The sequence below is a fragment of the Amblyomma americanum genome, chromosome 3, assembly GCF_052857255.1.
Source record: "Amblyomma americanum isolate KBUSLIRL-KWMA chromosome 3, ASM5285725v1, whole genome shotgun sequence".
Taxonomy (NCBI): domain Eukaryota; kingdom Metazoa; phylum Arthropoda; class Arachnida; order Ixodida; family Ixodidae; genus Amblyomma; species Amblyomma americanum.
Genome location: NC_135499.1, coordinates 70,519,530 through 70,573,374, shown reverse-complemented (window position 1 = coordinate 70,573,374; position 53,845 = coordinate 70,519,530). Strand labels below are relative to the sequence as shown.

The 53,845-nt window shown below is 45.5% G+C and overlaps 1 protein-coding gene across 1 annotated transcript; it reads right to left on the bottom strand.

The window, feature by feature from the left end:
• Positions 1-10,692: 10,692 nt before the first annotated feature.
• On the bottom strand, positions 10,693-42,741 carry LOC144123816 (uncharacterized). The gene is made up of 3 exons (XM_077656557.1): positions 41,887-42,741; positions 19,910-20,139; positions 10,693-11,002 (listed from the first exon to the last, which is right to left on the bottom strand). Exons 1-3 carry the CDS (start codon positions 42,739-42,741, stop codon positions 10,693-10,695), a joined length of 1,395 nt encoding a protein of 464 aa, XP_077512683.1.
• Between the last annotated feature and the right edge of the window lie 11,104 nt (positions 42,742-53,845).

Genomic DNA, 53,845 nt, shown 5'->3' with positions numbered 1-53,845 from the left:
CGCCCGCCTAGGGCAAGGGATACTCCGCGGCCTGGACTGGACGAGATACGAGACCAGTCCTCCCGCCGCTTCCTCGCCCCGCCGGGGAAGAGCGGAAAACGAGCGACACCTCCGCTTGCGCAGGCCGATCCCAGCCGAACAGCCTCATGTCCTCTCCCGCGCGCGGGCTTCAAGCAGTCTCTCGCGCTGCGACGCTGGCGCCCTCTTTTGCTAGTTAATGTAACTGACAAGGGAATGTGTTCCTCCTCGAGGTGAGGCTGCTGCTGCACGGTGCCTCGCGGGAAAGCAAACACAGGGGACAGTAGGGCAGGTCCCCACGACCGCCATTTGTCACTCTGCCTATTTGTGTGACGATCGTATTGAAAACACCATGTTTCTTCTTCAGCAATGATGCTGTCGGCGATGGCGGCATCCTTCTCTGTCTCGGATAACAAATCAGCGCTCACTGATGCCCGCGTGTCCTTCTGGTTCTGTGTGAGGGAGTGCGGCACAGTCTGGCATTCAGCTTTCGTTTCCTCAGATTCTCACGCAAAATTAATTTGGTGGAATGCTGTCTTACTAAAGTCGAGAGCATCTGATAGTATGCGCACTGTAATGGTGCGGTCTGCTCTACGATTTCGCTGATCCGAGCCACGTTGTTTTCATTGCGCGAGGTTGCAAAGGGCGCCCTGCTTTGTGTCGTCTTCCACCGATGTTCACCCCGAAACGAACCTCTTGTGCCACTCGAAATCTCGCGCCCGCGATAATGTCTCGTTGCCGTAAGAATCACGAAGGAGTTCATACATCAATGTGGCTATCTTGCGAAGCTTCGCACAAAATTTTCTGCTTACACGCTTTTCGAGGTGGACGTCCATCTCTCCACATTCACTCACGGTAGAATGCGCAGATGACTAGTGATAACGTATTTATCTATATGTAGTGTCATATAGCGGCTGTCACAGCAATTTACATAAATAGCTAAGCTTAACCCTAAAAAATTGCGTTACACATACGCACCAACATTTGTTTTCGTGAATCATTTCTAGAGAAGAAAATAAATCATTCTCGAAACTTTACTGAAAAGGTTGTAGATCGTATGAGAGAACTATTTCATTCCTAAGCGTCATAGGATGCACTCAAAGAATACAGTGGGGTGTCATTTTAGGTGCAAATTTTTTTTCGCCTATTAAAATAACTTGATATTGCGTGTGTGCAAAGTAACTGTTTGGCTATATACACAGTGTAAAAGAAACATGTCATGAAAAATCGGCTTTCGCCGTTGCAGGCCTGTTCAGCTACAAAGACCTAACGGTGTTGCGCAAAAACAATATATGGTATTAGAGCAGAATGCAAACTAGCCGACGAATGTCGGTTATGTTCCAGCCTTAGGCATAGTGACCTCAGATTGTATGTGATAAAGATCCATCAAAATCATGAATGACGCATATAGAGGGACACTTTGCAAGCCTCAAGGAAGCTGGTAACTTGCGCACATGGACGCGTGTGCAGCCGACATACAGACAATAAAGAAGGGTAATGAGGAACAGCCTGTGTTTCAGTGCTCCAGTATTTTCATTTCAAGCGGTCAGTAATACCCGCGTTCTTATAAGACTATAAATGCCGTTACTAAATGTCTACTCCTTGGTGCCTCTGCTGCGTTTAGGAGCGTATATGCTGTTAAACACGTATCTGGGTAAGTATACGTTCTGTAGAAAATCTCGTCGGGAATATTTCATTTCCTTCCTTCCCATTTGTGCGCCCCGCCTTCAGTACCGAAGCCGGTGACCCTCGGTTGCATTGAATGTCAGTAAGAAAGCGCCCCTATTCTCCAAGACCTTCGATACTGGTACCTGATGCCTTCAAAAATTGCATTTCCGATAACGATACAAAATACCGAAACAGAATTGATTTCTGAGAAAGATACTCGACATTGTTGTGTCGACACTTGGATACACCGTGTAATCGCCAATATTAATAAATCCGGTAATAGATTACATAAGCGAAAAATTTTTGTGTGGTTTCTGGACCTGTTATTTTGTTTAATATAGCGAGCTCTTACACCAAATTGGCCATTTTATTTCCCGTGTCCCCCGCTAAAGTTGGACTCATCATTTTCCTTTCCATAGTTCAATGCACTCTCTGCAGTTTAAGCTAAGCCCTTATCGTTCGGATCCGAATATCTGTCCCAAATTTAGCACCGGCAACATATAGCTGTTATTTCTCCTTTTGGAGGCTGATGCTCTCCGTCACCTGAAAGTGCCGGCCGGATGCACTCCACTCTATGCTCTCATGGCTTACGCAACACAGCACTTTGCGAGATATCCTGTGAGAGACTTATCTCTACCGTATTCCGAATCTGCGGTCACTGTACTTCACCGATGTAGGTGTATTCCCTCATCGCTTCCAATGTTTCGGTCACTATCGTAATTTGTTGTTCTTCTGGTATTGTTGAACATGATCTTTAATTTGGACTCTTAATCAAGTAAGATTGGCTCGCACGACACTGGGCGTTGAGAGATATCATTGAGAGAGCACTGCCGGTGAAAGAAGCAGAAGTTTTATTTCGTGAGACCGCGATATTTTTTTTTATTTCCTATTACAGTTAAACTTGGCTGTTTTCGACATTATTTTCTTCAGTGCTTCATATTTTCATACCCACACATTAAAACATTCAAATAAATTCAATACGAAAATTGCTTCGAGAACTGAAATGATTCTAGGTCTCGAGAGCATTTTTTTCTGGACAGCTCCCGAAATGTGCGGAGGCATATGATAATTGACATCATTATTATGATCATAGCATTTTTGTGCTGGACTATATGAGACATGACGGACTCCTCCAGCCGTTTCCCTTAAGAATGGGTGCCGTCCAGCATAGGCAGTCATTGGCTACTATCGCTGCGTCGTCTCCAGAGAAGGCCAGACTGTACATTTTGCCAGTAGAGGTGCCACCACCGCCTGCTCCTGAAAGCGGCATCCCCCCAGGTGGTCAAGTTGTCAAGACCGCATTCGTGCAGCTGCTTCATACCGCCAGGAATTCGTTTTTGCCACTTTGTGAGAAGCAGCAGACACTGTTAGCCGACGTGTTCTTTCCACCGGACGACGAAGGATCGCAGGTACGCTGGGCTGATGCACCAGTTTACCAAGATTTTCAGGGATCCCTTTACGGTGGCTTCGCCTCTGCCGAGCCAGCAGCTGACGCCTAAACTTTCTGCAGCTAACCACTTCGCGGCGTGCAAAGGGTGCATCTGGCTTCAGTATAAAAGAGACCTGTGGCGGCTCTTATGATAAATAATGTCGACAGCCGCCGAGGACCGCATCAAAGTGCCTTCGGGCATACTTCGTTCAAATCAATTGCGTGCATCAATTCCAACCTTCGTGGAAACTGTAGAAGAGGTCTTGTGCGAGAGTTACTTTTTTCCGGAAAGATCTTGATGCTTATAGTAAACACATGCAACATATTGCGCATCTTCCGAAGGAATGGTGGAAAATTGTACACAATGTTTAAGTCAGGACGGAGCTCCTGTAAGAACTGTACTTGCACATTACTGCGCGGTTTTGTTCCCTACTCCGTGGGATGCTCATGACAGGTGGTGTTTATTAGCGCCAGCGCCAGGGGCATCTTACTAATGAGAGCATAATAGGCAGTGAGCAAAACAGGAAATAATAAACATTTAATATTTTCAAAATAAAAGCTTTTAAGCGTATGTATAGCGCTATAGCTCTAATTGTTCGAATTATTTTACGCATTCGAACAATTCGAATGTGCTGACAGAGAGGAAAGTATGCCATATACAGTGATGCGTACTGCCTTGGTGAAAAGCAAGGATCCCGATGAGTGGCTTTGTAAGACGTTTAGCAGTGCTTTTGTAGCATCCGCGGAAACAATAACTTTAGAAGGGGTGATGACAACGGTACTCCTCGCCTTCCTAAGATTTCGAACGTTTGCGATGCATAACGAACCACACTAGTCGAGGAGGCGAGCGCGTTGAGTTGTAAACTTCTGATAAATGCTCTTCCGAACTTCGAAGACTACAAGAATACGGTTCTGAACTGCTGTTTAAGTCTCATGTAGAATGAAACGAATGTGACAAGATTGTTTCAAACTGCGTAATTACGCAGTGTTTTTATGTGTTCAACACTCACGAATGTGGAGAGTGCCTCCTCAGGCTTCTCTGCCAGAAGACAGTATCACAGATTACGCATCTAGTACTGCAGTTTTTCTGTCAAGTCTTATGTGCAACAATGTACGTGAAATACATCAAAGCCACGGACCCCACAGATGGCTATCCCAGCTTTGATTTGCATCTTTCATATGCCATTTCGTTTTACTTTTACGCAGTGGTTGAAGGGCACCAATAGAAGGATGCCTATGTGATTTGAATTAAGCAGTTGCAGAAGCATTTTAACATTGTAAGCACCGATGTAAATAATTTAAAATGAACCTACGCAACCAGAAATGAAGCAATACCGAAAGTCGAAAGAAAGTAATGACATGATTCCTTTAGAGAAATATTTGTAACATGTAAGTTCTTTCCACTCTTGTTACCTTCTAATGCCCGGCGTATCATAACACGATATAGGCTACAAATCGTAATATTGTCATCTTGGGTTTGAAAACATATCAAACCCTGACATTTTTACATGAACCACATATTTTGATTTCTTGTTCTAACATAACTGTCAGCTTCCCGGGGTCAGGATTCGATGTTGCAACCACTCACAAGAGATGCTAAGGCTTCTGGCCAAACTGGCTAAAATTTCAAGAAAAAAAAACACTGTAATTTGCAGCGTACTGCGCCGTTCCGGCAAACGAATACTATGACACGGCCTAGCACGTTCGCCTGGCACCAGCACACCAGGAATTCGGCGTTACGCTGCATCAGCTTGACGACGGCTCCGCTCTCTCCTGGATGAGCGAGTCCTTTTCAAAATACACATTGTGGATATCAAGCAGCGTCTTCAGTCTGGAAATTTTACCTCCCCCAAACCCGTTTTTATGAAATTATTGCAAAGTGCAATGGTCACATTATTGCATCACGCGTTGGCAACGCGAAAACGTTAGCAACTGTTGATGCATTTACATCGAGTTTTGTGTTATTCTTTCATGGTTTTCCTTGCGGACCCGTTCTTGTCTGTCTGCACACAACTGGACAAACCTTCAGGTCCTCTATCTGGCGGTTAGATGTTTGCCCAGAGGTGACAAACACGGAGACAAACAAAATACATAGAAACGTATAGTTGTCCGTCTGGCGACGTCACTTCCGGCCTTGAGAGTTATATGCCTGACTGCGCATGTTTTTCACGGCGAGGCATGCAATGGTGTCGCATTAATTATTTTGCTGCTGGCTTTATTCATGCGCATATACAAGTCTGCGCTGTTGTGTCGCGTAATGTACAGGAAATAAAATTTGCGTAGGGTGTTTTTGTAATTTTTTTTTATTTTCAACACTTCTACGAAGTGGCCGCCGCGGTGGGTAAGTGGTTATGCCGCTCGGCAGCTGGCCCGAACGACTCGGGTTCGATCCCGACCACGGCGGTCGAATTTCTATGGAGGCGAAATTTTAGAGGCCCGTGTACTGTGCGATGTCAGTGCACGTCAAAGAACCCCAGGTGGTCGATATTTCCGGACCCCTTCACCACGGCGTCTCTCATAGCCTGAGTCGCTTTGGGACGTTAAACCCCCATAAACCAAACCAAACCAAACTTCTACGAGGTATAGTCTACCGCGATATGCATGAAGTTGAGAGGTTTTCTTTGTTGTTTTCAGCGCCTGGGCCTGAGGCACTCAAGGAAGCGCACAAGGCACGCGTGAAACGCTAAATAAGCAAGTGCATATTCACGAATCCCAATGCACCATGCCTGAAACCGGCACGAGTGTAATTTTGGGAGCTCTGTTCTCCTAACACACGCTCTTGTTACGCGCACCTTTCGTTTTTGCTTGCTTAGGTTAAACCGTGGAAAATGTCAGCATATTACTGTCGGCGCGAAATATTTGCAGATCGAGACTTCTTTGCAGAATGTGGAAATGCTGGCTGACACTCCGAGCGCTACTAGGGCGGTCTACTAGGGCGGTTAGGAACTTGATCATACAAAATTGCATTAAATAAATAATACTGCTTGCACAGCGCTACAGTGAAGAATGCTGTTCAATTTCCGCCTTCAGATTCGAGCTCTTTATTGACATCACATTTTTAATATGCTTTGTAATTTCTGCTATCTTGTTTCCGCGCCCTTGTAGCAGTTTCCTTCAGTACATATTCAATTTCTTTTATTATATCCGTACAACAGGACGTTTTTGCAAGCATGATTTAAAAAATTTCAAGGTTTGCGGAAAAACAAAAGTTTTAATTTTTGTTTCCTGAGCCGATTATTTAGATGACTTCATTTAGGTAGTTATAATTGTATCTCTCGCCTGTTTTCTCGAATATGTACGCAGGATGCCCTAACCGAAAGTGACGACCGCGCTGCAAGAACAGGCTTTACTTGCCTTCAGTTGTTGGTGGGAAACTCTGTGATCCTTCTCTTGGCTGCGGGTATTGTGCTGATCTTGTTCGGACCACGCCTGTTCTCTGCGCCTGGCTCAGCTGCAAGAGCGACTCCCTTAATCTCACCGCGCATAAAACCACGCATCATGCCCGAGGTGGAAGAAAGACTGGACTCGTTACCCACACTTGCCGCTTTGGGATGCACCCCGACCACGAGCTCACGAAACACAACGTACCGGCAATTAGGTCTATTGAAGCCCGCTATCTGGCCGTAATTATCAAGGTCCCGCTGATTCAGTGCAGTCTAAGGTGAACCAGACGTCACACCTTGAAGGAAAGTGTCTATTATGCTCTCAGAAAACAGTTGGTTGACAGGACAGCATCATAGGTTCTTTACCTGGCAAAAGTCATAAAGCAATAATTCTGCAGGCGTGCAAAAGTGTTATTTTTAAGTGACCTTACCAAATAACTGAAAACTCCTAAAGGTTTTTTTTTCTTATCAAATTCCTGAAAAAAATTGTGGAATTTCTGAAAGAGTTCTCTGCTGTTAGAGTTAGTGTGTGCTTTTGACGGGGGCTGTACGTTCTTTCTGTGCCAAAAGTAGTCACTCAATAAGTTTTGCTTATTGGCTTCGCGCCGAAGAATTTGTCGTAGCCCTTAAGCTCTAAACCTCTTAACCCTTATCCGCACCTTCAGAAATCCTTTGGTCCGCAGGACTTTCATAAGGGCCCCACATGACTACATAGAACCAAATCACATTGCTCGGTTACTTGTGGCAAAGGGCGTATTTCTGTATGCATGTATGTTAAGAGCGCCCCTTATGAAACGAGAAAACCGAGTGCAGCAGGTCTCGGTATTCTATGAATACAATACCGAGACCTGCTGCACTCGCTTTTCTCGTAACAGTGGCCTTTCTCAGAGTTTAGGCGTTGTTTGTCTGCCTGCCTGCTTTCTTTTTTCTTCATATTTCTCTAAAAAAATCATTCAAACAAAAAGACAAAATTTAAGAAATTCTCCTTTCTATATACAGTTTCAGATAACTTCTGCCACCCAATATTGAATTTTCAGTTTCAGTCTTTAGGTCACTGCCCCGGTTTCCTGTCACAAAACATCCAAGCGTTTATTACGAACATTTATTCGGCAGTAGTCGGAGATACTGATATAAAAGTGTCAGGATCTGGATAGACCCTGCCACAGTCTAGCAAAAAAAAAAAAAAGATTGCGGATACACTTAAGCTTCGTCCTAGGGGTTTAACGTCATAGGTCTATTAAGAGTGCTGTATACAGATACTTTAGTTTCTTGCACTATCACAAAACGCTTAACCTACCTTTAGTAGCACACTGAAATTGCATTAGAGATCCCTCCCACGCAAGTACTCCTCTGTCACCTAGGTTCTGCCTACATGCAATATATGTTGCATTGGTCATTCTCTACTTCACATTCATAGATCACGGTGGCTCCCCATACAGCTCCTGGCGCGTTGATACAGCGGTTAAGCGATGCGCCACTACCCAGTTAGGTGGCAGTTGCAAACAAAGCCACAGTAGAACTTGTGAGACCCGGGTGCTCTCCCCGAGCATCTTTTCCCGACCAGTCATCAATTTAAGTGCCACCTGCCACGTGGGCAGTTTGCTCACAGTCCGGTCGGTGTATATGTTGCAACGTGCTGTGGTGGGCACGTTGTGATCACGTCAGAAGTTCACGTGACCAAGGTGGGCAAACTACGTTTTCGTTCTACACCGCTGCCGCCGACGACGCCGTATTAACGCCATAGCCTAAAGCGTCCCGTGTCCCAGAAAAGCCGACGTCGTAGTCTGCTTCGTTGGCCGTCAGCGAGAAACCACCGGTAAATTTCCAGAGAAGCAACCTAGGTTGGAGGTGTGCCACCAAGGTCACATGAAAATAAACACATGAAAATACCAGCATTCGAATCGACAACCGTTAGATCGGTGACCTAGCGTGGATATGATCAGGCAGCCACAAAAGACTGTCCGGAGTAAGAAATAAAAGTAAGAAATACGAAGCAATGGATTGCTTCGGTTCACCGCTCGCACTTTTGTCAAACGTATTGCTTTTAGAGAAACGTATGGAGATATTGCTGTCATATCCTTAGCATACACAGACTGGTCTGAATGGCGTCTTTGACCAAATAGCCGTGGCTCAACGCGGCTGCGCCTACTAACACAAGCGAAAGCTCTGTAGAGCACGGCTAGACCGGGTTTAGGGTTTATTAAACTTTACTGCATATCACTTGTTTGGCTTGGACGGCGGCGATACCTCGCCGAAGCAGTAGCTCCGGAACGTTGCTCATTCGCGTCTGTGTGAAGGTATAGTACACGCTACACGCTTTTATATAGCGAACGGCACGTCGGCTCCGCATACGCAGCTGTGTCGAGACACACCGAGTCACGTGATTCGACAGCTGCAAGGCGAACGAGCGCCGTCGGCTCAACGCGCACAGCTGTGGGAAGTCACATGGCATGACGTCAGAGCTAAGCCTCCGCTTCTCTTCTTTGAAGGTCATGACTTTCGCTCTAAAAGCAGAGCCAAACCGAATATGCCTAACGCTCGGTACTTCAAACCACGCCCACCCACCCACCCAGTGTGGAAGGTGCAGCTGACTAAACTCACCTCTGTTTACACCACTCAGTTTTACCCATGCGAAGCAGTGAAATAAAATCGCTGAGGAATGTTATTGAAAGTGACATGATTTTAAGAGATACAATTTGAATGGGAAGCAGAAGAGCACACCCCGTACTGTTCGGCTGAACATACTTTCGCCTGTAGAGCGAAGCACCGCTGGGGAGCTTCTTATGAGTCATATAACCACGTGGAAGGCGCAGATGCATGGTACTTTCTTCATTACCTCTGTCTCCAGTGCTTGGTAGGGATGACAGCTTAGTAGGGATGACACGAAGCTACTAGGTGAGAATGTCGCCCCTGGCCATTTGCACACGCAATAGGAATTTTCAGAGGAAGAGCGGATAACCTGACGCACGCGAGAGATATGTCTCGGAGGTCTCGGTACTAAGCCGATGTAGACTCCCAGGGAGTTGAAATGACATGAGACGGTTCTGGGAAATATACGGGGCCCGAAACACACCATGGCGAAGCGGCTCAAGAAAAGCTCGAAGAGTGCATGAAGAATACTTGTTTCGTTCGCAGCTGTAGCGCCGTCGTCCGCTCCTTACAACGAAGGCGGCATGCGAGAAAAAGCAGCAGTGGCTGCCTCCTCTGGAGCTTCCAGTTGCACGTGTCCCTTCTTTGGCCTCAACACACCAGCGAAAGTGACGCCGCCAGTCAGCGTGTGCTAAAACCTCCCACTTTGCTCCATAGAGGGTGTAACGTACGCGTGCTTAAAGGCACTGAATATTTCTGTTCACTTTTCGGCAAACGTTTATTACAAGAGCAACACCCGATAGATCAACAGCGGCGGCTCATGACTGCAGACAACGAAAAAAGGCACATTATCTCCGTATATAACGCACTCAAGCATGCTTTGTAATGCTCAATAACGGCTGTGCCAGAAATCGGCGTAAAGAGGCCCCTTTTAGTCAGCTGTACAGGAATCGTCTCGCCAGCGATTGTTTGAAGCGTACTTCACGTTGCTACACATTTTGCCATACATTTTTAATATAAGCTAGATGGCCGTCCTGGTTTTCTGAACATCGATGACGAGAACAAAACTTCGTACCCAGAAGGCTTGGCTGCTGTGTAGACGACATCCACCTCCAGGTCAGGGGAAACAGGCGTGGAGTATTCGAAGAGGGGACTAACTGCTACAAAAACATGCGTGAAAGAATCCTGATAGCGATGGAACTGAAAACGTACAGATGAAACCGAAAATGTAAGGAAGGTGCCCGCAACTGCACGTGCACACTCACGAAGATCAAACCTATTCATCAAAGCTTTCGTCGCATAAAAGTAGAACTCTCTAAAAGATTCTAAAACTTCATGCAGCGCATGTCAGATGTGACTACTAAGCGCTGTGTACGAATTCAACCGCGCATGGCGCAGACACACGCTAGCAGCGTTTGAGCCGCTCGTCGCATGTATTACCCCAGTTCCCAAGGAATGTTCACTCTTGTGTTCGTTGCTACCATTTGCGGGTAGCAACAGTCGCTCACGTAATACATAAAATACGGTAACACTTCTGCGACCTTCGTCGCAAATATAAGCAAATGTTAATAACAAGTCTCGGCAGTGAACCTCGGCACTGGGAGCTTATGGTAGAGTAGCGCGCGAATTGTTGTGATCGATCAACAACGGAGCGCTGCGCAGCTTCGAGATGATGCCGCTGGGGCTGAGGAAGAGGCGGTCGCCCGCCTTGCAGCCGAATGCGGGGGCGAATCCGGGCAGACGAGGCACCAGCTGGTTGCACATGATCAGCTCCCGTGGACCAGGCCGCTTTGAGCACTGGTTGAAGCAGCTGAGCAGAAAAAACAGCTTCTCGGCAGGGATGTCTCCAAAAAAGTTGTAGGAAGCATTCACGTCGAGGCGGGGGATGGTGTGCTCACCGTGAACAGACCTAATCCTGCACAGGAGAGAACAGCGCCAAAGTCACGCATCAAGTATGTGATCAGCGCTCTGCCTAGCGGTAAAAAAAGGTACGCCTTAAGCGCATCAGCAGTGGGTAGACACGAACACCCCCCCCCCCCCCCCCTCTCGGTTATATCTAAGCGTATAATGAAACGTTGTCTAAGGTATTTGGACGGGATTTCTCTACGATGAGAAAACAGCGAGTCTTTTCAAAAAGGGGAATTGTTCGACGGTAAGTGTACCTCAGCGCACACATTTCAACCCGCAGTGCAGTCAAGAAAATGCAGCGAAGAGAGAAGAAAGGAGAGCGTGAACTGAAATTCCGGCTTGATGCGTGCTATATCAAGAATCCGACATACACAGATTAAGTGCCGATGATAAATATGAAAAAAATTTGACAGCGTTATTTTTCGCTGACGCTTTTCACATCTGTCCAACGATTCGTAGGCGTAAGCCATGGCAGACCGTTTGAGGAGGTCGACTGTGGTGATCATCAGTCACCGCATGCTATGACCTCTACGCCGAAAACTTCTCGCACATCGAACTTTTCTTCGGGCTTTGATGTCATCATCCTGAGGTGTCTTTTGACGATGATGACTTACCAAACATATTGACAGTATCGTTCGTTATCAGAAGTTACTACGGGTTTGCAACGAGTACTTTTCCGAAAGCGAACCAAATCAGAATAATGGAGGGAAAGAGCAGAATTGAATAAGAATCCAATACATTTGAGATTATTTGGTACTTAGGCGAATATTTGTCAAAACGAATATTCATGCAAAACAGGTAAGCGCCCGCGGCGGCGTTGATGTTGAAGCTACAGCTATAGAAAAACGCAACTCTAATCTACACCAAAGGACACGGAACATAAAACCAGTGTATTAACTCCGTGATCGTCACGTCACACGCGCAGGAAAATACCTGTTTCTACTGACGACGACCGTGAGAAAACCACCTCTGAATTGAGTTGGCGAGAGAGATGACCTCCACCACGTCGCATGTACTAAGGGTTTCGAAACGGGGTTGAACCTTGTCTTGTCGCGCCGTCCTGAAGGCAATACGTATAAAACTTAAGAACGTCTTCACGAATAGACCGCTTCGAGGAGCTGAACCCTGGTTCACGCACAGACAATTGCGGCAGCGATCAGTGCGTCGTCATAGTGAACCATGCTTTTAACAGAGCAGCTTTTAATTAGAAATTCCTGCCATTTATTCGAGAACTGTTCGGAAACATGACAACGAATTCCATTCGTTCTGTAATGTATTGAATATTTACCATTTTCATGTGTTCAAGACGCCGCACTGGCTCAGTGATGACGTGGGTTAGAACCCAGCCGCGGCAGCAGATTTTCTATGGCGGCGAAATTCTAGAGGCCCATGCACTGCGCGGTGTCAGAGCACGTTAAATAATCTCAGGCGGCCAGAATTTAGGAGCCCTTCACTACGCCGTTCCTCATAGCCCGAGTCGCTTTGGGACTTTAAATCTCCATAAATCTATTACATACGTACTGAGACTCGAATACAAGGATACTCGATTCACTATTCAAACATTAAGAACATTTGCATACCCCTAGACATTACTCGCGACAAATCAAGGTATATATCTTCGTCTCAACTATCCTATGACACCGAAGCGTTCCCCTTTGTTACGCTTTCCTTCGATTCCCAATTACAAACCCGTGCTGTACATGGGGCTCCACTGTTCATGAGTCGCGCATGATTTTGGCTAGATCACCCGAGAACTGCAGCGCTGACAGCGGTGCTCTGAATACAAATGATGATTTTACCCTTTCCGCCAAAGACCGGAAAATCTGTTGTAAGCTATTACTTTTCATAGCTGCCACCAAGCAACGCATGGCGCTAAACACTCGTTACTGCGAGAATTTTGAAAGTTCAGCACGTCGCATTCATTTTCCATCTCCGCGAGAACAAGTCGGCGTGGGCGCGGGAAACATTTGGGTAGACAGATTTTGTACGGAGCAGACAAAGTAAGCCGTCATTATCAGCCTTCAGACAGCTTCGCATCGTTCTTCGTAGTTACTCACAATGACAACCGAAAGTCTCCATTTAGGTTACGTAATACAGATGAACGATGTCAACAAACTATTCGACGAACCACGTACACGGGAGAAACACAAGGACTGGCACAACACTAACAACTATTTTATTCTTCTCACACCAAGTCATAAAACACTTGCGCAAGCTGACAAGAATTCCAGCCATGCAAGATTACTGGCAATGATGCGAACACAAAAACTTCAATTCCGCGGGCTAAAGTGATAAGGAAATATCCCTAGCACATCCTTCAGCCTTTCTCTTAATAAGGAATGCTTCGAGAGCCAGCCGCGCGTGTTCGTTTCTGCTCCTGCCCAGAATCGCCGTCTCTTCGAATCGCGGTGCACAATTGCTGCAGTTGATAATGTGTTACACAAGATGCGCACCTTTGTAATTTTTATTCCTCACATTTAGCGCATGCTCACTGAGTCGCTCATTTATGTATCGCCCTGTTAGCACGATGTACATCTTTCCACACGACAGTGGGAAAGCACACACGACTCCGGTGGAGCAAGGAATAAAGGTTGTCCCATGCCTGATTTGGCAGCCATGCCTTCCATCACCGCACGTGCGGGAGCACAGCTTAGAAAGCTTGTTAGGCGCATAAAACGCCAGAGGAATTCCATGCCTGCTAGCCACTCTCTTGAGTTGGTGGGAGACCTTATGTATGTAAGGCATCACCACAGACAGGCCTGTAAGTTTCATATTCGGCCACCCTCTTTTTTGGCGCTCTGGTTTTTGTTTCCGGATCAGGGCCTCAGCCACAGCTGTCAAAAGAGAAACAGGGTAACCTGCTGCCAAAAGCCGGCGCACCTGATTGTCAAAACTTTCTAGCAATTTATGCACACACGATTTTCTGAGGGCCGATTCCATCCATGAATGTTTCCATGCCCCTTTTCACGATCTTTGAGCGGACAGACTTAAAAGTCAAGAGATCCTTCTCTGCTCGTAGCAGGTATTCGCAGCAAGTATTGCGTTCACAGACCTCAAGCTGGATGCCTAAAAACTGCAAAACATTCCTCTGGTGTAGCACGTGGGTAAAAACAAGACCTTGTCCGTGTTGCTTAAAATCACGTAAAACTTCATTAGCCGCAACCTGGTAGGAAGAGTCGGCCTTTAAAACCACTAAAAAGTCGTCAACGTACCTAAAAACATTTAAAATCTTCCTGCTTTGAAAACATGGGGTAAAGAACTGTCAATAGAAGCTAAAAATATATCGCAGAGCACAGGAGCAACACACGAACCAATACAAATTCCATTGCGCTGTAGAAATGGCTGGTCATTAAAAACAATAAAAGTGACCTTAAGGTAGTATTCCAAAAGATTTTAAAAAATTCCCCACAGAAAGTCCAGCAGCATTCTGGAACGCAATTGCATCGTTTCATTCAATGCATGAATTTACCGAACTCAAAAGTTCACTCTGAGGAACTGAATAGAACAAATCTTCTACATCTACTGATAAAAAATAACCAATATTTCCATAATCCTGCAAAAACTGCACAACATCATCGAATTTTTTTAATTGAACGGGTCGTTTACCGCTAACAAATTCAACTTCTTCTGCAGGAATTGACTTACGCGGTGCTGCCAACAGCCAGACTCTCTTACAATGGTACTGAAAGGAATGTCCCGCTTATGCGTTTTCGCTGTAAAAAATACCGATTAAATTATCCCTCTAGTGTTGTCTGTCTATCTGCTTTGCCAGCGATGACAGTTCCACTTTTTTGCAAAATTCTATAAACTTGGTTTTTACTCTGACCTCGCTCTTTTTAACCGGTAAAAAGTTTGTTGAGACAGCTTTTAGTGCTTTTTCATCAAACATCCCGTTCTCTACTACAACAAACCCTCCGGGGTGTTTATTGAAAAAGCCCTAAAAGCTGTCTCAAAAAACTTAGTCCCGGTTAAAAAGAGCGAGGTCTGAATAAACACCAAGTTTCTAGAATTTTGCAAAAAAGTGGAACTGTCATCGCTGGCAAAGCAGATAGACAACACTAGAGGGAAAATTTAATCGGTATTTTTTACAGCGAAAACGCATAAGCCGGACATTCCTTTCAGAACCATTGTAAGCGAGTCTGGTTGTTGGCAGCACCGCGTAAGTCAATTCCTGCAGAAAAAGTTGAATTTGTCAGCGGTAAACGACCCGTTCAGAACCAAAAAATCTGATGATGTTTAGCAGTTTTTGCAGGACCATGTAAATATTATGTTTTATCAGTAGTTGTAGAAGATTTGTTCTATTCAGTGCCACAGTGTGAACTTTTGAGTTCGGTAAAATCATGCATTAAAGTAAACGATGCAATTGCGTTCATGAATGCTGCTGGGCTTTCTGTGGGGAATTTTTAAAATCTGTTGGAATATTACCTTAAGGTCACTTTTATTGTTTTTAATGACCAGCCACTTCTACAGTGGAATGGAATTTGTATTGGTTCGTGTGTTGCTCCTGTGCTCTGCGATATATTTTTAGCTTCTATTGACCGTTCTTCAGACCATGTTTTCAAAGCAGGGAAGATTTTAAATGTTTTTAGGTACGTTGACGACTTTTTAGTGGTTTTAAAGGCCGACTCTTCCTACCAGGTTGCGGCTAATGAAGTTTTACGTGATTTTAAGCAACACGGACAAGGTCTTGTTTTTACCCACATGCTACACCAGAGGAATGTTTCAGTTTTTAGACATCCAGCTTGAGGTCTGTGAACGCAATACTTGCTGTGAATACCTGCTATGAGCAGAGAAGGATATCTTGGCTTTTAAGTCTGTCCACTCAAAGATCGTGAAAAGGGGCATGGAAACATCCATGGTTGGCATCGGCCCTCAGAAAATCGTGTGTGCATAAATTGCTAGAACGTTTTGACAATCAGGTGCGCCGGCTTTTGGCAGCAGGTTACCCTGTTTCGCTTTTGACAGCTGTGGCTGAGGCCCTGATGCGGAAACAAAAACCAGAGCGCCAAAAAAGAGGGTGGCCGAATATGAAACTTACAGGCCTGTCTGTGGTGATGCCTTACATACATAAGGTCTCCCACCAACTCAAGAGAGTGGCTAGCAGGCATGGAATTCCTCTGGCGTTTTATGCGCCGAACAAGCTTTCTAAGCTGTGCTCCCGCACGTGCGGTGATGGAAGGCATGGCTGCCAAATCAGGCATGGGACAACCTTTATTCCTTGCTCCACCGGAGTCGTGTGTGGTTTCCCACTGTCGTGTGGAAAGATGTACATCGTGCAAACAGGGCGATGCATAAATGAGCGACTCAGTGAGCATGCGCTAAATGTGAGGAATAAAAATTACAAAGGTGCGCATCTTGTGTCACACATTATCAACTGTAGCAGTTGTGCGCCGCGATTCAAAGAGACGGCGATTCTGGGCAGGAGCAGTAACGAACACACGCGGCTGGCTCTCGAAGCATTCCATATTAAGAAAAAGGCTGAAGGATGTGCTAGGGATATTTCCTTATCACTTTAGCCCGCGGAATTGAAGTTTTTGTGTTAGCATCATTGCCAGTAATCTTGCATGACTTCAATTTTTGTCAGCTTGCGCAAGTTTGGATAAATGCGTTGGTGTGAGAAGAATAAAATAGTTGTTAGTGTTGCGCCAGTTCTTGCGTTTCTCTCGTGTACGTGGTTCGTCGAATAGTTTGCGCATATCTTTCATCTGTATCACCATGCACCAACTAGGCCCAACAGAAGTGTTAGGTTACGTAATGTTCGGTACTGGCGCTTCGAAATGGCTATAGCTGGTTACGTCCAAGAAGACTGGCCTTGAAACTAGAAACAAGTCCAGTGTGCAAGTAAAAGCTACTATAATGTCGAAAATAAATTTTCTCGAGTAAACGGAGCTGTTTCGCTTTAAAAACTGGGACAGCACATATACCGTACCGAATTCCACTGTCTATTTAGCCAAATTATCCACGCAGCCATGAAGCTTCAGTGTCCGGCACTAAAAGAACGCCTGCCCATCTTGCGGGCGTGTGTTAAGTTTCAAACCAGATATTTCCTCTTATGCGGAAATAGTTGCAATCGACATAGAATTCTCCCTGCTGCAACACACAAAGAAAACCACCACCAGTCCGAGGAGACGTTTCTCACTAACGTTGCCAATACAGATCGAATACCAGTAGTTATAATCCTGTAAGAAGGTCTTGACCAAACTTCTGCGTTGACGAGTGATTGGTTTCGCCGTGAACCAACTCAAATCCGCCTCGTGCAGTAAAGCCCCGTTGTAGCCTTTCTTTAGGGGGCTCGATTCCCAGTACTATATACTAGGCGCAGTTTTCCATACGGCCAGTTCTCACAAAAAAAGCAGTATTTTGACGCCGTGCAACATGTGTTGTGCATTGAATAGCATTAAGCTTCATCATGAATAGTTCGTTAGCCTGCTGGAGTTAATGCGTTTTCGTATCCATTTGAACTGTCTTGCAGAGCTGCCGTTGTGCGGCAGTAAAACAGCTCAGGAATGAGTGTCTTTCTACCGTTTTAAATGAATGATCGCTCTTGCTTTGCAGGCCGGTATAAATGAAGCGTGAACGCTTATAATGCGATCTCACTGCAGTCTTTCTACAGGAACCGATTCATAAACAATGTATCATTATTTACCAACTACCGCCTTTTCCACCTCAAAGCATCATTCGTGCCGTCTCTCGCATACATTTTTTCTTGAAACAACTGCAGTTAAGTAAAGGCAAAAGCACTTGAGAGTAAGTGCTCTCACTTCGGAATCAACATTTTCACATTTAATTCCATCCCCTTTGGCATGCTAAACTTCGTACAGTCCTCTAGTTCATTTTTAACGCGGTCTGCACACCCGACGTTGAGAGGAACACAAATTTTCCAGAACTAAGTAGTAGCACCATTAATTCTCAGGACTTTAGGCCTACGCAACCCCACAGTGTTATATGCTTCATTACTACGGCATTCGTTCTCCATTTCGCCATAGGAGTCCCAACTTATTTCCTTGTATATTTCAGCCTGGGTCAATTCATGCCTCGAGGTATCTGAGCTGCCCTGCCCAGACAACCTTGGTCTTGCATTGTGAGCGCCCCATAAAGGCCACCAGAAAAAAAAGACCACTGGCAAACAGAGCAGGCACCACGTGATATCCCACTTCCGTTTCGTAAGGTTTGCGCCTGGGCAACGCAACGTTAGCCGCCATATTGGGGAACATATCATGGCATGAGACAGCAAACGTATCTAATCTCCTTATCACCACATGCAAAGGTGAAGGCCGGAGCAGGTGATGATCGGCAGATTCGAAACATCTTGTGCCCTTCTCTGTTCTGCGATACCAACTATGTCTACCAAAGGCCCGTTATTGTCCACTGCGAGAAAATATAGCTCTAGGATATCTTGTTCGCTGTGGTCCCCGGGCAGGGTGCGGACCTCACAGAGCAGAAATAGACGCTATGTGACGCCTGCTTCTTGGCCAGAACCGGCCCCGGGTCCGTCCTCTGAATGCCCTTTATGTGCTATCTTTTGAGATGATTCTAACTGATTTATGTTTGCGAAAATTAAAGCCCCACAGCGCCTCTTTCAACTCCGAAAATTTCTATAGGTTACTGTAAATCTCCTTGGTTTGAGTATAATACTAAAGTGATGTTACCACCCCTGAAACCTGAAGCCATTGGTTCATGCCCTTTGCGCTTACTCTACAGAGGAGATTAACTCCTGCACTTTCGTAACATTTATAAAACAATGCTCCTTAAGCGTTACACTAACGGAATTAAGGAAAATGAAAGCATTTTAGTAAACACAAGAAACCGCACTCGTAAACTACGCACACGTAACACCCGCAGTACTAACTGCAACTGCAGGAAATACCTTGATCGCGTACTGAATATGGTTGCCAGATGCTACGGAATATGCTCCCATCGCTTCTAAACAAGGGTGTGTTTCGTAGCCACAAATCTGCTTCTGCAAGCTGTATTATAGGCGCGATACATACATTTTTATGCCTTTTTCTGCATTTAACCATACACTCTATACTTCATTAAACAGTCTATCTTGTAACTATCCTTGGTTATGTGTTGAATTTTACGATATCTTTGCATGTCTGAATGGTCTTTCTTTTCTATCGTCGTTTGTTGCCAATGCCATGTTTATGAGCCGCGGACTGCGCCAAAGTTTGAGGCATTTTGTTTGCGGCCCTCAGCACCTGTGATACTGGAATAAAATGATATTAAATGAAATATACCTTCTTGCTGCCATTAGAATTCTATCACACTAATTGCGGCATATTTTGGTCTAAGGTAGTCTAAGCGCTTCAGCACTGGCCCGAGAAAACCGTTTTCCCCATTTACTGGGGACAGTGGTGGGCGTGTAAAGAGCATTACTTTCTTCAAACAAGAAAGAGATGAAAATATAAGAGTGTAAAAGACCACAAAATATGGCGAGAACTGATTAGATCATTGCAACAGGAATGTATAGCGCATACAGCAGGGCTAAAAATTTGAAGGTCGTCTCCGTATTTAATAAGCGAATAAGAGTCTGAGAAATATATTTTGGGTGTTAACGAAAATGAGCGAACTGGAAGCGAAGGTCGCCATTTTAAGAAGGAAAGGCCGTCAATAATACAGTGGCGGCGTCGTGTTAACTTGAGTCCGAAACGGGCGGGCACGCCGACGTCATTTTGTCCTTAGTAACTATGCTAGTGTTACGAAAGTAACAACGCAAATGGCTGAGAACTGCGCTCCTATGCAAACTACAAAGCTTTCTATTGCGTAGTGCATGTAACAGCTGCCATTAAAGATGCGCTACTCCCTCAGTTCTGCCATAATCTCCTCCTCGCAAGTACTGTCGCAACACCTCGGCCCCGTAGAAGGCAGAAAGTTGCTAACGTGGCGAAACGCGTCTCGGACACTCGCTCACTTGCTCAATGGGGCCGGTGTCTTCGGCGCCGGCGTTGCCCTCTTGGACGCCGCGTGTGCGACGACAAGGGCAATGGCATCCATGGTGGTTGCCTCCAGCTCCGCGTCCGAGAGCGACATTTCGCTCCGCCGGATCGCTCGGCTCAGTTCCCCTTGGAAATCATCTATGACCCTTCGTAGTGTCGCCGGGAACATGTTCTGTGCGTCCGGGATGGAGTGAAGGTCGTTGTCCTGCACATTCACGTTAAAAAACAAAAAACGAAAACTCCTAGTCTACTCTGCCATTTCGCTTACAATTCACCACGTGAAAGGAACGAGGGAAGAATTATATCCAAAATAGACGTAAAGTGCAGTCGAAGACAATCTCTTTCCTACTCCAGGCTCTGCCGTAGCTTTGTACAGGCGTAGCAGATGAAATTCCACGCCTCTATACCTACAGAAACGTAAAATATAAGTCGGCAGCTTGAAATGAGCGCGGCGGAATGAAGCATTTTCACAGAAATGGTGCATTTCTGGATATTTTGCACAAAATGCGAAACTTGCCAAAATGTAAAGGAAGGCTCCACAAGGACACCGCAAAGACAAGGAAGTTCCATCCTGAGCATATAAAATGTTTACCTTCATATGGAACAGGCAGTGCATCTCTCAATGCCCGCCATTTTCTGCGCAAATTGCTTCTGTATATAGTGGTGGCAGTCAGGCGAAACGATAACCGCAACTGTTCTTTTTTTTTCGAAAGTGAACCGCTAATTTCGCGATTCTGTGCCTAAGAAAATCCTGAGTTCGCCGGCGGCAATAGGAAGGCGCACACGGAAGCCGTAGTAGGTAATATACCGACTGTTGCTTCGCTCAGACAAAATAGAAGACAAAATTCAGTCTACCTAACCGGCCACTTTTTCGGGCACAGGTTTCGCACAGAGGTTGCATTTGGCAATCAGTGTTGCTTTATATTACGTATGGTTAGGGGGGGGGAGGGGGGGCGTATTCACCTGATTCGTCCAGAATTATCAGAAAATCCCCATCGTCTGCTGGGCTGCTGATCCGAAAGGCGCGAGTTTGACACCGGCTGCGGTGTTAAATTTCGATGCAGGCGAAATTCTGGAAGCCGTGCACTGTGCCATGCAAAGTCACGTTGAAGAACCTCAGGTGGTCGAAATTTCCAGAGCCCTTCACTACAGCGTGTCTCATTGCCTTAGTCACCTTGGCACGTTAAACCGCAGTAAACCTAAACCGTCCTCTGCGGTGACGGCGCACCAAAACAGCAAGCTTTCACGGCATTGGCACCGATAGCTCCATCTGCGCTCACTGGAAGTATCTGCGCTATGCTCTTAGCTACTGTTCAGCATAGAGTTCTTAGATATTACCACGAGGGAGAGCTGGAGCCACCGCTTTTATGAACTTCTTAATGGAATCTTCATCAACTGAGGGAATGGGGAGAAAACAAGGTTTTTACTTGGCTTAAACCATGCATACGACTGCAAAAATATTTGTTTCCGCAAACAAAATATCGCAAAGAGGCGCTCTTTCTTAATGAGCATGTCCTGTAATGCAGTATACTTACCGCATGATGACCAGAAAAGCAGACAGGTGTAAACGAGCTTCAAATTTGCCCATGGTGAGAAAGGTCTTTCTCTTCATGCCGCCATATATAGCGCACTATCGAAAACAATTTTTGCGTTTAATAGACACACTTTCAGAGCAAACAATCTTCCAAAGAACTGTTAGCGCTTAGAACGATACGCTATAGAAGTTTCCGTTTTCTCTTAGTGAAAAATCGAAACGTTTCATTGCTGCCGTCTCCTATTGCAGGTTCTTGGCTGTCTGTGCTTCGCGCCATGAGAAACTTGCCCGTATCCTCAGTTTTCAATGCGAAACTACTTTGCACGTGCTAAATGCCGGCACTCATAACGCGCTGCATTTAATGATTTTGGAGAGAAAACATGATTTAGGAGGCGGGAACCTGTTCTACTATAAGTGACGGCATTGCTGATGCTGACAACTGCAACATCCGGCAGATCACAAATCAAGCCCTGCCTTGCGCTTATCATGCAGAGAAGCTCATATACCGGCTCTTAACTGAAGCTGCATGATCGGTGCATACGGAGGAAGAACCTTTGCACAGTTTTGAGAAATGAGGCAATTCAAAGCTTTCTGATTAGACATAAATATTTACATCTTAGAAAATGTAATGTTTGGTCGCGTCAGAAGTCTCTCACTGAAGCGCGCATCAGTGGGAAGAAATGGCTGGCGGTTTAGCATTGTTAAGAAGGAAATATTCCGCGAAAGCATGAGGGGTACCAAATTTTTTGGGGGCCAAACTCATCATGGGGCTTGTCACAGGTCGGTTCCGAACGTGGGTCATCTCAATTTTCAAATTTTTTTTTTGGGGGGGGGGGGGCATTCAAATTTCGAGGCTTGCGAAATCTTATTCTGGTGAGGTCCAAGTCGGTTCCCAGTGTGGATCAACTTAACTTTCATATTCTCTGTGGAGGGTCAACACAATTTTAGGAGGCGGGCAGATTGCATATTGAGACTAGGTCAAGCCTCACTGCCACGCGAGCACACCCAGATTCCCCGGCAGTGAATGTGACCAGTCATTCCAAGGGCAAGTTTCGCGAGTCCCAACCATAACTGGGACATGCCTCATCGGCCATGCTAAGTGTTGCCAGCCTTACTATGCAGGGCCGTCCAAAAATTAAGCTTTGTTTGGTGTTCGACACGTGTTTGAATCAGTAAAGGTCATTCCAAGGTTGAATGTTGGGTGCTCCTAACCATGTTCTGGACATGCCTCAAGTGCCATATCATCTGCTGCCATCCTAACCCTGCAGGGTCATTCCCAAAAGATGCTGCGCGGTTAGTTTTGAAAGTGCTATCTCGACAACTGTATCAAAATCGGGGTGCAGAAAACAGTGCCCGCACGTGACTGCCGCCTCCCCGCACCTTACGTTCCCCCAATGCGTTTCTCCGCCGCCTCCCTGCAAGTTAGAGCGCTCATTCGTCCGAAGGGCACATGATGGCGCGGTTGGCATCATAATGGTGCCGGGCCTTACTTTAGGGGTGCGGTTCTGTGCTTAAGGGCACAAGTTCAGTCGAGATTAGGGGTAAATCAGAGAACTATTGGAAGATTATCACTAGGTGCCCACGGGAAAATCACAAACGAGGGAGTACAGAGGGTTATGGTCTGGACACCCTTCGAAGCAAGGGAAGCTCAGAGTAAAATAGTTGTACTATACGAAGAACGCCTGAGGAAACTGGACGATAGCAGGTGGGCAGCTAAGGTATTTAAATACCTATTCAAAACGAGAGTTGACTCACAATTGCGGAAAAGAACTATAAAGCTAACCAGTAAGTACGCCAGACACGAGCACGGAGAAAGAACGAGCATTAAACGACAGGTTAAGAATGCGGAAGGTAAAAACTGGATAGATTCAATGGAAAAAAAGCATAGTGTAGAACTACATCGATACTGGAAAATGCAGATCTGGAAGGGTTTTATTATAACTCAAGAGACAGTGTCCTACTCTTTGAAGCTAGGTTGGGGTGTCTTGGAACACGCAGCTACAAAAACAAATTTAACGAAGATGAAACATGTGCTGTGTATGCAAATCTGTAGAAACAATAGAACACCTCTTACTAAAATATGATGGTATCCATCCCGATGTCGATGCAGGCGTAGTCACTCTTCCTGACGTCCTACGGTTCAGAGATAACACTGGTTGCGTAAATAAATATGGGGCGGAAATTAGCAAAAAATGATTGCAAGATTGGTGGCACAAAAGCAGAGGTTGCATAAGGTGAAAAGTGTAGAAGGACGTATTTATATAAAATGACGAATTCTCATAACGTACAACACAGTTAAACAGAAATAAAGGAAAAAAACTGCTGAGCGTGTTGGCAACGGCCATCACCCCATTTCAACGGGGTCGCTCCTACCTACAATTCATCCATCCATCCATCCTGCGAAAGCTTGCCCTTTTGCTTCGCCGTCGCCGTAAAATATGGCGATTTCCGATTAATTTTGACCGAATCTAGCAAGTACTCCATTCAAACGTAGTATAAAACAAAACTGAGAGTCGAATGCCACGTCTATGCGAAATATGAGCCCGAAGAAGCGGGCGGTTAGGCCCAGAGAATTTTTTTCTCGATTTTCTATGATCGCTCACAACGGCAGGTATATGGGCCTATTTGTCTGTCACACTACATTTCATAAACGTTTACTACACAGCGGAGTACCTGGGTTCATATTTGATAAAACTCCCGAATTGAGCACAATCCGCTGCAACTAATTGTTAGCGTGCAAAGGCATCCAGTAGTATAACGCAGCCATTAACTAAATGAATTGTTTTCCCTGGTGTTTTAAATGTATGATAGGGCGGCGCACTGCCAGAGATACAGAGCTGTTTGAAACTTCACAAAATTTGCGGCTCTGCTCAGGGTTTCCTCCCTTTTCGTTCGGCAGTACATGAGAAAATTTTTGCACTGATCTCGCAGCGGTAAAAGGCGTCGAAAGATCGCGTCTGAGCATCCACGTCCGGTAATGAAGAGAGCGCATTATTCACCCCGTGAGCGTTGGCCCGGTGGGACATGTGCTGCCTAGTATTGCTGTTGAGCACAAGTACGCTGCATCCATGTTCAGCGTGCTTTGCCCACTCATCCTCCAAGATAAGACGATAGTGACCGTAGCACCTAGTGCAGGTGCTCGCCGCAACGAGCTGCTGCCATCTTAGACTACGTCAATCCGAGCGTCTCGTTTGATACCGCTTCCCGAGCCCAGCGGTGCTGGTCTGCATGCGCTTTGCCAGGACAGGGAAGAGTAGCTCATTGCAGAAACATGAAAAAACTGTAGGGGAGAATTCAGCTCCGTATTAATGGTATGACGCGATAGCGTAGTGGCTAAATTCCCATATAGGCAGAAGGTCATTCTCTACTTAACATTCATATCTGACTTTCGTTACATTCATGACATAACGTTCATAACATAACGTAACATAACATAACATTCATAAAATTCAACTTAACATTCATAGCTACTCAACATTCATAACTGAGCTCCCGGCTCAGTGGTGCAGCAGTTAGTGGTGCGCCACTGCCCTTCGATGACAGGTGGGGCCACCGGTGCGACTTGTGAGAAACAGGTTGCTGTTCCCAACCAACTTCTCGCGACAAGTAGTTATTTAACTGCCACTTGCCAAGGTAGGTGATTTGCCCACAATCCGTTTGGCAGGTTGTGGTGATGCCACGCGGTCACATTACTTCGGTGGTCCATCTGCCACCTAGGTTACTTCTGTGGGCATTTTTCGCTCACGGCTTCAGCCGAAGACCAAGGCGCTCGGTTTTCTGCTGAACGGTACCTTTATCAGTATCGCGTTATAAAGTGCACCAAGACAATGCAGGTTACTTTACTGGAACCTGATTCACTGACATGCAGCATCGACAAAAAATTCAGAGGGACACCTAATTCGACAATGTGTTGTAAATGTGATAACATCAGGAGCTGTTGATGCTTTTACCGCAAGTGACGCCACTTTTGATCTGGTGGCTTTCCTTCCCTGCAATGAATGGGCGAATTTCATGACCGCCGACGCGTTGTGGCCCCGTGGGGCTTTTAATGTTATCGCCTCAAAAACACTTGGGGGGGGGGGGACACAAATGAGCCCCCCGGTAAGAGCACGAATTATATTTCAATGCTGAGTCCTTTTTCCTTCAGTTCCCGGACTCCTGCATTTCTGATTATATTCAAATTCCAGTAGACAACTTCGCAAAATGGGCCACACAGTTAGATCGGATAGCGGCTAGCCCTAATTCCAAGCAATGCGAGAAGAAATAGCACTCGCAAGCCTCATTTTCGCAAATATAGTTTTTCAGGGGCTGTGGATGTTGAGGTTGAGGTTGACGTTTATTTACCTTCAAAGATGAAAGAGGCAACAGCGACAAGAGGCGGCAAAGCCTGACGAGGTCACAGTTCCTCAAAAAAGTCTATACAGTAGTGAGCAACACAGAAATAACAAATATTAACATAGTATGATGATGATGATGATCATCATCATCATCATAAGCCTTATTAGACCTACAGCAGGGCAAAGGCCTCTCCCATGTCTCCCCAGTTAACCCTGTTTTTTGCCAGCGTCATCTACCCTTTGCCTGCAAACTTCTTAATCTCATCCGCCCACCTAACTTTCTGCCGTCCGCTGCACAGCTTACTTTCTCTTGCAATCGACTCCGTTACTCTTAAGGACCAGCGGTTATCTTGCCTTTCCATTACATGCCCTGCCCAAGCCCATTTCTTCCTCTTGATTTCGACTATGATGTCATTAACCCGCGGTCGTTCCCTCATCCACTCTGCCCGCTTCCGATCTCTTAACGTTACACCTATCATTTTTCTTGCTATGGCTCGCTGCGTTGTCCTTAACTTAAGCTGATATCTTTTCGTTAGCCTCCACGTTTCTGCCTCGTAGGTGAGTACCGGTAAGATACAGCTGTTGTACACTTTTCTCTTGAGGGAAATTGGTAAGCTGCCATTCATGATCCGAGAGAACCTGCCATATGCGCTCCACCCCATACTTATCTTTCCTGTTATTTCCCTCTCATGATCCGGATCAGCTGTAGCTACCTTCCCTAAGAAGACGTATACCTTTACCACTTCCAGGTGCTCACTGCCAATTGTGAACTGCTGTTCCCTTGCTAGACAGTTGAACATTACTTTGGTTTTCTGCACGTTAATTAGACCCAGTATTTTGCTCCGCCTGTCTAACTCACTGATCAAGATTTGCAGTTCACCTCCTGAGTAACTCAGCAAGGAAATGCCATCAGCGAATTGCAGATTATTTAGGTATTCTTCATTTATTCTTATTCCCAACTTTTCCCAATTCAGGCCTCGAAATACCTCCTGCAAACATGCGGTGAACAGCATTGGTGAGATCGTGCCTCCTTGCCTGACGCCCTTTCTTATTGGAATTTTATTGCTGACTTTAAGGAGGACTATGGTAACTGTGCAGTTGCTATATATATTTTCCAGTATTTTGACATAAGGCTCTTCTACACCCTGATTACGCAATGTCTGTATGACTGCTGAGTATTCCACTGCGTCCATTGCTTTCTCGTAATCAATGAAGGCTATATATAGAGGTTGGTTATATTATGCGCATTTTTCTATCACCTGATTGATAGTGTGATTATGATCTATTGTGGAATATCCTTTACGAAAGCCTACCTGTTCATTTCGTTGAATAAAATCTAAGGTTACTCTGACTATATTAGTGATTACCTTAGTAAATACCTTGTAAGCAACAGATAGTAAGCAGAGAGGTCTATAATTTTTCAAGTCCTTGTCATCTCCCTTCTTAAGAATTACGATAATGATGGCATTCTTCCAAGCCTCTGGTACGGTTGAGGTCATAAGGCATTGCGTATACAGTGTGGCTAGTTTTTCTAGAATGATCTTCCTCCATCCTTCAACAGATCCGCTGTTACCTGATCCTCCCCAGCTGCTTTTACCATTTCTATTGCTCCTAAGGCTTTCTTTACTTCGGCTTTCGTTACTGGCGAATGACAAATTGCTCTGCGCTACTGTTTCTCTCATTAATACTATGATTACATTTGTTACTGTACATATTTGTGTAGAACTCTTTGGCTGCTTTAACTATCTTATCCATATTGCTAATGGCATTGACCTCCTTGTCTCTTAATGCATATATCTGGTTTTTACCTATGCCTAGTTTCCTCTTCACCGCTTTTAGGCTACCTCCGTTATTTAGAGCATGCTCGATTCTCTCCATATTAAACTTCCTTATGTCAGCTACCTTGAGCTTATTTATTAACTTCGATAGCTCTGTCAGTTCTATTCTGTCGGTAGGGTTAGACGCCCTCATTATTTGACGTTTCTTAATCAGATCTTTCGTCACCTGAGATAGTTTTCCGGTATCCTGTCAAACTGTCCTACCGCCTGCTTCTACTGCGTACTCCGTAATGTTGGCTGTCAGATTATCGTTCATTGTATAAACATCAAGATCGTCTCCCTCAGTTAAAGCCGAATATCTGTTTGGCAGTGATATCCTGAATTCCTGTACTTTTTTACCGCTAACTCGTTAATGGACTTCCTCCTCACTAGCTTCTTCCATAGTATGATAGTGAAAAAAAATACATTGCTTCAAACGGCAGTATCAGCGTAAAAAATATTACTTTTGATACAAAGACAGTGCACCATAAATCAAATGCAGTGTATAAACATAGCATGAGGTCCCCACAGAAAACACACACACAAAGAACTTGACGCGAAAACTAGAGATGCTTCGCTAAGCAAAAAAACAGATTATATTGAGCCAGTGCTGATTAGTAGCCTTTTGATGTCTTTTTTAAATTTGTTCTTAAGGAGATCAAACATGACAATTAAAGATGGGTTATTGAGAACGACTGGAATCTGGTAATCGAGCTTTTGTTTGCCGTAATTTGTCCTCGTTTTATGAAGCAAGTTTCTGCTTTGCCGAAGGTTGTATTTAGAAGGAGGGCGGTTTGGAGCAATGGCACACAAACGATTACGATGGATGTACTGTAACAGACGAAATATGTAAACATGGTTTGCTTTAAGTAAATATGCTTTTGATAAAGTGGTGATGTTGATAGGTTTTCCGGCCTACCATGGTAACCCTCAATAGCCTGTAATGCCTTCTTTTGCAAAAGCAATAACTTCTGAAAATTGCTTATTGTTGTAGTGCCCCAGACCAGTGCACAAGAGGACAATTTGGAAAAAATTAGGGCGTATTATATGGACACCTTTAGGGAAACGGGCCAGAGATTGCTGATCCGGTAAAGACCACCAACAGTTTTACTAAGGTCAGTGAGAAGTTTTGAATATGTGTGTTCCATGATTAATGTTCATTAAACCAGACACCAAGAAACTTCTGAGTTATTACGTGTTGCAGATTTGTGTTGGCGTATATTAGGTTAAGTGTGCATTGAACAGAGGCGTTAATAGATCTGATAATTATGTACCTGGTTTTTGACAAGTTTCAACTGAACTTATTCGCCTGCATCCAAGAGTATAATTTTACCAAATAAGCGTTCACGATAGTTTCTAATTCCGGCAGAGTACGTGATGTGCAAAACATATTTGTATCGTCAGCGTACATAACCAAATCTGGAGAATCAGTTTTGTTACAGATGTCGTTTATATACAATAAAAACAAAAGTGGACCTAATTTAGACCACTGAGGAACGCATTGGGTAATGCACAAACGGTCCGAAAGAAAATATTTATTTAACTTAGTGTATTCTGTTAATTAAATAACTTTTGAGCAGGTTTAGAGCTATTCCGCGTATCCCGTAACTGTTCAGTTTACTAAAAAAAATCTCATGCTGCACGTAGACAAAAGCTTTCCGGAGGTCTAAAAACAGACCAAGAGTGTATGCTCTGGATTCAATGTTGTCAATGATCTTTTCTTTAAAGGCGAGCAAAGCTTGCTCAAACCATTTATTTTTCGAAAAGCCATACTGAGAGAGGTTAATAATGTTATGAACGCTAAAGAACTTTTCTAATCTGCTATAATGGCTCCTTCAAATTCCTTCGATAACACTGATAACACGGAGATTGGACGATAGTTCGTGATTTCATTTCTATTTCCTCCTTTATATATAGGACAAACACGAGCAATCTTCAATTCATCTAGGAACACACCACTTCTGAACATCAGATTTATAATATGCTGTGGTACGATTCATTTTCTCTTTTCTCGTTTTCATTTCGATCAGTAATTGTTTCTCCAGTTTCTCCGCACTTTCCCCTAAAAGTGGAGACAGAGAGCCAGGCGACGGTTGCCATGTGGCAGGTGGTGAGAGGGAAATTCCTGTAAACATCACCTGCCATGGTTCTTCGAAAAGTTCTCGCCTTCAAGGCCGTCTTAATGACATCGCATTAAAACGATGTAGTATCGCAGGAAAAGTAAATGACGCCCCCGGTGTGCAAGACCGACCGCGCGGCCGCAACACGGCGCTACTTTCTCGCGCCGCTTGCGCCGCTCGCGGCCACACTGATCTGAAAACGGTGGAACTAGGCTTGAATGACGGCGGTACAGTTTTTTAGAATGCTTCGTAGTGGCCAAAGCGGCGCTATCACCGTGATCCTCTCAAAGGTGATTGCCGCAGCGCGGCGCTGGCGTAGGCTCCTGGCGATTAAATTAAAAACACAGACATGGATAGAATGTTATACTATACTCAGAGAACTTCGGAACGCGTTCAGAAGCGGTAGGCGCTTAGATTGTAGGCTGTTCGTGCTTCCGCAATGCATAAAGAACGCTGAAGCGGAAAACAGACCTCTGTATTTAGCATTTGTGGACATAAGCAGTGCGTAAGAGAACGTAAATAGGAAACTCCTGCGGAACATATTGCGAAGCGAAGCTACCGGTCAAGAGCTACTGATTTCCCCAAAGAAAAATACCTTGATAATAAAGTTGAGATTGCATGGAAGACATAAAAAGCAGGACAACTATCGAGGTATGCAAAGGATCAAGGCAGGGTTTTCCTCTATCACCGCTGCTTTTCATGGTTTATACATTGATATAGAAAGAAGGCTATAAAAATTTGTCTAGGTTATAATCTGTTGCCCATATTAGACAGGAAGATCGTAGGGCAGCTGCTCCTCGGATTATTTTATAGGGTCAATGTTGTACTATTGGCTGATACCCAGGTACTGTCTTTGTCAAATGTGTATACAGCCCAGAAGGTCTGGTCTTGAGCCCTGCTGCTAGGCTCCTCTTGCATGCTCAGGGACCATCTCAAGAAGGCAATAGGAGCTTAAGTCCTCTACCCTGCCAAGGTTAGGACTATCAGATGCGCTTAAGTGGTCCGCTAGACTGCTTGGAAGCAGAACCCTTGGGCTGTATATCTTTGATAGAGACTGCATATTTTCGGACTTCGCTTAATTCTTGTGGAGAGGAGGAGGTGCACTAGGTTTCACTTTCAACTCAGTAAATTCTCGGTATCATGATTTGCAATTATTTGACTGATCCCGTGTTTACAGTAAATTGCATTGAATTACCCAGATTTGCCGAATAGACATATATCGGTAGCGGTATGGGTAAACGAAGCACAGATATACCCGAAAAGCACGAACAGTCTGTCAAGGCGAAAGGACAAAGAGATGCGACGATAAAGAAACAGCGGGCATTATGAGGGTGTCAGAACTAAGATCTATGGAGAGGTATTTCGAAAGGAAAAAGGTGCGAGGGCTTCCTTCTGGGAATGCGGTTTTGTGCCTAAGGTTTTGCAGGTTTCAATGATGGCGCCAGCGGGAGGCAAGAAATGGAGGCCACAACAGGGGAATTTGCCGAGCGCTTCTTTCTGTCCCTGAGAAGGACTTGTTTTTTTCGCTCACAAACACCTTAAGCACCTTGGCCTTTGCATTCGGTTATGACAAGTGATTGTATAGCAGTCATTTTGCCATAATTTATTTTTATTTTATCTTCGAGAGGACCAATGTCTGCCCAAAAAATAACTACCGCTTCGACGTACACTACCCCCGTAAGAGTATCCTTGGTATGTTAAAACAATAAGGTGCAACTTTTGGTTGCGAGTTTGCTGTGTTAAAAAGACACACAGACGCAATTGCTCATCCTAGTTTTTCCAAGGGTTTTCTTACAAGTTGGGTTGCAATATCTCCCTGACCAAGTAGGAAAGGTTTCAACTATGGGTCCGCAGGTGACGGCTATTGTTTAACTAATTTTGTTAAGGTTCACAAGAGAAAAGGACATCGGATTCCAATTGTTCTTGCACAATTCACCTGCTTTCTGAATTTTCCTTTATTATTGATTTGTGTGATGCCATTAAAACATCCGGACCTAAAATATCCAAAAATCTTACCAGAAATATAACGAAACCCTTTCAAATATTCAGCCATAGACTGCTGCGTCAGCGTTCCCTCTCTCATTCTCACAGAAAAGGAAATTGTTTCTTTCCGCAAACCAGGACGGTCGTCGCGCATAGGTCTTTAGGCTGTTCGCTGTTTTCCATAGTTTTACTTCTTGTGTTTCTTTCTTGCCAAATGTTTTTTTTCTTTCACCTTGGCCTTTTTCCCCTACTCCGCTCTTTCCTTTTCCTCTTCTTTCTCACTCTTTCTCTCTTGCTTTGTCTCCCTTTTGAGTTCTTGCTGTGCGATTTCACAACGCTCCCCCTCCCGTTTCACTTAAGGTATTCTTCACCTCCTTATCGAGCTTCAATGCTTTTCGCGTGTGTTTCCAGGTCAACTCTGTCCGCATTCGCTGTTCGGCTGATTGCTCTAAACGCGCTGCACATTCCCTGGACTCTCGCTCTGTGTGCCTTTGTATGGCGATGCATTCTCAGGGGGCCCTGCTCAGGCCCCGTGTTCGCGGCTGGCTGGCTGTGGAGTGGTATCCTATGCATCCACAATCATGTAGAGTGCCTCGATGCGCGCACTCCCCCTTATCGCCAGATGCGTGCATCGAGACACCATATATGTGTAAGGCGTTCGCACCGCGTGGTGCTTTGTTTTCTTATATTTGCTTCTCCCCGATGCACTCTCTCGCTTGGCTTACCCCATCAATCCCAAACCACCACCCTTTTCAAACGGCACCGCTAAAACTCGCTGAATGCAGCGACGCAGAAGCGCACACGGCATGCTCTTCTACTCCAGTACTCGAAGGCAGAGCCGTGCGTGGCTGAGCGCTTTTTTTTTCTTTCTTCTGTGCCTCCCATCGAAACCCGCTTCGCTCCTGCCACTCAAAGCCTTATAGAACACGGCCACGGCGGACTTCGCACTCGCTCTCGTGGGGCTTCTTGCCACGTTGCAAGTGAGGCGTTCGGCTGCTCTGCTGTTCATTGCCGCGACGAAGAGCGCGTATGGCCAGCAGTCGTGCACATTGCTCTGTCACGCTGTAGCCAATGTTTCCTATAGTGGAGCAAGCGATTGGCCGCTCGGTATAAAGCCGCTGCACAGTGAAAAAAACGAAGCCACACTTTGTCTACGCTGCAGATTTGTAACTCCACTCCTGGCATACGAGCTCACGTACTCACCAGCCCAAAGCATCACCTCTGAACGCGCATCAATGTATCTTCTTTTCACCGACGCGTAACCAAAAGTCGTCCCCTTACAATTAAGAACGCACAGGATTACGTATTTATACTCGCGAAAACCTCGTAGGCGGCGCGAAGTTTTGTTTGTGAGCACACCTGCAATCCTTTATTCTACCTGGCATGTTGGTATCCATCCGGTTTACAGACGATGTGCAGTTCAAAGGCCCTTGTCACCTGAACCCGGGTTAGCGACGTTTGTATGAAAACCAACTGTTGGAATACTTTTACTAATCGCCGCTCGTAGAAAAGCTGAATAACCCACAGTGCGGCGGTTAGGTTCGATCAACACTCAAACTCAAAAACTTTATTGACTGACTGAATCTATGGTTCGCCTTCCCAGCAATCTCATCCTGATGATACTATCGCAAAGTGTCACAACAAAGCACGTCATATATCAGATGATAAAAGCAGTTTTAGAGGACTTATTGAAATAAAAATTCTATTGCCTGAGCCGGAGCTGAACAAAACTATCGATACAAAAGATTTAAAAAAAATACCGGGCCTCTCTGAAGTTCGGTGTACTTTCCATGGCGCCATTCAGCTTCTTGATCTCAAGGAATGCTGCACATGTGAAGTCACCCATAGAGAGAAATCCGACGGGGACTCTGCGGCCGCTGTATTGTGGTCGGTGCTTTGCCAACACAGGGACCCGTCCCATCCCTCTCTCCCCTCTTTGCAGCGGATTTCTGTGTTCTTCGCGCCGTCAACGGCATGAACCGTCTTGATGTACCTCAGGCAGGCAGGGCGGTCGATATGTGTGTGGAGCCAAAAGGGCTGCAGATCTTCAGGCATGCGGGAGAGGCATTTAGTATAATGAAGTGACCATGAAGTACTTATTCCCTTCACGACTGTTTCTTCTTTTATTTTCTTGAGAGAACCGAATGTATTGAGTGATCGTTCATTGGGCATACGTTTGTCTCGCATGCACGTGAGCGAAAGAGAAAACAAATGTCACGGTTTGGAATGTAGTAACTTCTATGCGGTGGGAAACGGTAGTGGTGTTTGCGCTGTTTTTGTGTTCGGATGCACCCTCTCCTTTCCCAAACGTTTGTCTGGTGGAGGAAATTGTTGAGGTTTGGCGTTCCTTTCCCCGACCTTTGTTTAGTCGGTATTCATTCCCCTACCTGTGATTGCTTGGTGGAAACCTTATTTTACTTTCACTAACCATTGATTGATTGGGAGGATCGCTTGTTAGCTTATTGGTTGGTGTCCCCGCTAAGGACGGAGACAGATGAGTCAAAATCAAGAGCTCTGGGTTGAATCAGGGCAGATTTCGTCTGACCGTGTATTAGCCATGTTGTAAATAGTTTTGTCTTTGCTCATTTATTTTTGTTTTATTTATGTTGTACATAAATAGTTAACCTTCTTTGCTCGAGTAACGTGAATGCGATGTAGAACCACTAAGTCGTCAAGATACCTTCATCATCAACAACGTGTTTCCTCTCATCATCACGTCAAGGGCAAATTCAGCTCTTCAGTAGGAATAGTCAAGAGATTTATTTATATACTCAAAAAGATAACCTGCGCTTAGGTGAAGATTCCTTCTGGTTTACAGAAAGGTATGAAGCGTGAATGGCGCCAACACGGCAAAAAAATATTCGCGGGAGTGTTGACAAATCAACATGCCGAACCACCTACGAAAATCTCACGTCTGGTATACATAGATGATAGTGTGCGTTCTTAATTGTAAGACCTTCTGTTAGGCGTCGGCGAAAAGAAGAAACTTGAATGCGCGATCAGCAGTTAAACTCCTGACTAATGAGGAGGTGAGTTCGCAGCAAGGAGTGAAGGTAAAACACAAAGCCCTAATTTTTGGCATCTGGCGACTACAAATGAGCAACGTAAATAAAAAAGAAGCTTCCTTTCTTCACTGGGCAGCGTTATGATGGCGAGTGGCCAAACCCTTGCTCTGCTACAGCGCGACAGTGCTATGCGCTGCACTCTCTACTGGCTATAAGCGCTCTTCGTTGCAGCCATCAATAGAAGAGCAGTATAATGCCGCCCTAAAGATTTATCCAGCATGACATGCGACCTTGCGAGAGCGAGGTCGAAGTCTGTCGTCACTGGGGGCAGTGACGACAGTGACGACTGGGGGCAGTGGGGGCAGTTGCGTCTGGGCGCAAGCGAGCGGCGCTAGAGTGAATAGAAAACATTTCCGGCGACTCAGTTTGTTTGTATAAAAATAGAACAGTAAGTATTGAAACTGTAGCGAACAATTATCCGGCAATTCAAATGTGATTTACACCTTGTCCACTCTCTCCTAAACCCTTTAAAATGTCGACGATGGAGAGAATCAAAAGAAAACAAGGAGCAAACACTTCATAAGCTATGTTCACATTGAATTATTTTTTAGGAATGGACCGTTCAGGTTTTCTTTGATGTTTCATCTATTTGGGTGAAATAGATTCCGCGCGACGCAGGAATGAATACTATTGTCATATTTCTCCAGATACAGAGATCTTTTACACCCTAGGAAAATTTACTTCAAGTAACGCGAGCTTAGCGCTGAACATGTCTCCGCAGGAATTTCACTGTGTTTAAGAAACGCAAGTCGTCACTGATATAAAAAATACATGCTTTCACGCCTTGCAAAAGGTCATCGTGGAGAAATGCATAGAAAAAGTTTCCGACGCCCAAGTTGAATTCTAGAAAGCACATAGTGTTCCCTGTATATTGAAACTGAACCGCTTTGTGAGAATTTGGGACGAGTAACTACAGCATTTCCCGCTCAATCTAATCCAAACAAAAGAATATTTAATCTGAGTGCCATTCAATTTAATCCAGGTGCCACAGAAATTAATCCAAGCGAAAAAGCATTAAATCCAAACGCCAGCGAATTTAATCCTCATGTATAGTTTAAACTAACTTCTATTTGGGCTAGATGGTCCATTTCGATACAGAAAGAAAAACAGTAGCGCCGAAACACACATACACAGTAGAAGAACGACATAGCACGAGCGCTCGTCCTACGTCGTTTTTCTACTGTGTCTGTGTTTTTCGGCGCTACTGTTTTCCTTTCTGGATTTTAATCCTCATGCATTCTCACACAGGACCGCTCAAACTTAAAACGCGGTCTACAAATCCCACACACGTTATCGATGAGTTGTTACTGACGAAGCATTATTCACCCAATGACCAAGTTATAATAATAACTTTTTTTAATCATAACAAATATAATGGCGGGTATTTATACCACCCACCACATCAACCCAAGAACCGGGTGATCGCGAAGGATATTGCAGATATGCATCGGTGGTGTCCTTGAAGTCGCATCATCATAATGTCAAACCTTTATTATCCTGATAATATGAGCGACTCACACTAAGGTGGTGACTGAGATAAACTCCCTGTGATCAGCCGATAGTCCACTCACATGACTTCGCATCACTTGCAACCTGACGTCCCACATTCTCAACCTAATTCATGAGGGGTATAGAACGAAACGTTATGTCGAATGTAATGACGCTATCACTTCGACACACGTTTAGCTAGGACATTTAGTGTAAACTGCACAAACATGTGAAATTCTTCCCGCCTTAGAAATTCACGTGACTTTCAGGAAAGGGGAGGCATTTTGGCGACCCAACAACGTTGGCATCGGATTTCCCCGGACAATACGGCTATCCTTTGCACACAGCTATTTCGTTGAGTCCACTCTCCGGTCTCACGCAACTTGCAGTATCGTGCATCACATCAAGTCGCTATTGCAATGTTATCGCTATCGCTAACTCTAAACGCTTTTGCTGCGTCATTACAAGTTGTGACGTCACAGGGAGCCTACTTTCATCATCACGGGATGTTATCGCAACCCTTCAGTGGGTTGCAAGTGATGCGAAGTCATGCGAGTGGACTATGGGCTGATCACAGGGAGTTTATATCAGTCACCACCTTAGTGTGAGTTGCTCACCTTATCAGGATAATAAAGGTGTGACATGATGATGCGAGTTCCAGGACACCGCCGATGCATACCTGCAATATGCTTCGCGCTCACCCTGTAAATCGATTCATGTGGTGGGTGGTATGAATACCCGGACCTTATATTTGTTTTGATTACAAAAGGATTTTATTATTACTTGCTTATTGGGTGTGTAATGCTTCGTCAGTAACAACTCATCGATCGATAACTCGTCTGGGATTTGTAGACAGCGCTTTAAGTTTTAGCGGTCCAGTGTGAGAATGCATGAGGATTAAATTCGCTGGCGTTTGGATTAAATGCTTTGGCGCTTGGATTAATTTCTGTGGCACCTGGATTAAATTGAATGGCATTCAGATTAAATATTCTGGCGTTTGAATTATATTGAGCGGGAAATACTGTAGTCTTCAGTTTGTAAAACCAATGGGCACTTCAACGAGAAATTAGATGCTGCCATAACTCAGCCTCATGCGTTGACTGAGTGACTGAACTCGGTGGCCTTGTGGTAAATCATCCGCCTCGCATTCTGGAGATGCTGGGTTCGATCCCAGGTGCCGTCTCAAACCAATTCTGTTTCTGTTGCGTGCAAAATTCCACCCAGCATGGTGCTCGTCTTCTGTTGGGTGAAGTTCTTGGGAAATGTGGCTTGGCGTTTGCCCTGACGGCTCAGTAATTAGTTCCGCCATCAAACCAGTTTATAATCCTCCTGCGGTAATGAAACGAGTGGCCCTGTATTCTTTCCCGCGTAAAACTAAGACAGCCGGAGAAATCCATACCTACGCAAAACCGCAATGATACTTTGAAGTTTCTCCTCTTTCGAAGGTTCCCTTATAGTAGTTACTATATAACCTGTATAGTCATTGCAAAGATTGTGCAGGATGCGGGTTTACGTAAAGAACTTTTTTTTTGCGGTCATGCAAACTGGATAAATAGATATTAGAAAAGAATGAGGTAACCTGAAGTGATTTATCTTCTTCAAGAATATCGGCTAGTCGGCGGCGAAGGCAGTCCAGAAGTATTTTTTTCTCTCCAATCCGGATCCCGCAAACCTTTAGCCATGACTGAACGTCTTTTGAGACGTGCTGAGTAGAGCCTAAGAATTTAAATTCGCAGTGTGATCCCCCACGTAAAGACGGTAACCCGAAACACGTTGCAGGCTGTGGTGTTCGAAACTAGATTCGCCCTCCGAATGGGCGCAGCGGGGCTTCGTGGAATTTCCATCGATAGCACACACCTATGGAAGCCGGGCGCATCACCAGGGAACACTTGCACCAATATTTAGCGGTGGATATCAAGCGCTGGATCCCAAACCGAGCACCTTCCGCAGCCGAAGCGTGCACACAAGCTAAGAGGCCACGACTGCGCTGGCCTGCCTACATTCCCAATGAATACTGAAACTCCACGGACGTCCATGGCCGTTGTTATGTCCACTGCGTTGTTCTCTTCCTTCATTTTTTCCATTAAACTGGTTAGTTTTTGATTCCTTTTAACGTCCCAAAGCAACTCAGGCTATCAGAGACACTGTAGTGAAGGTCTGCAGATAATTTAGGCAAACGGGGATTCTTTATCGTGCACTGACATTTGCGTGACTCTTGAACTGCGCCTCCATCGAAACCCGACGGCTGCGGCCGTGATCGAGAACGCGTCTTCTAGGTCACTAGCCGTGCACCTTGAGCACTTAGACACCGCAACGGTTTACAATAGAGTAGATAAGATGCTCTTTTCACTTTTTAACAGCTATTCGAGGGTATCATTTCAGTCCGTGACATTGGGACCTTCATCTATAAAGATATTGTTTGGTTTGATGATGCCGCTAGTAAAATGAATTTTAACTGAAATAGCAGGAGTTAGTTGAAAATAAAACAATAAGAGCAATAAAAATTTGAGTAAAAACGAGGTGGGCCGCGGAGCCTCAAAGTATCCATCCCGCAAGTATAAGCCTGCACGCTCTTTTATGCTTTTTTTCTTCTTCTGCATTGTCGAAACCATCTACGCTAGTCGCTTCGTAGAACAAGCCTGCAGTTATCGATACACTGTTTGTCCTATTAGTGTAATGACCTTGCAGACAAAAGTGAAGCCGGCAACATCGATTCACGAGAGTTTGAAGTGAAAAAGAAAGAATCTTGGCCCAATCGCATATCTACATTGTCTTTGGTATGGCCTGAAGGAGGTGGAAGAAGTGATTCATGGTGGGGTGTCTGAACCTAAACAATAAGCCAGATATGTTATGGAATCGCAGCAGACCTCAAAAGAGTGGTGAGAAAAAACAAGGGAAAGCTCATTTGTTAGGCGCACATTGTAGTTTATACATCGTGTGCTGGAGTGGTCGACCGAATTCCGCTATCAGCGGGCGATGATTGCATAGGCCAAACGGGGAAGTCCTTTGACATGCATTTGAGAAAGCAAATTTCTAAAATATGGCATGTACTTCCACATACCGGCTTACTGCACATCCTGCGGGGTTTCACCCAAATTTGACAAAATTGAATTTTTTAATCACATTACCTTATAACTGATTGCGTCGATAAATATATGGACTTGCTTACATATGATTTCCTCACTGACGTTTGTCGGTACGCTTGTGATTTACGGCGCTTGATTTTATTGCTTTCATTCTTTCGCTTGCGGTGGTCTTTCCTGCATATGTAAATTCCATCAGATTTCTATAAACTGTTTAGTTGAGAGTCAATACTTTTTGTGCGTGTTTACTCTAAGCAGTTCTATGCTGTCCGTGGAAATCACGCAGTTGTTTCTAGTTTCTGCGATGGGAAAATCTTGCCTTGCGCTAGAGTACTGGGAGTTTAGCAATAACGTGGAAAACAATCCGTGAGTTCAAAACAACTGTGTGCTACCACGCATGTCAAAAAGCCTTTCCAGGTGTGACCACTATCTTCCATCTCTGTGCAAACGAGTGTTAGCGCATCTGCCACTTTCACCACCATAATAGGTACTTTATTTAATGATATGCAAACATGATATGGTGTATGAACTTCTTCCTTTCTTAGCGTGCATATTTCGATGAAACTGCAACATGCGTGAACATCCTTTTAAGGGATAAGTATTCATCGGCTAAAGATAGACAGTGTTCACAACTAGCCATGCGTTGCGATACTTTTTGGGGCAGAACAATGAACGGGCCTGTTTTTTTCTTCTCATTATTGTCAACATAGACATATTGCTCAAGGAATCCCTATTATGAAGAGGAATAAGAAATGCGTGAATTGTACCTCGCTGGTATTGTAGCTCCTGAAATCAGGCGCTTAGAAATATTGAATTGTACGTTCTGCGCCCAGTAGTGTGAAGTTCATGGTGATGATGATGAATTTTTATGGCGTAAGGGCATCTATGGCCAAAGAGCGCCATGACACTAAGTTGTTATGATACTCAAGGGGGGTCAAAGACCCATTTTCCAAGAATTTCACCCTAAAGCCGTGCATCAGGCAGGGAAAACCTTGTGCGCATTGTATCACCGGTGGGTATGCGGTAGCACTGGGGATCGAACCCCACACCTCTCGCATTGGAGGCGGATGTTAATACGACTAGACCACCGTGGGAAATTCATGCTGTGGTGGATACTTATTTGTGCGTATATGCTGCCTTTTTCTTTGTTTGGTTTACCGGGGGTTACCATCCTTAAGCAGCGTAGGCTATGAGGGATGCCGTAGTGGAGGGCTCCGGATAATTTCGACCACCTGAGGTTCTTTAACGTGCAATGACATTGCACAGCACACGGGCTTTCTCTTGTCAAGTCAAATAACTGAAAGCCCACGCTCATCCTCTGAATCTTTTCGCGTGAGGGCCTCCTTGCTCGGGCCGTTTCTTTCAAGATGCATGTACCTTTATCCAGAACCGCTGATGCATTTCAGCAGAAGAGATTAAACGCCGGCACATATACCTATAGTCCTGTAACGAGAAGGAACCCGCAGTATTCAGGGGCTAATTTCACATTGGCACCTTCGGAATGTGATATCAGTTGTCATGAACGCAGGTAGCTGAATGCCAAAATAGGAGTAACGCACGAGGTGAGTAAGCGAGATCTCCCTTCACCCTCACTGCTTCCTTCGGTACATGTTCCCGCAAAAGGGAAATGGTGCGTTGGCATTGGGTATAACAGTGGTGTAGAGGTGCGCCTGGGATGATTGCTATGCTGTTTCAATGTACGTGGGCACAGCGTCACTGTAGGCCGACGGCTGAGCACTACCAGAATCCATTATGTCACTGCTCCTTTAAGCACTTCCTCCTCTTCTGGTTGCCGTTACATCGTGTTATTTTGCTTCTCGTGCCGTGTACACAATGACACTGGCAGCAGACGCCATAGCGCCTACCCCAAAGTGCGAATCAGTTTAGTGCTTCTTCGCTGTTTAGCGCACCGACCACCTTAAGACAACAGTTTTGCGTTCAGACAGCCGACTAGCGTGCTTAACAGCTTAAGCGATACAGCATTCTTGCAAAAAAGGCCGTTGGTTTGTCTGAGCACCTTATCGTGTTCGAGCACAGCAGCGCATTCCCTACTGACTTCTCTATCATCCTGCCGCGAAAAAGACATACCAGAATGCTTTGCTCATGTAAGAAGCTTCCGTTATATTTTCTGGGAGAAGGAGCTAAAACATCGCCAACTAATTGTAACTTTGGCTATAGCATGTTTTTGTCAATGTCGATATTCGCGAGAGCGCAGCCAGCCAAGATCTGCGCTTACGTACGGTATGATTCAGGAATTCAGCTCTGATGTATCGGCGCCACATGTAGCTACCAGCTCAAATCCAACAATTCGGGAACCAGTTCGTGCCAGCGAATAGGCAGTAATAATGCTGATGTCTGACAACAATTGCTATATTTATGACCAACTACAAATCTGTCTTGATTCGGGGCCATTTTTAGGCGCCTAATTGCTAGTATTATTATATGCTCATGTCCACTGTTTTCTTCTAATCTCCCAAAACCGAGCAACTGCCCACTCTGGGCGAGCGCTTCATGTGATCACTCACCATGAAGTACGTGTAGTAGACCATGTCCACCAAGCCACGTGCCAGTTCCCAACCGAAGCCAGCCATCTGCGCAGGCAACGGGTATCGGCTGTGCAGCATTGGCCAAATCATTTCGGCCAAGGGCACGGGTATCTCTCGTGCCGCCAGGAGTGAGTAGGCGCGCGCGGTGACCAGGTACGGCACGTGCACGTAGCTGCTGCTTGGCTTCCGCATGGATGTTCTCATGTTGTGTGCGTTGTACTCCTGCAGTGTGGCGTACATCTCCACTAAGCTTCCATGCATGTGCGGCATCTTCTCGTATATCCGCTCCAAGACGTCCCACTCTAAAGACATGTTGTAGAAGTTCAGCGACAGCGTCTCGATGAAGTCAGACATGTGCTGGGACACTAATCCATCGTGATGCGCTACCTCGGCCAGCATCACCTCGCGAAGCAAGTTGTACCCTTCGAAGACAGTCCGTCTGGAGTGCTGGTCAATCTTGTCCAGCTGGGTTTTCCAGAAGGCTAGGGGCAGGACGTTCTCGACAAGTTCCCAGCAGCGATTGCGTATGAAGTTTGGCAAACTCTGTGGAGTGCCCAGGTCCATCATGAGGGAGTGGGCTATGTACTTCGATGTGTACGGCGCCAGGTACCAAACCATGTAGGCCCCCACGTAGGTCTTGAAAGAAGTGGCATTCTCTTCATGGGCCAAGTAACGCTTTCGAAAGTCAGCAAATAGATCGGCCTGCATGCACACAAGTTCGTCTTCGGGCCATTGCTGCGATTCGTCCGGCAGGTGGCGATTTATGGCCAAGCGAAGCGTGACGTCACTGAAATTCATCAGCTCTGGCCGACTGAACTTGATACTGCGATTCATAGCCCGTTCAATATCCCTGCGTTGCACAAAAAACGAAGTCAACATTTTCCTCGTAAGTTCATTCATGACACTGGCTGGATAAGCATGACCGTAAAACATGGACGAGAAGGCACACCTAAAAATCAAAACAAAAGCAGAATAACAGATTCAATTGAATAGCGTGCGCTAACAGAACGAACACAGGAAACTTGAAGAAGACGAAAAAAGCGCCACTTCCAACTTTAATAACAGGAAAAAGATGCCAGACGCTCTTTTATAGGTGCTGGGGTGAGAGGGTGTACGATATGATTAACAGGGGCAAACAACGTCAGCAAAAGAAAACACGTGGCGTGACATGGCTCATCACGGAGTACACAAGCGGGATGTAACAACAGGTGGCCAAAGAGTGATAACGGTTGTTATGATGTACGACAACACGGGCAGAGAAAACGTAAGGAACAACACGATGCAATTGTAAAGGTTAAAACTAAAAAACGCACATAAAGCGGCGTGTAAAAGGCGCCTGAAAAACAGTAAAAAAGAACAACATAGGGAAAAACAGAGGAAAAAATAAACAACTAAAAACATAAGAATAGAAACTATACGAAACTGTCCAAAAAGGATAGTTCCTTTCTAGAAAGAATAGAAGGCGTGCTAACGCACTTGTCTTTTCTGTGGTCAATGTAAAAGGCCTCAATGATTTCTCTTTCAGTCTTGCCCGGTGCCTTGGCTAGGAACCTTGTTTCATGGAACTTGGGACGGCAATCTTCACATCGGCTACAGTGCATATTATTAAAGTTGGAAATTGCGCTTCTTTCGACTTCTCCAGTTTCCCGTGTTCGTCCGGTTAGCGCACGCTATTCTCTTGAAATGTACCAACTAGCTTTCCAGAAATTTCTACTACAATAACAGATTGTGTCAGAAAGAGCTCTTAAACACCAAACTTGTTTACGAAAAAATAAGTGTTCATTTCACAAAGCACCTCGTGTATTTTCTGGAATGCACATGATTGAAAGCAAGAACTCTGGCGACACTGCTTTGATGGCTGATCAAGAGCACTCAGAATAAAATTTATTATCGATTTTTTAGACATAAAATAAATATAAAAAGAATTGAAGTCTGAACAGAACAAAAAAAAAATTCGCCATCAGGGTGCAGCAGGGCGCAGCTCATGCTAACCTTCTAACTGAGGCCGCCTGAAACCCGAACCTGAAGTTTATCCGCCAGCCACTTGGTACGCTACAGTGAATTGAGCAGCTGTGCCCTATAGCAGTGTCCACTCTTAATGAACTTTCTTCTCTATGGCTTCACGGGAATAACTTTTTGAAACCAGATTTTCCCGCACTTTCACATCACGCCACATTTTGCTTCAAAACTAAAAATCCACTAATTCGGCGAACTTAACCCATGTCAGTAGTGCAAACAGGCAAATTTAGTGGGTGGGCCAAGTGCCAAATTTTTGGGGTCGGTAAACTGCGAAACTCTGGGGATGGGCCAAGTGCGAATTTTTGCGGTGGGAAAACTAACAAATATTTGGAGTAGGTTAAGTGCCAAACCTTAGGGGTGGGGAAGTGCTAAATTTTATGAGTGTGCTAACTGGGAAATTTTCTGGTGATAGGCCAACTGCCAAATTTTGGAGCTCCATAAAAGTTTCAAATTCGACGGTGCTCTCTTTTCCTGTGAGCTCAGGTTACCCTGGTGACGTCATCTCCCAGTTGGAAAATCACAGAATTACTTTTTGTAAAAACCGGATTGTTTTTTTCTAGACGGCAAACTAAATGCCGTCGAATTAAAAGGAGCACGATCACAAAACAACGTAGAGCAGTACGGTGCAGAGCGGTACGGTGCAGCTTTTCTTGAAGCATGCGTAACGCTTGAACAAGTTGTTACGCGCTCGCGGCTTGCTTGGGTTTAATGAGCTCTGCATTTCAGGATTATGGAAGCGGAATCTGAGAACACGAGAATGAAATTGCGATGAACTTTCGCGTCCTTTTATTTTTTCGCCTTTGCTTCTACTTTATAGCCCAGCTCGCGATCAAAAAATGAAGAAGCCTTCATTAAAACCACCGCTGAAATACACATTTTATTTATCGCCGAACAGTCGGAATGGTTGTTCAGTCTGATGTTGACGCCTTAGTCGTATGACTGAAGCCTCTAGACGATGCCTAAATGTGGGGTTGCTTTGTCATGCTTCAAACAGTCAGTGCAAAAAGTGTTTGAAAAACTAAATGTCATTTGAAGAACAGCGTGTACTTGACCTACAGAAAAGACATTTTTGTCAAAACTGTGCCATGCAACCTAACGTAGTCTATCCTTATGTAACATAACAACACCGCCGCAGTTTTGATTGTGCTTTTAGGTTTTCGGTTATGACTACGATAGTTCTTTCCTTCCGCAACTTTTGTCGTCGCGATGTTTTTTCAAAGTGCTCTTCTGAAGTCACGCCATTTTTCCAACGTGCTGTTTCGTCACCATTCTATTTTCTCCGTACTGCTTTCCCGCTGTGCCGTTTTTTATGTGCGGTTCAGAGGAGTGCTGTATTTTTCGGGTACTTGTTTGAAGAAAGATAAAGTCCGGGAAGAAACGAAGGAAAGAAAAGAAACTGCATGGGCCTGTCCCGTGACTGCGAACAGGCCACTATCAGTGCCTCGTGCGGATGAAACAGTTCGATGAACCAAAAGTGGATTGCGCGTGTGCTGTTGCTGAGCACGATCACGAAGGCACAATTATCAGCATTCAAACAGCGCGCCGGTTTGAGTGTCCCTACCTAAACATCACTCCCCGCGCTACTACTTCGGCAATTTGGAATCCCGTAGAACTAGCACAAATGAAAACAGTCAGGCGATCGTGGACAGTGAAAAATTCGCGTGCCCAGTTGCAGTTACCGAATTCTTGAAGTGTACCACTGCTTTATTATTGCAAAAGTATTAGACGGGTCATCGACACAAAGACGCTGTAGCCCAAAATGTGTCAGCGTTACGGAACTCCAGATTGGTTCAAGCGATGTAACGTCATCAAAAATACGAAATTCTAACGAGTGACTTGTAATAGTTCATAATCTGAAAACTACAAGGGAGAAGTATAAAATTTTAAAAGAACTGCTTAGAAATGAAATAGAATTGGAACAGAATCATGTTAGGAATAGAACTAAAATAAAATCTTAATTATTTCGTATTACCCGAGCGTAGGTTGCTTATGTAGCCCCGGCAGGTTTTTTCGATTTTATGCTTTTTCTTGCTCTATCAAACGCCACTGTCAGGAACAATCTACAGGTCTGAAAATTTCGAACTCAAGTAGATGAACCAAGCCAGGCTTAGAGTGATCTTTAATGTCCCTTTAACAGGCACTCACATCGCCCACGACTGGTGTGTTTAATATTGTCTTACTTATTCTGTTAACATCATTGTAGCCATAGAGCGAAAGCTCTATTTCACGACCAAAACTGAGAAATTTGGCCCATCGCTGAAGCCTTGACCTTGACTTTGAACAAAGAGATTAATTCATAAAATAATGGTTACCACGACTTGAATTGAAACACGCTGCGGCGCGCTCGATCCGCTTCACTGGCCACTGCACGAGAGCACTATGCAGTCACCGAAGCCGATCACGCCTCGTGTTAACAAGCAGTACACACCTGCGCTGTGCATTGCATATTGTTGTCTTCATCAGCTTACACCGCGCGAACAGATCAGAGTCAGAATTTCATCCAGTTGCCGCAAATTAAATATCATCAGCACTGTGTTTCGGACATTTAAGCACTTGAAAAACGCAAAATACAAGGACTTTAGTCTCTGAAAATTGCAAATATGCGGTTATAAGCACTTAACTGCCGATCTTGAAAATAGCGCACAATTTTCTTGTTCGGCTGGGATAGTATAGCTCGCTGTCAAACTCAAAAGAAACTGAAAATTTGTGCTCATCATGAGCAGTGAATTTTTTCACTGTTTATCAGAATTTCTGACGCCTCACCGCGAATAATCCTCTTACGCTCCGTAGATAGATTTTTAAACATCGGTAATATTTTCACTACAGGAGGTCTCAGTCTGCGGACTAGGAGCCTCATCCTGTGTACACTTCTAGATATTTGTATGTTTCTGGGGTTTCATGTCCCAAAGCAACGTTGTTGTGGCGGGCTCCGTATAATTTCAACCCCCTGGAGTTCTTTCATCCCACAGGACACGGGCATCTAGGATTTCGCCTCCATCAAAGATATGCTTTTACGCACTATCTCAACGAACTTAACTACATTCATTTTGACCACATGAAATCCTGAGATGGCATAAGTCAGCAGTTTGAATAAAACACTTTTGTATTAGCTACAATCCACTTTGGTAATAAGAATTTCTTAATGTAGACCTTTAATGCTGCTACTATAAAAGCATTTAGAAAAGGAATATTTTCAGGAGTCAAGGTGGGGTGGTCTACATTCCTCGACGCACGCGGGAATAAATGACATCAGGCTTCTATTGTTCTCCGCAACAAAAGCCTTTTACTTAAAATAATTTCATTCCACGTCAAACGCAATCAGGGGGTGGGGGTGGGGGGCGGACTGTAAACTGAATGTTTCATGGAATTATCGTTTTTGCACTGTTCACGTCTTTTCCAAACCTGATCTCTGCCATTAATCTATAGCTTGCTCATCTGATCACTGCGTGCTTCCTGGTTGGCGCAAAACCGATGAGGTTTTAAGACCCTCACTAGCATATGCAAGAGCCAATGGCTTTGAAGCGTAGCAGGATCTAGTGTAAAGAGTAACTGCTGCAATATGTGCATTGGGGAAGAAATATCTTTCCTGTGACACTGAGTTTTGAGAAGTATGTGTTACGTGGGAGTTTTAATTTGACGTGCCGATTGATTATGCAGGTAACGGCGCTATTTTTGTCGCCGTTGTTGTGTATAGAGGGCGCTACTGTTAGTAGGTATCACGAGCACCATCTACATTCATCTTTATATATACATCGTTGGTTGGAATAAACGGGGGAATTTTGGTGGCACGCCGCCGCCAATGGAACATCACGTCTTTCTTCACTTTTGCGTCGATACCTCGACGCCATCACATACTGGCGCAGTCTAGAGCCGACAGCTTCACGTTTGGGCATCTTGCCTATAGGACTGCGGCTAGTCACGCGCAGGAGGCGTGTCAGGCGTGATGGATTTATTTGCGCTACCGCCTGTGGCCCTTTTTTTTGAAGGGCCTGGACAACCGTCTCTACCTTGACACCAGTGGAAGGAGGACTTCGCGAATTTTCTACAAGCAGCAAGACTGAACGAGAAGTCACAGGTTCTGAAGAGGGCTATCCTGCGGCAATGTATAAGTGTTTAGGGTCGTCGGGTCTTCCACAAGCTGAATCCGGAACCGAAGACTGCGAGCACTGCCTCGGATTTGCTCTGCCAAATGTCGGTGCAAGCGAATGCTACTCCGAACGTTTATGATGAAGCACTCGGCCTGCTGGAACGCCATTTCACAAGTACTGTGAACGTCCTCGTTGAGCGTTGCAGGTTCACGCTGCTACGGCAGCTCCCAGATGAACCGATACGCGACTACGTCACAGCTCTCCGACAATTGGCGAAGACCTGCGACTTCGGCGACTTTCTTGAGGCAGCTTTGCGTGACAAGGTTGTCGATGGCGTGCAAAGTATGAAATTGCGACAGAAGCTGCTGTTCAAAGGGTCGAAACTTACGCTGGATGAGGCAGTCGACATTCTGCGGACGTATGAAGAGGCATCAGATGGCGTCTGACTGTAAGAGGATGGTTACGACGCTTCCCGTGTCCAGCGAGGGACAGAGGCAGAAAATCAACCGCTGAGGGGCGGTTCCTCAAGTTCCTCCTGAGCTCCGGTGCGCAGATGCTACCGGTGCGGCTCAGCAGGACACCTGGCCAACTCACGGGAATGCAAGGCGCGTGGGAAGCGTTGCGAAAGGTGCCACAAGATTGGGCAGTTCCAAGTAGTATGTGAAGCCCGCGGAGAAGCAGAAAAACGAGCTATTCGAGATGAAGACTGCACAGAGGTGTTGGGCGTGCTGACAGTGACGCAGGCGGAACGGGGTACTTTGGTCGCAGATGTGTGCGTCAAGGACGAACCTGTTCAGCTGCTGATAGACACTGGCTAGGCTGTGTCCGTTTTACAACATCATGTATGTCAAGAAAAGTTCGCCTGCCAAATTGCTTTGAGTCCTGCTGTAGCGAAGCTGCGGGACTTCTCTGGTAAAGATTCCGGTCATCAGTTGCTTTGTGGCCAAAACTAGGCATGAAAGTGTGTCGGCCAACGTTCGGTTCCACGTTGTTCCACAGGGCATGGAGTTATTGGGTTTGGACGCAGTGCAACAGCTACTGTTACGCATTGATGGAGTATCGTTGGCACGTCTGGAGACAACGGCGTGCACCAGGTCACTACACCCCGAACTATGTGAGTTCTCTTTTCTTTTTGCCGACAAATTAGGTTTGGCGAAAAACGTAGTACATGAAGTGAAGCTGCGCCTGTCTTTGTCACTAAGACAGCAAGTTTCTAATGAGCTAGCAAGATTAGAACAGGAAGGCATCATGAGCGTGTGAATGCCTCGGAGTGGGTGCCGCCGATTGTTGTAGTGAAAAAAAAAAGATGGACGGATCCACCTGTGCATAGATTTGCGGGAAGCAAACAAAGCAGTAGTGGCTGATAGGTTTCCACTACCTCATACTGAAGAACTCTTGAATGAGTCGAGAAATAACAACGTTCGTGTCGCATGAAGGACTGTTCAGTTTCCGAAGAGTATGTTTTGGCCTCGCCTTGGCCCCGGCTGCATTTCAGCGGGTGATGCAGGAGATTTTGAAGGGTTGCAAAGGAGTCCTCTTTTACATTGACGATATCATTGTTTTCAGCAGGACAAAGAGGGAACAACTGGATCATTTGCGTGAGGTCTTGTGACGGTTTGCTAAGTCTGGCATGCAACTAAACAAGAAATGCGTGTTTGAGGTGCAAGAACTATAAATCTTGGGCCACTATGTCGGTACTAAAGGGCTAAGGCCCCTGAAGTCGAAAGTTGACGCAATTCTTTGTGCACAGCCACGGATTGATGTGGTTGGTCTTCGTTATTTTTAGGACTTCTGGGGTATTATTCTCGTTTTATTCCAGACTATGCCGAGGAAGTGGAGCCATTACGGCGTCTTCTTCGCAAGGGCCATGAATTCGGCTTGGACCGGAGCGCCGAGGACAGTTTCTGCAAGGCCAAGGCGCTGCTGGCATCGTGCGGGGCCGTGGCCGTGTTTGACAGGGCGCTACCTGTACAGGTGACGGCTGATGCCTCGTCCTATGGACTAGGGGCTGTGTTGCAACAGGTCGTTGTTGGGGAGTCGCGCACAGTGGCATTTGCATCCAGGATTTTGACACCACAAGAACGTAGGTATTCTACAGGAGAACGGGAAGTACTTCCGAGTACTGTATATTTGTGGGCCCGAAAGTTCATTCTAAGGACCGACCATTAGGCACTGGTGACTTTGCTATCCAGCAGTGGCACAGGACGGCGCCCGCTTTGAATAGAAAGGTGGTGTGCAAGGCTCATGCAGTACAACTTCACTGTACAGTATACAAAGGGAGAAACCAATGTGGTGTTGCATGCACTGTCTCGGTTGCCTGCGCTTTCTCTGGAAGGTGAGCCTTTGGAGGAGGTAGTCGCTGTGGTGTCAAGTGTGGTTACGAAAAGTCAACTACAGGAACCAACAGATAATGACCCACTGTTGCAGGAGGTGAAGCAGTACACCATGTCTAGGTGACCAGAAAGCAAGGAGCTCACAGGAAAGCTCTTGTTGTTCGCACGCATTTGGGATGAACTTTCTGTTGTGGAGGGATTGCTGCTTCGGGGAGAGCGAATAGTGCCTCCAGCGGATCACGTATCCAAGTTTGGTGCAAATGCTCACGAATTTCATCCGTGCATTGTGAGTACAAAACAACGGCTGAGAGACTTGTACTGGTGGCCTAGAATGAATGACGATGCGGAAAATGCCATCAGAAGCTGTGCAGTTTGTAAAGCGGCAGAAAAGTCTGAAAAAACCATGACAGCCCCCCTGCAGCCAGTACCATGGCCAGAGAAGCCATGGGATAAGCTGGGAATAGATATTGTGGGGCCAATGGAACGAGAACCGTCGGACTGCAGGTTTGCAGTAACAGTCGTGGATTATCACAGCAAGTGGCCTGAAGTTTTGTTTCATCTGTAACTGCACGGTCAGTAGTCAAACTCTTGCTAGAGCTTTTAGCACGGGAAGGGTACCCAGGGAGTGTGGTCACAGAAAATGGACGTAAATTTATCTCCACATATTTTCAGGAATTTTTACAGGATAGGGGCATGGAGCATTATGTGACATCATTGTATTACCCGCAGTGCAATGGCCAGGTCGAATGGTTCAATCGTGTTCTGAAGGAGTATTGTCAGACTGCGTCAATGGAGCGCAGGCCATTGAAGGAAGCTATCCTGGAATATCTGAGCGTCTACAGGGCTACGCCACAAACTTCAACAGAGTTGTCTCCAGCGTTCTTGCTACACGGAAGGCGACCTCGAACTCGGTTGGACGTTGGCCTCCCAGGAGGATTCTTCGATGAGCCAGTGGCGAACATGGCAGACTTGCGACAGCGGGTCAAGAACCGGCAACAACGAGTGAAAAGCCGAACTGATGCAAAACGGGGTGCCAGAGATTCCACCATCAACACAGGGGATTTGTGAGGATATGGAGGGATACTCGCACGAAAGGCGAACAGAAGTTTTCCTTGCCATTGGAGGTGAAGAGGTGTATAGGTAGGAATTCATTTTTACTATCAGACGGAAAGAAATGGAGTGCGTCAAAGTTGACGGTAGTTGCCCGGGGAGGTCAGCCAGGTGCACGGATGTCGGTTGAGAAGGTGAAGGGGCATCATAGAGGAGCAGTTGATCTGGAGACGGATCTGTCCTACTTTGAGCCTTATGCAGGTACTGGGAACATGACCTTGGTGGCAGCAGACACTACCACAGCGGCTGATAATTGTCGTGAGGTGGTACCGGATGCAGTGCAGGTTGAAACAAGGCATCAGAAAGCTACATCAATTGTTGGTACAGAATGTGAAATGCATCATGGGCAGCTGACAGATCATATCCAACAGAAAAGACACACTTTGCGGAGGGAAAGTGTGGCGGTGGAAGTGCGCGTAGATCTCAGCGGCAACGGACGGTGCTCGTGTGGGACCGGGACCATGTAACCTGAATTGCTTGTTGTGTCTTATTGTTTTTTGTGCTTGCCTGAAACAGTTTGGGACTTTTCGCTTGCATTTCTTTTTCTTATCATTTAGGGGAGGAAAGATGTGTATAGAGGGCGCTACTGTTAGTAGCTATATAGAGTCAGGTGCCACGAGATAGACACTTTGTGCGTTGCGTGCGGGGAGGAGGAGGAAACGGCTGAACACTTGATACATTTCTGTAAAGGGCTTCACCCTACTGTGGAAAGCAGCGGGGCTGATTTATCCAAGGCATTGGGGTTTATGGACCATAAAGGCAAAGTAGACTTTCATCTGGTAGAAATTACCAAGCGCAGGTTATCTGAGTGGTGGCTAAAATCAAGACAAGAGTAAAATTTCTTAAGTCATGGCTAGGTGGCTTGAGCCACCGCCCGATTGAAAGGGTTCAGCCGTATCCATCCATCCATCCATCCATCCATCGTCACATCCACACATACATACATACATACATACATACATACATACATACATACATACATACATACATACATACATACATACATACATACATACATACATACATACATACATACATACATACATACATACATACATACATACATACATACATCCACCCATCCACCACGAGCACCTTCTACATTCATCTGCATATATACATCGTTGGTTGGAATAAACGGGGAATTTTGTTGGCACGCCGCCGCCCATCGAACATCGCGTCTTCACTCTGGCGTCGATACTTCGACGCCACCAAAGCCGTCATTTTGACCTAAAGTAGCTTTCGCTCCTGTTGAGGAAACTGAGTTTAAAGGAGCAAAATCAAGAAGTATATGCTTTAGCCTCGGAATAAGTCGAGACAACACCTTCATTGGAAGCCGGTTCTTCAAACGCGAGTGTTGAATATAATGAGTCAGTAGATTTGTTACGGTTTCGAGCGCGACACCTGTTCGCTGCAGGCGCCAGGCTGAGTCTGATGACCCTGTCATATATAGGTCACCGGTAACAAGCACTGAAGAAGCGTGCTATACTACTGGGGGCGGGAACCGATGAAGAGCGAGAAGCTTTACTGAGAACCAACGCAACGATGTCCGAAAGGCGACAGAAGAAACTGGCAGCGGAAGCTGCCGCAGCTTCGACTCCACCGTGAACGACTGCATCGGCTGCCAGCGGTTGACAGAATATATACTTCTTGGCTGCGTGTTCGTCCGCATCAAAACATGTTCTATCGAGATTTTACAAACAGCGCCAGCAAAGACCAAGACACGCCAATGGATCTGAGTAAGAGATTTACTAAGCCAAATCATGCGTATCCATGCTGTAAGAACGCTATAGCGAGCGCAAAGCGTTTACAGCCAGCACGCGTGCCGAAAAAAAAAGAAAAATTACCCTCCCGACCTTTCCCGAAGGCGCGCGCGGGTACAAGCACATCAAAGCGCAGGGGCCAGGACCTCCCCCCCCCCCCCCCCCCCCCCCGCGGCCTTGGCGAAGCGGGGCGCGCGCGGAGAGAGTTTTGGCAGTCTCGAGAACACAGAGGGGTGAAGACGTAGCTTAAAGTGTGCTGCGACGCCTCCTCTCTCTTCATTGCCGTCTCCCGTTACTGTAATTTTTGAACTAGGTTAAGAGAGCGTAGCGTTACGTTATGCGGTTCTATGTCAGGCTTCGCTTAGTGATGTAGACAGGCCCCAGCTTTCGGCAAGCTGTAAAGGGCGAGCTTGGAGCTCGAGCGTTACTGTTGTGACAGCTTTGGTAGCCGAGTGCGTAGCCTTTATTTATTTCTGTGCTGCTTTGGTTTAAGTGTTAAAAAAGTACATTTCTTTTGTTCATCCGTGTTTCATCCTCCGTCCATCGTCTGGTTTTGTGCTACGACTCCAACGCCAAATAACGGAGTGCCTCGAAATAAGGTAAAAACAGGGCTAAATTTAACACA

Coding starts and splice junctions, on each gene's coding strand:
- LOC144123816 (XM_077656557.1), bottom strand. CDS start 42,741: ATGAATCGCAGTATCAAGTTCAGTCGGCCAGAGCTGATGAATTTCAGT. Junction 20,140..41,886: donor TCTACTACACGTACTTCATG/GTGAGTGATCAC, acceptor GTGAATGTGCAG/GACAACGACCTTCACTCCAT. Junction 11,003..19,909: donor ACACCGGCCCCATTGAGCAA/GTGAGCGAGTGT, acceptor TCTCCTGTGCAG/GATTAGGTCTGTTCACGGTG.